Here is a 67,353-nt window from a genome sequence, read left to right as displayed (position 1 = left end):
TTTTCCCTTAATGAAAATCATTCAGCTGGTCAGTCTGACTGAACTACAAACGTCAACGCGCATTAGCAATTATCGTTCATCGTTTTAACTCAGAAAGTGAACGATTTTTTAAACGATATTGTTATCGATAATCGTTCAAAAAATCATGTGTGTGTATGCACCTTTAGAAATCACATGTACATAAGTATTCACAGCCTTTGCCATGAAGCTCAAAATTGTGCTCATGTGCATCCTGTTTCCACTGATTATCCTTGAGATGTTCCTACAGCTTAATTGGAGTCCACCTGTGGTAAATTCAGTTCATTGGACATGATTTTGAAAGGCATGCACCTGTCTATATAAGGTCCCACACTTGACAGTGCATGTCAGCACAAATCAAGCAAGAAGTCCAAGGAATTGTCTTGAGGCACAAATCTGGGGAAGAGTACAGAAAAATATCTGCTGCTTTGAAGGTCCCAATGAGCACAGTGGCCTCCATCATCCGTAAATGGAAGAAGTTCGGAACCACCAGGACTCTTCCCTAGAGTTGGCCGGCCGTCTAAACTGAGTGATCGGGGGAGAAGGGCCCTAATCAGGGTGGTGACCAAGAACCCGATTGTCACTCTGTCAGAGCTACAGCATTCCTCTGTGGAGAGCGGAGAACCTGCCAGAAGGACAACCATCTCTGCAGCAATCCACCAATCAGGCCTGTATGGTAGAGTGGCCAGATAGAAGCCATTCCTTAATAAAAAGCACATGGCAGCCCGCCTGGAGTTTGCCAAAATGCACCTGAAGGACTCTGTCCATGAGAGACAAAGATTGAACTCTTTGGCGTGAATGCCAGGCATTCTATTTGGAGGAAACCAGGCACTGCTTATCACCAGGCCAATACCATCCCTACAGTGAAGCATGGTGGTGGCAGCATCATGCTGTGGGGATGTTTTTCAGCGGCAAGAACTGGGAGACTAGTCAGGATAGAAGGAAAGATGAATGCAGCAATGTACAGAGACATCCTGGATGAAAACCTGCTCCAGAGCACTCTTGACCTCTGACGGGGGGGATAGTTCATCTTTCAGCAGGCCAACGACCCTAAGCACACAGCCAAGATATCAAAGGAGTCGCTTCAGGACAACTCTGTGAATGTCCTTGAGTGGCCCAGCCAGAGCACAGACTTGAATCCAATTGAACATCTCTGGAGATATCTGAAAATGGCTGTGCACCAACTCTTCCCAACCAACCTGATGGAGCTTGAGAGGTGCTGCAAAGAGGAATGGGCAAAACTGCCCAAAGATAGGTGTGCCAAGCTTGTGGCATCATATTCAAAAAGACTTTAGGCTGTAATTGCTGCCAGGGTGCATCAAAAAAGTATTGAGCAAAGGTTGTGAATACTTATGTATATGTGATTTCTTAGTTTTTTTTTTTTGTTTTTTTTTTGTTTGAGATTTTTGCAAATTTAAATAAAAAACAAAACAAAAAACTTTACACATTATGGGGTAGTGTGCGTGTGCGCGCAGAATTTTTAGGACAAAAAAATAATTTATTCCATTTTGGAATAAGGCTGTAACATAACAAAATGTGGAAACAGTGAGGCGTTGTGAATACTTTCCGAATGCACTGTATGTAACACATGTATGGGGGGAGTCCACATCTCAATGTGCCAATTGTATGGACTGGATTTCACACCAGAATGTACTGTGTATGTCACAGCATAGATGGGGGTGTCCATTGGGGAATGTTACACTTTAATGTGCTGTGTGAGGGGAGTGGGGGGGGGAAGATGGGGGTCAGTTGGTGAGCTAGTGCAGAGAATGTGAGAGGATTAATTAACGGATAAAGTACTGTAAGTGTGAGATCTCTACTGAGGAGAAAGTAGGAATTAAGGTTAGGTTAGGAGAGAGGACTGATAATAAATCCACATGCAGAATTAGTAGACTCTGGAAGTAAACTTTCCCTGGTCTCCAGCATGGTGCTACCTGTGTGATTTTATAAGGTCCGGTTTCTTTGTGTACATGGAACTACGGAGTTTTATAGAAGAACCCTCCCTTTTTTTTTTTTTTTTTTGTAAACTCTTTTTATTGAGCAAATCACAAAGAAAACAGTACATTCCAATATTCAAAAATAAGGTTTAATACATAACATACTTTTATAATGGGAACTGTACTATTTCAGAATAATAATATAATATAATATAATGAGAAAATCTTCTAAGAAAAGAAGGAATATAGAAGCAAGAGAAAAATCTTGCAGCAACGGTGTGGCAATCCGTTTAAAAAATAGAGAAAAAAGGAAAAGAAAGACAAAGGAGAATAAGAGGAGAAAAAGAATGGGTGGACTCCATATAGGATCACTTTCTTTCAAACTAAACATAATAGAGAAAAAATATAAAAGGAAAAATTAATTGTTAAATGGAGAGGAAACATTTTGGTATGTCAGCCAAGGGGACCATATTTTATCAAAGGTTTTGGATGTATTACGTAATATAGCTGTCATATATTCCATCTTGTATATATACCAGATACGTGATAATATTGCCTGCATTGGAGAGGGATGAGGGTTTTTCTAATCCGCTGCAATTTGGCAGGTCATAGCAGACACTATATGTCGGAATAACCTATTCTGAAACCGGGACAGAGAAGGCAGATTCAAGGCAAGTAGAAAATGCTGAGGATCAGAGGGAATCGTAATATCAAAGAGGTGCGAGAGGAGAGCGAGAACCTCCTGCCATATACTAGTTAGTTTGGGACAAGTCCACCAGATATGCAAAAAACTGCCCCCTCCACCGCAACCCCTCCAACATCTATCTGAAGCATCGGGAAACATTACTTGTAGCCGCGATGGTACATAATACCATCGGTATAGCAATTTATACTCCCGAGATGGCTCTATTACAACGGATCTTTGCCGCCAGGGGTTCCATAATAAGAGCAAATATTAAGGGAGAGAGGGGACAACCTGCCGAGTACCGTTAGTTATCCCAAAACTAGAGGAGTAGACACCATTAACCGAAACTCGTGCTGTGGGGGAACGGTAAAGTGCCACAATGCTATCTAAAAATTTGCCTGAAAATCCCATTTTGTCTAGGACAGCGAATATGAAGGGCCAGGAAATGCGGTCGAAGGCCTTCTCCGTGTCTAGAGCTAAAACCAGAGAAGGAAGTTTCCTTTTATGAATAGAATGTATCAGATCAATGGCCCTTCTGGTGTTGTCTGATGTCTGACGTCCAGGTATAAACCCGACCTGATCCGGATGTATCAAATAAGAAAGCAAAGGAGCTAACCGAGTCGCTAAGATTATAGCATAAATTTTCAGGTCGACGTTTAATAATGAAATCGGTCTATAGTTAATACAATGAGTAGGATCGCGATCAGGTTTAGGGATCACTACAATGTCGGCCCGAGTTGTATCAGGAGCAAAAGAAGCGCCCTCCAAAATATCATTAAATAGAGATGTAAGATGTGGGCAAGTTCCTTTGTAAACAGTTTATAATATTGGGCTGTAAACCCATCAGGGCCTGGGGCGGCAGAGGAACGCATTGATCTAATAGCAGCTATTGTCTCTTCATCTGAAATACGGTCATTGAGAGTAGATAATTGGGATTCTGAGAGCCTGGGAAGGAAAGTAGAGGACAAATATCAGCGCACCCCCTCGTCTCCAGCAGAAGTGGGATAAGAAGAATCTGATAAATTATAAAGGGAACTATAAAACGTCCGAAATTCCTCAGCCATAACCTCAGGATCATAGGTTAGAGAACCAGAAGACGGAGAGTGTAATTTGTCTATCGCACCTAATGCTTGTCTGCGACGCAGTTTATTAGCTAATAAGGAATCAATTTTGTCAGATTTATCATAAAAGCGTTGACTAAGTTGGTGCAAGATAAGCGCAGCGCGACTAAACAGAAGGGCATTAAGCTGACCTCGTAGTTTCTCAATTTGGGTTAGCACGGAGGCGCTATGTTTTATGTTGAATCAATAGTACTGAAATTTGTGACTCAAGGGAAGTAATTTCTTGTGCAGCCGCTTTCCTAACCGCTGAGGTTTTAGAAATAAGAAAACCCCGTATAGTAGCCTTATGGGCTTCCCAGAGGATACTAGAGGAAATATCAGAAGAGGTATTCTCCTCAAAATAGCGGGTCATCGCCAATTTTATTTCTAGCAGAGCGGGGGGATGTTGTAAAAGGGAGTCATCAAGACGCTAGTTACGCTTCCTACGAGGAGAGCGATGTACATCTAAAAGAATATAGACACATGCATGGTCTGTCAATGTAAAGGGGGAAATACCGGCTTCTGTAACCAGAGAGGTAGTAGTGGAGGAAATGTGGATCATATCTATCCTGGAATAATGTTGGTGTGGAGCTGAAAAATGAGTATAGTCTTTGCTGTGAGGATGTTTAAGACGCCAGGTATCACTAAGGCCATAATGTTTAAGGGAGGCCAGGAGAGTACGAGAAGCTCTAGGAAGAGACATCCCAGAGGAGTTTGAAGGTGGCTTCGATCTGTCTAACAGGGGGTCAATAATGGTATTGAAATCCCCACACAGAATAATATGGCCCTGCGCAACTCTGCTAATACGCCTGAACAGAGAATCAAAGAATTGGGGCTGGTCTTGATTAGGTGCGTACACTGACACCAGAGTGAAAATCTCAGTACGGAGAGTACCGATCACTATAAGAAATCTACCCTCTGGGTCTGTCACAGTTTTAATGTGGACAAAAGGGATATTACGCCTAATTAAAATGGCTACCCCACATTTTTTACAATTCGCTGAAGCAAAGAAGGTCTGGGCAAACCACCTACCTCGGAGCTGAGAATGCGGGCCCGTAAGATGCGTCTCTTGTAGAAATGCAACATCGGCTTTCTCCCTCCTACAAGCCCCCAAGAGAACTGTACGTTTCTTAGGAGAATTAAGACAGTTTACATTAATTGATAGCAATTTAAGAGACATGGAAAAATATATAAAGAGGTGCTACAGACATAACACACAGATATAATAAGTCAAAAATTTGGCCCAAATAGAGCCACCTTTAGGGACAGAAAGAAAAAAAAAAAGGGGAAAAAAAAACAGAGCCACAGAGAAAGAAAGGCACACAAAAAAAAAAAAAAGAGAGAGAAACGGAGAACCCATTTGGGTAACAACCCTGGTAAATTGGGTCCCAATCAAGGATTGCAATAATATCAATCAACATAACATTAATCAAAAATATTAAAGGGAGCATGGGGGGTAGTGAAAGGACCGTCCAATAGAATCAGGACTGCCTGGACCCTTAAATATAAGATCAGCTAAAACCAAATCAAACAAAAATCCCTGTAATACAGGGATCATAAACCTGTGTCAATATATAGAAACAAAACAAACAAAAAAAAAAATGGGGGGAGGAAGGAAAATGGGAAAGACCAGGGGAAAAGAGAAATATTATCTAAACATCGTGATATTCATACAAATAATAACTATGTATGTCGCAGAGAACCAAGAGGGGAGGACTGTTCCTCCTAGCAAAATTCAGAAAGAACATTGTAGGGAGCTTAAACCCTATTAAAAAGAGAGTATACACCAGGGAGTGACTGAACAGTTCAATTGGGGTCACAGTCCTTAGCATGGTGACGGGACACCCTGGTCCAGTCCGGTGAGGGAGGTTGGGAGCGTTGAGGTTTGGGAGAGGCTGCAGCAGTCACCGGATCAGAAGTCGGCGTCGGAAGAAGATTAAGCTTGGCTAATAAATCTTGACCTTGAGTGAGGGTCTTGACACTATGCACAGTGTTGTTTGCTGAAACCTGAAGCATAAAGGGGAATCCCCAGCGATATCGGATTTGATGCTGCCGTAGAATCTTAGTGACTGGCTGAAGATCCCGCCGTTTCTGAATAGTAGAGGGAGCCAGGTCCTGGAAGATTTGTAACTGCATATCTTGGAAAGGAATCACTGGAGAGTCTCGAGTAGCTAACAAGATCCGTTCCTTTGAACGAAAATAGTGCAGGTGAACTATGACGTCTCTAGGAGGTTGAGTAGGAGAGGGCTTCGATCGGAGTGCGCTATGGGCTCTATCACATAAACAATCTTCATTTGTAAGGGCTGGAACTAAGTGTTGAAAAAAGTCTTTTAGAAATGACGGTAAGGAGGGACCAAGGACTGATTCTGCTATATTACGTATACGTAAGTTGTTGCGACAAGAACGATTCTCTTGGTCCTCTTGTCTTTCTTTGAGTGTCTCCACCTCATCATGAAGTCTAGAGAGTTCTTTATCAAGACGATTTTGGGAGCGGCATAAGTCGTCCGATTTAGATTCCAGCGTGTCCGTTCTGTTGCCAAGAGATGTCAATTCTGATTTAAATTCTGTTTATAGCTTTTGACAGTTCTTGCTTGAATGCAGATTGAACTCCCTCCAACAAATCAGTCATAACCGCTTGAATTTGAGGATCAATGCCAGCTTTGGATGAGCAAAGGGAGGAGGGGGATTCTGGGGGTAATGACGAACTCTGTGAACCCTTGGATTTAGATCCGAAGAAATTTGCAGAGGATGGTGGAGGTTTCTTACCTCTCTGCGACATAGTGAAATAATACAAATAAAAAAAAAAAACTACGGTATAAAAAGTGAGACACAGGGCTCTACAATAATAATCCAGGCAAGTTGGGTGATAATATTAAGCGAACATCTTTAACTCCAGAGATGCACCATCCAGGAGAATCTTAGCCTCAGAAAAAAGGGTGTGAGAGGCTGGCAGAAAATATAATAGCACATGGAGGTTCGCTAATTGTGGCTGCAATTAGTACTTGATGTAATTATCACAGAAGACCACAAGAGGGAGCCAGCGTAGAGTAAATGGCAAATGTCCACCAGCACAAAAGTAAAAAATGTCAGGGCAAGAGCAAGCTAAATAGCTGAGATGGATTGAACCTGTTAGGCTAGTGAAAAATAAACTGGGTATGTGTAGATGGTCATATAGGAGCTCCAGACATAGAGAGAAGGGCCAACAGGTCACGTGACAATGGAGCAGGTAAAGCAGTGGTATATAGAGATACAATATAATCTCCCCTCAGGGACGCACCACCCTCCCCTTACTCCAGGGAGTCACAGGCAGCAGATATTCCTGTCAGCAAGCGGGGTTGCACTGCTAGTATCCCAGCAGCAATAACCAGCAGCAGCGTGAGAGGAAATCAAAGATGGCCGCCAGAGGCTTCAGGACGCTGGGGCATCCTCCCAGAGATGTCTCCCGGGAGTCCCCAGAAGCAGGAACACCAGCCCTGACACCGCAGCGGGGCAGCTGAGGCTAGAGGGTCAGAGAGGGGTCACGCGATGTGCGACAGGGAGGACTCCGTCGGGCGCCCACCACAAAGATGTTGCTGCCGGAAGTCTGCAGCCGCCAGTCTGTGCGCTCCAGTCCCCGGCTCAAGGGGCAGCAGGCCAGCTGCAACCCGCGAAAGCGCCTACTGCGCTTCCCGATTCCGCAGCTCTCACCCGCTGGGCCAGTGACAAGCCAGGGGAAGGTAAGTAAGGGTCTGGAGGTCTCCGCTGACCGGGATGGGGCTATAGAGGCTAGATTTCCTCTGTGCTGGCCCGGAGCTGTAACGAGATGCGGCTTCCTCCATTAACGGTCAGGCCACGCCCCCAGAAGAACCCTCTTACCACGCTACAGTTAAGGACAAACAAGTTAGTATGTAGCTACCACATGGTCTCATCTTGGGCTGAGACTTTCCTCTCTTTGACGAAATCCACTGGGAGCAAGTGAGGAAGAAGGAGCCTAGCCTCAATGTTCTGCCTTTCCAGGACGCTAACTTGGAAACTGTGTTGGACAAACCACAGAAAACCTGTGTAGGAAGTGGTGAGAAGCTGGAGAGAAGCGGAGCACTGTCATGCTGGGAGAGACCATGGTTGGAATGCTGTTGGCTGGAGCAAGAGATGAAGACTAGGCCATGATACTAGAACCGTTCTCCTTACAGGTCTTTGCACAGGTCCAGCTTAACAATGCTACTCTAGCAAATGCATTTAGAGCTGTGTTAAATAAGTCTTGGGGGTAGAGAAGCCCTTCCAGCATATTGAGCTATAGTACCCCTAGGATAGATCAGCTAATTATTCTACAGATACATGTTTTCTTAATCCTAGAAAGGGCACATTCTCATTTATGTGGGATGCATCTAGTGGAGGACAAAATGTGAGCAGGTCTTGTGTAGATTATAATGGCCTGGAGTCCATGTGGGTGTTAGGAGAGAGTGCAAGTATGGTCTGTGGGAGAACCTGACCTAGGCCTATTGACTGTCCCCTTCTTACCCCTACCTAGTGTGCAGGCCCATTTTGGGAATGCTGGCAGGGACCTTGTAGAAGCAAAAGGGTGGCAATTATAATGTAGACTCTTTAGTGGTTAGCACAAACAAAAGTCCAGAAAGTTATAAGCTCCATCAACTGGGGAAAAAAAGGCAAGTGAGTCGTGGTTTTCTACTGGAGCACTAGCAAGAGGGAAGTCCAGTAATGTTAAAAGTTGGAGGCGTGATAGAATCTGATCTGATATAACTAATGGCTCCTGGTTGTCTCCAAGCCAAAGTGAAGAAAGGTTTAGTTAAACATAGATTGTGTATTGTTTTACATAACAAAAAACTCCACTGTTCAGAAAATTTGTGCTAGGGGGAGGGATATGTGGCAAAGTGAGTGAATTTACCACATGTCTTTTGAAGGAATTTAACTCTCACTGCCACAAGAAGGGTGGAGTTGGAGCTGCAGTTAGAGAAGCCAAAGGGAGCACCTGGCCAAATCTGCTTTATATAGGGGGGAAAATAATATAAATATATATAATATATATTTTCCCCCTATATAAAGCGGATTTATATAGCAAGCCAACTAGGATCTTGTTGGGATGGAAGTTATTCTTTATAATGGTTCCCATGATCTGTCGGACCGTCTGGCTGATCTAATAGTCAGTTGGACTGTGTTAGTTTAGTGCTAGGACTCGCCAAGAAAGAGACTGTTTTTGGTTAATGTAAATTGTTTGCAATACTGGCAAATGAAGCAGCTGTTACACCAAGTGAACCGCTGGAGACGTGGCCAGGTTGGAGTGGGCTTTCATATAGACCTAGATGTGCCGGAGTAAATGATGCAGGCAATTGAAAAAAAGAATGCGACAAGCCATAGACAAGAGCGTCCCCTGATGAAACAAAAAGCTTACAGGTGCCCTCCCACCCAGGTACCAACCGCGCTGGTGCAGAATGTTGTGTGGCATGCTCCTGGCGGAAATTGACACACACCTCCACTTTACATTGCCTGGAGGCGGCCCCAGCCAGCCTCTCTGCTGCAGCCAGTCAGAGGGGAGACTTGTGCCCTTTGCGAAAGATGGAGCATGAAACAGGGTGAGTTTCAGGGGAGAAAGCAGAACAAAAACAGTGGTTAATGTGCAATTTGTGAGGATGATACAATCCATATGGAGATTATGTATGTTTGTTTTTCTTGAGTAAAGATTGCTAGGCTATGTTAGGCTTTACTAAAGGTAGAACCTTAAGTTACCTTAGCGGTTCTCACCATTTGAAGTCAATGGTGGGAACCCTATCAGTGGCTTAAGAGGTGGAAGGCTTGTGCCTCTCAGCCAAAGAGCACTCAGCACTGGGATTTCTGTAGTGAAATCCCGCCACTGAGCCGTCATTGGGGTAGTACTGTCCTTCGTGGACTCTACTAATATCTGGTCCGCAAATTTTTTTTGTTTGTTTTGCCAAGCCCTATGGATGCCTACTTTGGAACGAAGAGGACATGATCTACTCATAGGAAGGGGAGTATGGATATTTTTATTTTTTTATACAGGTACCTATGGATTCCTAATGGACAAGTGGATGCAAAATGGCTACAGGGCTACTGAGGTGAGTGTGCATGTATGTTCTAATAAACTTTTACTTTGTGTGTGTGTGTGTGTGTGTGTTCGGTCGTTCTGTCTGGGGTGCCCTGGAGAGGGGGACCCCTTTAAAGAGGGGCTCCCCAACACCCCGTGGATCACTGGCATGGGCTGGGGGACCTGGTGAAAGGGTTCCCCTGGCTGGGGCATTACCCCCACTAGAAAAAGTTTGGTGCTGGTTATGGAAAATACAGGGGCTCCCTACACTTTTTGTCTCCTGTATTTCCATAACTAGGACCAGATCAGAGCCCAGTGCTGGTTGAGCTAAATACAGGGAACCCCTACGTGATTTGTCCCCCCTGTATTTTGGGAACCAGGGCTGGGCCTGAATAGCCCGGTGCTGGCTGTGCTTAATACAGGGGACCCCTATGTCATCTGTCCCCTGTATTTAGCACAGCCAGTACTGGGTCTCAAAAACCTGGGTCCGGGGCTGCATCTGTGTCTTTATTTATTTACACACAGATGCATGTATCACTGATCTTCCTGACCTGTGCATGCAACTGTCTGCTGTCACACACGATCTAATGAATATGCAAATCTTTAGATCGTGCACCTTTTGCTGCACATCGTGTACTGGAGCTGCCGGGGAGAGTTCAAGGGAGATTGTTAAGGAGATTTGATCGTTATTCGTAAGCTCCTAGTGATAGGCTACATGCTCACTCCACAATATTGAGGCCTCCTTTAAGTGTTTAATAGTAAATATACCTGGGAGATACCTGCCCAGTCTCCTGTATATTGCATAGTACTGTATATCTAGTGTATGTGTATTCTAATTTCTTACATGTCCTTACTAATCATCAACTTAAGTACAGTATCTGGTACACAGAATTCATTACTGTGTCTCAGGGTTTTTAATGTTTCTACACTATTATTTATTTCTTCCATGTATAGATCTTACATCTGATAACAAGTAAAGTTTAGCTGCCTTATGGACATTAAACAGATATAATGTATAAAGGTTTGCATTATGTATCCCATTGTTTAAATATGTTCTATTGTTCTATATATCTTCCTGGTCTTGTTATAAGATCAAAGAATCTGGCGTAAGGTATTACATTTAATTAATCAAACTTTTGATATTAATCTGCCCTTTTTACCTATCCCAATGTTATTTGCACATTTCGAAGCATGGAAAGACGGAACACGTATACGGCATATTTTACCACTCTTAATCCATTTTTCAAGTATATTCTTTATTGCTACTGTAACTGTAAGGATTAAGAGGACAGCCCCTTCCATTGAAGAACTTAAAGCAATGATATTGGAACATATCTATTGGTATAAACAAAGTATTTGAAAATGCGACCTGGTATCTTCTCCAACATGTTGTATGGCATAGTGCTATATCCCTTGATATTTCCATTTGATCCTTTCAATATCGAGACATATCTGAATGATTTGAGAGTGTCTCAATTTATTTGGTAAGATCAGCTGATAATATTGTATTATGTAGGGAACAAGTAACAAAATAATAACCTTGTGAATTCTTCAGATGTTTCAATAAAATGTTTAATAATCAAATATGTTCTATTAAGGAATTCGTACATGAAGTCAAACTAAATTCTACTACTGTATACTTGAAATAATCATCGTACAATTACATCAGTGTTGGGGAAGCTGATATGTAATTTAGGCTAGAAACCAAGAAGTTCTTGCTTTTGATGTATGTCCCCTGTGAGCAATGAACAGTTGCCGGAGAGGAAATGGATGCGGGACCTTGGTCAATCTTTGGTCCTTGGTGCCAGATTAGGAAGCGGAACCCCTTCATTCTTACCAGGGAGAGGACCCCTATTGCTGGAAGAAAGAACACATCCTAAATCTCTAGATCATCTTCCATCAAGTGAATGGTCTCCGATCTCTATGATTTCTGATTCCCATGGTATCACCAGATATCAGCTCTCTGGAACTCATCCTTCATTCAATATTGCTAGTATCAGATCTCCAACTCCTACCAGAACCACCTGTTCTCAGATCTGTATAACTCCTGGCCTCAGATCTCTCTAAATCCTCCTTCGTCTAGGTCTGCCTGTTATTTTCCCAGCATTACATTGTCTCTGTTCTCTATAATACCTTTCAATCTCAGCATCACTGTTCATCTCTAGAGCTCCTCATTCCCCCAGCATGACCTGGTTTCAAATCCGTATAATTCTTCCTTTCCCTAGCATCTTCTGATTTCAGATCTTTACGACTCCTCCTTCCCTGATCAACACATAGGGTTATATTTACTAAAGTGCAGGATTTTAAGAAGTACGTGGAGATGTTGCCCATAGCAACAAATCAGATTCTGCTTAACATTTATCTCACACCTTCTTGAAGGTGATTGGTTCAAGAAGGTGGTTCAAGAATCTGATTGGTTGCTACGGGCAACATATCCGCTTCTAAAAACCTGCACTTCGGTAAATATACCCCATGGTTTCAGATCTTTATAACTCTTTCTTTAAGCATTGCCATGTTTCAGATCCCTATGGGTGTGGTATAAGAGAGACAGTAATTAGATAGACAATGTCCAGATAGACCCCAGATGTTAGACAGTCAATAAATCGACAGGTACAAAAGGTCGACATGTAAGAAGGTCGACAGGAAAATGATCGACACATGATTATTATTTTTTTAAGCCCTAATCTTCACCCTAACCCTCCCTCTTGGTGCCTAAACCTAACTGTCAGGGTAGGTGCCTGACCCTAACCGTCCCTCCTGGTGCCTAACCCTAACAGTCTTGGTAAGTGCCAAACCCTAAAAAAAACAATCGTGTGTCAATCATTTTTGTGTTGACCTTCTTATCCTGTCGACCTTTAGTACCTGTTGATCTATTGACTGTCTAACATGTGGGGTCTATCTAGACATTGTCTAATTAATTACTGTCTATCTACAGTCCAGAACCCATCCCTATAACCCGCACTGCCGAATTTACCTGTTACATTCCCAGAATCCCTAAATTAGCAACGACTGATCTGTGCTCTTCACACCGAGCGTCCATGTTGAGTTGCTCTACGTACTTTGTACAAATGATGGATTCAATATCCGCTATTGTTCCATTGGATTTTACTAGTCATAGATGACTGTCTGTACTTCATATACTGTGTAATATCAAGCCTGGCCATATTAGTTCTCAGTTGCCAGTATTATTAACCCAGATATTCTATACAGTACATTTAATGAACTTAGAGAGTCCACCATAGACCTAATTTAGAAATATCACAGAGGCTTAGTGTACTTCTCTAATGTTCTATGGGCCTGATTCAGCAAGGAACACACGCTAGTAGACGCACCCATCTGCTGCGAGAATATGCAAATCAATGCATATGCGCCAGGGACCGCGGCACACGATGCAGATGCCCAGCTCCATATTAAGACGCCGATCTACCTTTTACGCACAGCCAGATCAGCACGCAAGATAGCGTAAACATCGGTAACATCGAGAGCCACCGGATCCATTAGCATAATAGTGGTTGACCTGACGTGTCGCAGGAGTTTGGCCGCTTCCTGTGTACAGCTTACCGTATGGCTGCGTATGCTGGCGCACTGCCTTAATTATGTATGCCCCTATAACGGCGTTATAACGCCTTAGTTTACCTGACCATCCACCGTTACCACCCATAAACGGCACTACCTGTCAAATAAGTTTCGGAAGGGTCTGCATACGCACTGCGTGTTGTCTGCGTACCATAATCCGATCGCACTGGCAAGATCGCACACGTGCAGAGAGATGCATGCGCAGAGCAAAAACATTGGCTAAGTGCGTGCGTTCCTTACTGTATCAGGCCCGATGTCCCCAGTGTAAGAACATTTCAATGGCTCATCCACTGATTGATCCATCAGGAGCCCCTAACACATGCACAGAATAGGCGTACATGAAGAGATATCATACATGGTATACCATTAAGTTCACAATATGCTCATATCTCACCTGCCGTGTTCTGAGTCATCGATGGTCTCTGGTAAGCACACATCCTTGGTCTCTGGTAGAAGATAGGCGAACAAACTACAGACCACTGCCATGCTGCAAAATATCACCTGAGGCAGGAGGTGCCAGAAATGATCCAGTAGCATGGCCAAGGGGACAACAGTGACCCCAATTCGCCCCACAAAGGAGGTGTAGCCACAACTTTTCTGTCTGAGAGAGAGAGAACATTATGTAACTCACGTGATGCAACAATGGGTCACCACATACACAGGGAGGCATGCACTAATTCTTGGAGAGTGATACAGTACCAACCAATCAGCTCCTGTCATTTTTCAAACACTGACAGGAGCTGATTGGTTGATCCTCTCCAAGGCTTAGTGAATCTCCTCATAGAGTTAATTTGTGAACAAGCAGTTCAGACCTGGAGATCTCAGCTCCTACCAATCTCCTTTATATCCTCCATTCTTATTTCCAATGGGACTAGCAACCCTCCAGGATGACTTATCTGTCGCTCTCCCATCTCATACCCACATCCCTACCCAGGGGCGGTTTAAGAGAGGAACGGGCCTGAATGCAGATTCCATGTTGGCCCCCTTCTCTCTGGCAGCGCAGTAGACTCTGGCTTGGTGTCCGGGTTTACGGCACAAGTTCAGGTCTTTGGGAAAATGGTGTCTGCGCCTTCTTTTTGTGACTTCTCTACTGCGCATACACAAATCACTGGGAAAGTGGCCACTGCGCCATTTTCCCTGTGTTTTTTTGCTGCTCTGCAGTGCCGGGCTGCCGGCAGATGCAGGATTCAGGAGACAGCAGAGAGGTAAGTCTAACTAAGGGGACAGGGTGAGCGATGAGGGTCCCTGTACATTGACCAGTTGCACACATTATAGCTACACCATTGTCCCTACCCCTATATTCCTGATTCTTCTGCCTTATACTCTCCATCCTAGCTCTTTGTGGATTTAGCCAACCTCTCTGATGTCTAACCTCCCTTCTCATACACACACCAAATAGCATCCTCCATTACCATATTCTATACTACTAGCAGCTTATCTTGTATGCGCTTTCCTAGTACCCTGTGATATTAGCCTCTCTCTGGGAAGATTTATCTACCATGCTCCTTTTTCATGCCCTCATCCTTTAGCACAATGCCTCCACATACCGAATGCTCCTACCATTCTTCTTTTTATCCTTCATTGCTGTTCACTGTGGAATTAGCAATCCTCCAGGATGACACCTGCCTCTCGTATACACATCAACTTGCACACGCCAACCTTATTAAGAACAATATGTTGTCTGCAGCTTCGTCCACGATGAATCGCTTCTTCCAACATTTGTTTTTTGTTTTGTTTTTTTTAGTTGTATTGTCCTGCATAGGGGCCCTGTCGTGGGAGTGGCCCATGTCACCAGCAGCACCTTCACCTACCACTCACACCAATGTCACTGTGTGCCCTGTGCACATACTGCCATGTAGCCTATCCTATTCACCCACAACTCACACCAATGTCACTGTGCTCTGTACACAGACTGCTATGTAGTCTATCCTATTCACCCACCACTCACACCAATGTCACTGTGTGCCCTGTGCACATACTGCTATGTAGCCTATCCTATTCATCCACCACTCACACCAATGTCACTGTGTGCCCTGTGCACATACTGCTATGTAGCCTATCCTATTCATCCACCACTCACACCAATGTCACTGTGTGCCCTGTGCACATACTGCTATGTAGCCTATCCTATTCATCCACCACTCACACCAATGTCACTGTGTGCCCTGTGCACAGACTGCTATGTAGCCTATCCTATTCATCCACAACTCACACCTATGTCACTGTGTGCCCTGTGCACAGACTGCTATGTAGCCTATCCTATTCATCCACAACTCACACCTATGTCACTGTGTGCCCTGTGCACAGACTGCTATGTAGCCTATCCTATTCATCCACCACTCACACCAATGTCACTGTGTGCCCTGTGCACAGACTGCTATGTAGCCTATCCTATTCATCCACCACTCACACCAATGTCACTGTGTGCCCTGTGCACAGACTGCTATGTAGCCTATCCTATTCATCCACAACTCACACCTATGTCACTGTGTGCCCTGTACATACTGCTATGTAGCCTATCCTATTCATCCACCACTCACCCCAATGTCAGTGTGTGCCCTGTGCACAGACTGTCATGTAGCCTATCCTATTCAAGTGCGGGCCCAAACCGCCTCCTCCCCCCCACCACCACTTACCGGCCGTGTGCATGATGCCACACCTGTCTCTTGCATTGATGATGTCAATAAATTATGTTTTTAGTTATTGCTCAGCTTTAACTTAACGGATCGAGATGAGACAAAGTGCAGGTTATTTCTAGGCGTTTCCACTAGAAAATGAAAATCGTGCCAACGTCAAACAAGCTGACAGACACAACGTTCTTATAATAATAGTATAGATGCACAGGGCTCCTCCCATTCTCACTCCTAATATTCCTATTCCTGGTATTCTCCTGTGCTCTACGGTCTTCCGTACAAGCTCTTCCAGACTATACCTGATCACTGTTGGATACAGCTCTGCTGTGTAGAAAATGATGGCAGTAAATGAAGCCTCTGAGAAGCCTTTTCCAATGACTGCGACAGCTGTACGAAGGGCACCCAGCGCTGTGGTATAAACAAGTTATCGGTCAATGTAAATTTGCTAAACCTCAATATTGAATGAAAGAGCGCAGCTATTATTGCAGTAAGGAACTATTTCACATCAAATGATATTGCTACTAAGCTTCACTTGATTATTGTTTGAAATTATAATATCAAAACAGATTTACTCCACAGCTAACTGCAAAGTGATGGGATAAATGAAACAACAAAACAAATTTATTCACATTGTTTATTTTTGCACAAAATCTTATTTTTGTGAAATACTTTGCTGGTCGGTTTTGAATTAAATTGGGCAACAGAATAATGAGATTTAATTTAATAAGAATAAAGATTTAAAATTATTTTTCACTATCCTTTCCTCTCAATTTTAGATTTGGGTAGAACATACATACACTTCCATCATATAATATGTATAAAAAATATCTTTTGAATTTCACAAATATAGCAAATGGGAAGGACTCACAGTTTCAGGGTATTGAGGACCTGATTCAGAGTTGGGCGCAGTGCTGAGATTTACGCAGTGGAGCGATGTTTTGCTACTACGTATGCGCAAAAAGACTCAAATCCTTACTGTGCAAGCGCAAATCAATGTGAACGATGCTGTTCACATTTGCTTACGGAATGTCTAACACTTGAGAAAGGGTTTGCAACCCCTGGATGTATATTTATAAAATGGTGTGGTATAATGAGAGAAATCCCAGCAATAGGATTGGGCACACTAGGTCACATGACCAGGCATTTTTTTTTTTCCCCAATGATCGCACACCTCCCAGCATAACCACACGGCTGATCTACTTCCCAGTGCCATCAAAACCTCATCACAAAGCCACAGCTGTATCACTCCACAAGTGTAAACAATAAATACTCTCACTGAGGACCTCATTCAGAGGCGGTCGTTAGTTGCAAGCGGTCGCACTGAATCAGGGTGGCCGCTTGCATCCTGAACGACCGCCTCCTTGTCGATCGCTAAGCTGTGGGTTAACACCCACAGCTCTAGCGACCGACATGTGTGATGGTCGCGATGGTCAAGACCATCACGACCATTGGGGCTTACGACCAGACCCTAAGGTTGGGTCTGGGCACTCGTAAGCCCCAGGGAGCTTCCTGCTCTGATCAAGCAGGAAGCTGCCCACTGACATCAGCAATGATGTCAGTGGGGCCGCCCCCAAACGGCAAGCGTTCCGGCGGGAACGCCTCCGTTAGGGCAGGCACGCCGGGTCTCGCGCATGCGCACAACGGAGGCGGCTGCAGAACGGCACTAGCCATCACAACTAATGGTAAGTAAGGAGGGGACATGGAAATGGGCAAATGGAGAGACATGGAGGGGGCAAAGGGAGAGAGACGGAGGGGGCAATTGGTAAGAATAGCACAGTTTCTCTCTTTATTTTTTTAAATACTTATTACATTATTTTTACCCAACTACTAAACAGGACTGTAATTATTTTGGCTTAGGAGTGCCTTGAACAAATTATCGAGACCCTAAGGGTGCTTAAAACAGAAAGTTTGGGAACCACTGGCCTATTGTGAATGTTCAAGTTTTTATTCACTGTTATATAGTTAAATGTGTATTCATTAAAAATAATTCAAATTGAACAGCCTATTCTAAAGTATTTTATCTCCTATTCTGTATCTGTATCACCCTCCATCATCTCCACCTACAACTATTTTATCACAACAGGAACCATTTTATAGGATTGATACACCACTCTTTTGTATGCGGCTGTGATCTGGTATACCCATGCCTTGGGTGGTTGAACGCATGCCCTGTCATATATCAGAGCGCCATTGCACGCCCGAAGTGGTGTATGTATGTGTATAATAAATATATATACACACGTACGTTAAGATACAGAAGTATAACAATTCTGCGTTTAATACTCACATGCTGGGATTACAATATTAAGTCCGATGCACACTCCAGTCACCAGAAGAGTGAGAACCTGTGTTTTGCGACGACCCAAATGGTTCAGGAGGAAGTAGGTGCCCACTTTGGCAGGAAACTCAGCCAGCGCGTACAGGAAATGGGTGAGGAAAATGTTCAGTCCAAAGCCTGTAATGTTCAGGGTAATACCGTAATAGGAAAAAGCCACTCCAAACCTGTGGAACAAGATGGGATCTATCCTCAGGGTGATTCAATCTGGGTGCAACATCCTCAGGGTGACAGAAAGGTGAGGTATATCCTCTGGGTTGCACAATGGGGGATATATCCTTGAGTGACACAAAGATCATCAGCGTGACAGAATAGTGTGGTATGTCCTCGGGGTGAAACAATGGAGATACAATATCCTTAGGGTGGCATCATCAGGATACAATATCCTCAGATGACACACAGGTGTTGTATATACTCAGGTTAACAAAGTCAGGGTATAATATGCTCAGGGTGACACAATGAGGGCAAAGGTGTGATATATATATATATATATATATACTCTATATACTCTACATGACATAATGGGTATACAATATCCTCAGAGTGACAGAGATCTGGGTGTTATGGTCAGGGTGACAATTGTACAATATCCTTCATTTGACACAATTGGGGTACAATAAACTCAGGGTGACACAATCGATGCATATATCCTGAAGGTGACACAAAGTTGTACTATATCCTCATGGTGACACAATGGGTATACAATTTACTCAGGGTGACTCAAAGATGGATAATGGGTGTACAAGATTCCCAGGGTGACTAAATGGTGTGGAATATCCTCATGGTGAAACAGTGGGATAGAGGTGTGATATATACTCAGGGTGACACAAAGGTGTGATATACACTCATGACACAATGGGATAAAGGTATGATATATCCTTAGGGAGACAAGTGTGTTCTATATCCTCATAGTATCACAATGGAATAAAGGTGTGATATATACTCAGGGTGACACAAAGGTGTGATATACAATCGTGACACAATGAGATAAAGGTATGATATATCCTTAGGGAAACACAAGTGTGTTATATATCCTCATAGTATCACAGTGGGATAAAGGTGTGATATAGCCTCAGGGTGACACAACAGGATAAAGGTGTGATATACACTCAGGGTGACACAATGAGATAAAGGTGTGATATATCCTCAGGGTGACACAACAGGATAAAGGTATGATATACATTCAGGGTGACACAATGAGATAAAGGTATGATATATCCTTAGGGTGACACAAAGGTGTGATATAACCTCATTGCACCACAATGGGATAAAGGTATGATATATCCTTAGGGAGACACAAGTGTGTTATATATCCTCATAGTATCACAGTGGGATAAAGGTGATATAGCCTCAGGGTGACACAACAGGATAAATGTATGATATACACTCAGTGTGACACAATGAGATAACGGTATGATATATCCTTAGGGTGACACAAAGGTGTGATATAACCTCATTGCACCACAATGGGATAAAGGTGTGATATACACTCAGGGTGACACAATGGGATAAAGGTGTGATATACACTCAGGGTGACACAAAGGTGTGATGTAACCTCATGGTACAACAATGGGATAAAGGTGTGATATACACTCAGGGTGACACAATGGGATAAAGGTGTGATATAACCTCATTGCACAACAATGGGATAAAGGTGTGATATATCCTCATGGTGACACAATGGGATAAAGGTGTGATATATCCTCATGGTGACACAATGGGATAAAGGTGTGATATATCCTCAGGGTGACACAATGGGATAAAGGTGTGATATATCCTCAGGGTGACACAATGGGATAAAGGCGTGATATATCCTTAAACTGGGAACACACCAGAAAGATATATCTGCAGATGATGGTTGTTCAAACACTGAACAACCATCACTGCTATGGGGTCGCGTCGCCCCCTCCCCGGGGCCTGTGCAGCAATTGTACGGGCGGGCAGCTAACCGCCCATATACACAGCGCTATGTGCAGATATATCTGCCATCAGCTGTTATATCTGCACATATTCGTTCACAGACATATTGCTGGTACACACTGGCCGATGTGCACATGATATATCGGCTGATCAATTGATCGCCCAATATATCTGACAGTGTGTACCCAGAATTAGGGTGACAAATTGGGTGTACAATGTCCTCAGAGTGATACAATGGTGATAATATGTACTTGAGGTGACATTTACTCAGGGTGACACAATCAAGGTACAATATTCTCAGGGTCACACAAAGGTGTGATATATTCTCGACAGAACAATGGGTGTATAATATTCTCATTGTCTATGGGTGACATAATAAGTGCATAATATACTTAGAGTCAGAGCAAGCACAGAATGTTCATTGTTTATGGCTATATATTTATATTCTATGCATCACCATGCAGTATGCAGTACCTGCTTAAGAACCCCTACATATGTACTTGAGAATCTCACTGCCCAGCAATAAGGGCACAGCACGTCTTCAGTGATAGAAATGGTCGTGTAATGGTCTCATGTTCTGGGTTAGAGGAGGCGCCTGTAATACCGCTCTCCCGGTGTTGTTTATGGTGTACAATAAGGAATTTGTGATATCGGTAGTATCCCTGAAACAATGTCCTCACCACACTAGCCCCACACAGAAGGAAATCTTCCGCAGGCATGGAGTACGAAACAGGTCTATGTACGAGTACTTAGCGGTCGATGGTCCAGGTTCTGCCAGTCTCCGAATATTCTGAGTGGTGGAGACAGTACGTAAAACATCAAGCTCAATAAATGTTAGTGAGCAGTTAAAAGCATTTTTGAACTATAATCACAGATTTTCTCTGTATAAACAAAAGGAGCAATGTTTTTTTTACGTGAATGGAAATGCGAATTTGATACTTAGACCCCCTCACCCCCACCTCCCCGCACATGCTGTGGGAAATGTTTTACGTGCATGATGGCACTTTTATAAATAGCACTGTAAGGAGCTGGTTCTGAGTATAGGCAAAGAGCAAAAATAACAAGTAATTTGTACCTTGGCAGAGCCATGGCGCGCTGCAGGTGGGTCAGATTTACAATGTGCAGAGAGATAGGGTGCGGTAATAGGGTGCAGTATTCGGAAACTGCAGAGATGTCGACGAGCTAGCAGCCAAATTTACAGTGGCAATGTGTAGTAAGGCGAAACCATTGCCGCTTTGACTGCCAACTCACCGAAATCTTGTCAGTTCCCCGCACACTATTACATTTGGCCCATAGAGTTGGGAAGGGGCTTGTGCTAGCATCATTCTAAATTTAAGTGTAAAATCAAAGCTGCTTAGGCCCGTATTCAATTCCAAGCGAAAAGTCCGAGGCCGGGCTTATCATCGTCATCGGAGGTTTTGGGTGCAAAAAAGTATCGCGCGCATCCCCGGTTATAACCGTATTCAATTCCAAATTGGCGAAAGCGGGAGAATGAAATGAGCGAAAAGTGATGTCATTTTTGGGGAAATCTGCCTGACACCCCCCAAAAGATGCTCTGACATGGAGGTTCACTATGATTAGCCCTGTTGAAGATATTTGGGATCTTTGAATGGTCTCAATAGGCGCTATTTAGGACAATGGTGAAGAATAGCATTTAGCCACTTTTGTTTGGGAAAATAAGTAGTCCGATCAAATTTGGGGTACATGAAAATGGGTGCTAGCATGTTAGTTAAGCATTAAAAAGCGCCAAAAACGCACCTTCAGCAAACATCTGTAATCCAAAAAAACACTTCCCCCCCCTAATTGCAGACCCCCCCAAAAGCTATTTTGCTTTTTTTTTTATTTGCGACCTCAGTTTGAATTTTTTTGCCCACTTTTTCAAAGTATTTTTTTTGGGTGTCTTTTGTGGGGATTTTATTCATTTTTTGATGCAGTCAGCATCAAGGGGGGTGTAAAAAGAGTTTAGGGGGGTTGCCGCAATTTTGCACCCCAAAACCCCAATTTGCACTTTTTTCCGCCATGTATCCATTGGCAAAACTTTTCCGCTGGTTACAAGGCGCAAACTTTACGCACCAACGAAAAGTCGGACAAATTAAATGCGGGGAGAAGTGGAATTCGGCGACAATTACGTCAGCGGTGAAAAAGTTTTGCGGAAAATGGGTTATCGCAGCCTAATTGAATACGGCCCTTAGTAGTTGTTCACTACCTGCAAAAGCAATTTGTATTTTTAAATGCGATTGCACCCCTTAAATTGCAAAATGGTGTTTTGCTCTTACTCCTAACTCCAAATCAGGCCGTAATATATAGAAGTTAAAAATGTTATTGGATTTAAAATATTGAATTCTTCAGGTGGTCTCCTGAGGTTCTGATGTGGGGGGTCTGGCACTGTTTGACTGCCACATCTCTAGTTCTGAATCAGTGGACCATGGGGCGAGAGTACCTGTAGTCTCCTGGCCAAGCAGTGTAGCAATCAATGATGATAGGTTCTCAGCTCCAATCCAAGAACTGGCAGCGCCAGAGACTCTCCTGTAACGCTGCATGGGTTATTGTAAACCTGGGATGCACATTGCCTTGTGGGAGTTCACAGGGAGTAATGTACCTCTATCCCATTCCATCCCAGAGTGTAGAACAGGGGTATTCAACATGCATCGTCCAGCTTCTGTGGCGCTAGACATCCTAGTATGCCCTGCCACAGTTTTAGCATGCCATAATAGCAAAATTGTGGCAAGGCATGGTGGGATGTGTAGTTCCACAGCAGCTGGAGGGCCGCATGTTGAATACCCCTGGTGTAGGAGCTTATTATTAATCACATGTTCAAGGATAATGTTTTATTAACGCATAATCAGGCTGATACTCTTTCCAGCTGGTTGCAATTAACGGGACAAACATGCCCCCTGATGCTAAAGTGATGTGATTTGGGTTTAACCCCTCCAACTCATTCCTATGTTTAAATGTGTATAAAATCAGTAGCAACCGCGCAGTGTCAGCACAAGGATTGCGCCGCTGGGCACCTTTAGCCCCTCAATTTATGATCTCTGTCACCTGTGTTGAACAAGTTAATTGATGGGAAAGATGTTTCAAAACTCTAAAACACATAGGCCCTCATTCAGAGCCGTACGCTCTGAGCAGAGCGCACGCTCTGAATGAGGGCCGGGCTCCATTTTCATGGAGCGTCCTCCTGGACGCTCGTATAGCTGTGGGTCACCACCCACAGGCTATACGAGCGTGCTTTTTGATGGCCGCGATGGTCGAGACTCTCGCGACCATCGAAATTGTGAGCCGGAGCCTGCGGTTGAGGTTTTCAACCGCAAGCTCCGGAGTGATTTTGGCTCTATCAGAGCCAAAATCACTCCCACTGACATCACTAGTGATGTCAGTGGGCCGGCTTCTGACGGGAGGCGTTCCCGTGGGAACGCCCCCGTCAGGGAGGCACGCCCACCAAAGGGGGCGTGCTGTCAATCAACATTGACAGCACGCCCCCTTTGATCGGACACAACGAGCGAAGGACTTTCCTTCGCTCGTCGCGTCTGGCGCATGCGCACGCCGGAGCTCCCTCCATCGTGCGCATGCTCAGTGCATAACATCGACCCACTTGTGAGCGGACAGCTGCTCGCGAGTGGGTCTGAATCAGGCCCATTGTCAACATTATCATCATGTTATCATTTTGATGAATGTCGACATGATGACATGTTGTTTTATACAGATGTTGGTATAATAAAAAATATGGGGGAGATGCACTAAACTTTGGAAAGTGATAAAGTGGAGAGTGATAAACTACCAACCAATCAGCTCCTAACTGTAATTTTTCAAACACAACCTGTAAAGTGACAGTTAGGAGTTGAATGGTTGGTACTTTATCACTCTCCACTCTACCATTCTCCAAGGCTTAGAACATCTCCCCCCAGGTGGCCTGTTTTGGGCTCTGAGAAATGTGCTCATCCTTCCCTCGCCCGGCCCTGAGGAGGTTTCCAGCACTCTGAGCTGGAGGACAATCTGACTGTCCTGCTTCTGGTAACAACAAAAATTCCCTTCAGAAGAATGATAAGATCATAGTTACCGCAGATCGTCTCACCTCACTGTTTTTGCTAAAAGTATCCAAACTTTGTCCATTAATTGCAGCACATCGCATCAACTCAGCTTCTGCTTTCTCCGGCATACCCTTGGTCAGCAGCCATCTAGCAGATTCTGAAAGCCACCTAGTAAAGAGAGAAAAAGGTGCCTGATTCAGCAAGGATTGCAAAAGCGATTATGCACGTAAACGGATGATTGTTGCGTACTGCGCATGGATTGCAGTATGCGTGCGCGAACCAGCCACTGCGATCGGGACTGCATTCCCAGTGGCTACACAGACCCATCGCAGAGAGATTGACAGGAAGTACCGTTTGGGGGGTAGTGAGGGGGGTGGTTGGTGAAACGCAGACGTGCCAGTGTATTTGAACGCCTTTGCAGGGGCGTGCATAAATTATCCACTGCGATGCCATACGCAGCCTGAGCTTTCACTGCGTACTGGAAGTTTAGCAATTTCTGAGTAAGGCCAGACCTTGTGCAAGTGTGCATGAGGCTGCGATGGTACTCGATGTTACCGATGGTTTCGCAGTCTTGCTAAGTATTACGGACAGGTGCGCCGAGAGGGGGGAGCGGGTACTAATTATGCCGCCCCCCTGTTAACTGAGCAGCCCAGCACACGCTGCTGTGTGCTGGGCCGCAAAGGGAAACTGCTTGCGCCCCCCTCCCCAGCGTGCAGCTCCGTGCAACAATGTTTTTTTTCTTTGTTAAGGGGGCATAGCCACGCATCCCGTGATTAGGCCACGCCCGGCTCCTGGCAGCCCTGATTACGTATGTGTGTAGGGTAAGGTGAGCTTCATTATGTTGTGCTGTGGCGGCATAGCGATCGCAGTGGATTAGCATATCATAGCAGTGAGACTGCGTGCGTGATCGCAGTTACGATCCGTACTGAATCAGGCCCAAAGACATCCAGTGTAGTGCCAGAGTGTTTACTATCTTCTTGGCATGTGCAGAAGGTATGGGGGCACTGCACAGAGCAGTGACAGGAGAGTGCCGCCCACTGGGCTTCCCTGCGCTTTTGGTAGCGGTATCATTAACAGATGTCTGGGGACTCATGTTGACGATGACCTCCAGCACTAGTGGTTTCTGAATGCCTATGGCGTAGATTCATCTCTGAAGTTGATAGGTGCTTTCTTCTTTGTTTGCATTCTTCTTTTGTAAGCATAGTTTATCTAGACTTCTTTTTCTTCTTTTACACACCAAAGGGAGAGTTATACCTGCTGTATTATAGCGGTTTTGGGTGTAATGGGTGTAATCTATAAACCTACTACTGCTGCAGGGATGCAAGAAATTGTGTTTTTTTTCCAGTGAATGCATTTTATGTCTGCAAATTTGGGCACAAATGATTTTCAAACATCAGTTTTAGGCCCTAAGTGTAAAGATCTGCAAAGCATTGCATGCCGGATTGTGTAAAATTGCAGGGTATTGCAGAGCACAACATCACAGAATCGAACCATAGTGTATCATCACATTATATATAGATACCTCCAGAGCATCAGAACACACTGCCCAAAAATTGAGTTATGCTTATAAAGCCCTTTTACCATCTCTTACCAGATGCTGATTATGCCCAGGACACATGGAGCAGTGATAGTCACCATTAACCAGCGCCAATCTTTCAGTAAATATGCCAACAGGGCCAGGAGAGCACTTCCTATGCTCCAGTTGAGACTGGTAATGATCCCTGCAACTGTACGGTGTTGTATGTCCACCCACTCAATACCTGTAGAGATAAAGGAGAAGCTCTTAGTTCTGTTACTCTCAGTACAACCCCTCAAGTCTTATTCCACAGCCCCAAATATCTACCAAGTCTGGTTCCACATCCCTAGATCTCCCCCACATCTTGGTCCACAGTCCTTATTCCCTAAAGTCTTGTTTCACATTCCTTAATACCCCCTCAGCTCTTACTCCATAACCCCAGATCTCCAGCAAGTCTTTGTCCACAGTCCTTAATTGCCCCTAGGGTCTTTGTTAACAGCCCTAGATCTCCCTCAAGTCTTGTTCCACAGTCCTTAATTCCCCTAAAGTCTTCTTCAACAGCCCGAGATCTTCACCAAATCTTGTTCCACAGCCACAGATCTCCATCAAGTCTTGTTCAACCGTCCTATTGCCCCCTAAAGTAATATTCCACAGTCCTAGCATCCCCTAAAGTATGTTCCACAGTCCTAACGTCCCTAAACTATTGTTCCACAATCCTTAATATCCCCTAAAACAGTGGTCAGGGAACAGGGGTAAATTACCCCACATGGGGTAAAAATGAAATTCCTGGGGGTAATGGACGGACAGCCGGGCATGCATATGAATCATTCTATAATATAGAATGATTTGTATGCATGCCCGGCTGTGCCGCAGGGAGGCTCTAAGCCGGACGCCCGCTGAGATGTTATTACCAGCAGGCGCCCGGCTCCTTCCCTGAAGCGCCGCGTTAGCCGGAGGCTGGAGTTTTCTTCTGAACTCCAGCTTCCGGCTCTCTCCATGCGCACTATGGGAGAAACGTCATGACGTCTCTCCCATAGTTCCGAGGAGCAGCCGGGCGGACAGGACGGCGGCGGGTGCAGGAGCGGGGATTAAGGTAAGTGGGGTTTTTTTGTACAAGCGGCACTACAGGGGCATTATATGGGGGCACTACTACAGGGGAATTATATGGGGGCACTACTACAGGGGCATAACTATGGAGGCACTACTACAGGGGCATTATATGGGGGCACTACTATATGATTTCCTTCCTTTCAAATCAAGGGGATAATGTCGGCGTATCTAAATATATTTTGGGGTAAAAGGTAAAAAAGTTCACTGACCCCTGCCCTAAAGTCTTATTCCACAGTCTTTAATGTCAACTCAAGTTTTGGTCCACAGTCCTTTTGTGTCCCCTCAAGTCCACATCCTTAAATGTCCCCTTAAATTTTGTTGACAGTCCTTTATGTCAGTGAGCAAAACTGAAGAGGCCATTAAGGGATGTGGAACAGTCCTTCATGGCACCTCAAGTATTGTGTCACAGCTTTATATCTCCCCTTTAACTATTTTCTCCAGCCCTTAATGTCCCCTGGAGTCTTGTTCCATAGCCCTAGATCAGGGGTAGGCAATAAACGGCCCTCCAGCTGTTGTTGAACTACAAATGCCAGCATGCCTTGCAACAGTTTTAGCATGGCCAAATGGCAAAACTGTGGCATGGCATGCTGGGATGTTTAGTTCTACAACAGCTGGAGGGCTGCTTATTACCCACCCCTACCCTAGATCCTCGTCTCAGAGGTTTTCTTCTACAGTTGTTATTATTCACTTGAGTTTTACTATTCAGTCCTTGACTCTCAACCCAAGTCTTGTTCCACAGTCCTTAATTTCACCCCTCCCCCCACCAAAAAATATATATTTTTCCGCTACCCTTATTCTCTCCTTAGTATTGTTCTACAGCCATTGAGTGTCCTTTTTCTAGCCCAGTGTCACCATGCTCAGAACCACTTACTTATGGCCACAACTGTGATAGTGATCCCAGAGAGGCAAAACCCAGAGAGTGACAGGCTTACGGCAAGCATTGGGTATGACACTGCAGCCGCTGACAATATCCCAAACAACATAGTCAAGATAAATGAGAGAAGCAACAGCAACCTGCGGCCATATCTAAAAGACATAACAATAATAACCATTGTGTTATCTCTACATATGCTGTACACACAACACACAGAAATATAGCATCATCTCGCATCATAATACAGACGTTCTCTGTGATAATAATCCGAGTTATTATCAGTTTAGATTCGTTATAACCGGTGATGGCTCCAGAGCAGTCCAAAATTCAAATAGGGAAGCCCACCAACTGCCGATCAGTCCCGGCCGGCGATGTTTGGCAGCATTTGGGGGTGGCAGTTGGTGTGGCTCCCCTATTTGAGTTTTGGACTGAACTGCAGCCCACCTCTGGAGCCGCTGCTGGTTATAACGCACAGTAGTCAATTTCCTGCACATCACAAGTGTTAAATATTTTCTTTCTTCAGCAACACAAGGAGAAGGAGCCACCAGATTCTGCTATGGCACTCCTAGGATTCCAGAGAATGTTCCATGTAATTAAAATGTGACTACAGTCCCCAATCAGGGCCGTAGCTAGGGTAGTGCAGCCGGTGCCATCGCACAGGGCACCACAGGTCAGGGGGCGCTATTTGGGCCTGTCAAATTTCTGTTTATTATCATTCTTGCTTGTAGCTTCCTCTTACTTCATCCCCAGCATCTCCTGGCCTCCCCTATCTCTTCCCTGACCCTTCCCCATGAAGCCATGTCCCTTTTTTGCGTGCATTATGTACCTTTGAATAATGAGGGCGGCGCCAATGATCTTTCTGGCACAGGGCACCAAAAATGTCTAGTTACGGCTCTGTCCCCAATAATGTAAATCCGGGTGGTTTATTATATTATATTTCCAGCCAGTCTCCCCACAAGTGCCCTAAATGCATAGGAATAGTGGAATTGAGACAACAGGTGAGGACTGAAGAGCTAATCATTATTTATGTCCATTATTACTATGGCGCCTGCTCTTCAAAGGTCAAAAGTGGCCATTGAAGATGCAAATTATTCATATTTTTCTTAGGATCACATATAACTGTAATAATACATTATCTAAGCAGACAATGGGGGAAATGTATCAAACCTGTTGCGTACAATAAAATTCATTAATAAATGGACCCCTTAGTACTTAAACCCCTTTGTTTGCAAAATGACAGGAGCTGATTGGTTGGTACTTTATCTCTATCCAATATTTGATAAATCTTCCCCCATATCTGTTGAGAAAGAGTTCCCCTTTACAGGGGTTTTGCCCAAGTCGGTACCCAAGCCTATATATGAGGTTGCTTGGTGATCTGTCTATTCTGTCACTAGCCAACTGGGTTCATGTGCTGACTGAGGGCCTGATTCAGCTTCAGACGGAATTGCAAAGCTGCTCGCTGCATTACGTATCCGAGCTGCATTGTCAAACGCAGCATTGTATGGGGTCACGCAGCCGGCCGCCGCAATTGAAATGAAGAAGCCAGGAAATCTCCGTCAGCCGACAGAGATCCTGCCCCCCCCCCCCCCCCAACGACGGCGATGGCCTCCGTTTTGGGTAGCGGGGGTCATAGCAGCCCACTCCCCACCCACAAACGGCAGCAGACTGTCAATCACTGACAGTCTGCTGACTATCTGGGAGCGGGATCGCATACCTGTTCTGTAAATGCGCAGAATGGGTACAGAGAACAGAATGTAAGCGGGTATATTTACTGAAGTGAGAGTTTTCAGAAGTAGAGATGTTGCCCATAGCAACCAACCAGATTCTACTTAACATTTAACTAGCAGCTTCTAGAAGATAATATTTAGAATCTGATTGGTTGCTATGGGCAACATCTCCACTTCTAAAAACTCTCACTTTAGTAAATTTACCCCATAGACTCTCTTTTTGGCATATTTATTATTATTCTTTATTAATATTTACTTATTAATAAGCATATTTTCTTGAGCTTTACATTTGGGAACAAAACAGAAAGAACAGTAATAAAACATGACTGAGTGATAAGAGACAGAGGTAAGAGAACCCTGCTTGCAAGGATACACTCTAAAGGGAAACAGGCATTTATAAACAATGATAAGTGCAATCTGGTTGGACCGATATGCAATATGTAGCAGAGGTTCTGGGTGAGCTGTATGATCCAGCCGGACCGTAACTAGGGGTGTTCTGCCAGCTGTGGCAGAGCAGAGCTTTGTGGGTGGCACCACCACTTACCCACGGCCTTTGCATCTGGCTACCAGGGTGTCTAGAAAGGCACCCTGCAGCCAGAATCAGAAGCAGTGCCGTCCGGAGCATCCTTATGACATTTCAAACCTGCACAACCAGTGGCGTAACTATAAATTTTGCTCCCCCTGCCAAAATAGTTTCAGACACCCAACCTCCACCCCCCCTTCCCCCGGCCATAAAACAAACACACCCAAAGATGACGTTTAAGGTGTGTAGCTCCATGATACAGTAATGTCCCTTATCACACAATAAGTAATGCCCCTTATGTTATAACACATTATGCCACACCGTAATGCCCTTACACGTTATGCCACAAAATAATGCCACGTATAACACAATGACACACAGTAATGCCCTTATAACAAATTATGCCATGCTCTGCCCCTTATACAGTGCCCCCCTGTAGTTGTGCCCCTTATGCAATGCCCCCTGTAGTAGTGCCCCTTATGCAATGCTCCCTGTAGTAGTGCCCATTATGCAGGCCCCCCTATAGCAGTGTCCATTATGCAGTGCCCCTTATGCAATGCCCCCTGTAGCAGTGTCCTTTATGCAATGCCCCCTGTAGTAGTGCCCATATGCAGTGTCCCCTGTAGTTGTGCCCATATGCAGTGTCCCCTGTAGCTGAGCCCATATACCTTGTCCCCTGTAGTTGTGCCCATATGCAGTGCCCCCTGTAGCTAAGTCCATGCCATGCCCCCTGTAGTTGATCCCATATGCCATGCCCCCTGTAGTTGAGCCCATATGCCATGCCCCCTGTAGTTGAGCCCATATGCCATGCCCCTTTAATTGAGCCCATATGCCGTGTCGCCTGTAGTTGTGCCCATATGCCGTGTCCCCTGTAGTTGAGCCCATATGCCATGCCCCCTGTTGTTGAGCCCATATGCCATGCCCCCTGTAGTTGAGCCCATTGGCCATGCCCCCTGTAATTGAGCCCATATGCCATGTCCCCTGTAGTTGTGCCCATATGCCGTGTCCCCTGTAGAGCCCATATGCCATGTCCCCTGTAGTTGTGCCCATATGCAGTGTCCCCTGTAGTTGTGCCCATATGCAGTGTCCCCTGTAGCTGAGCCCATATACCTTGTCCCCTGTAGTTGTGCCCATATGCAGTGCCCCCTGTAGCTAAGTCCATGCCATGCCCCCTGTAGTTGATCCCATATGCCATGCCCCCTGTAGTTGAGCCCATATGCCATGCCCCCTGTAGTTGAGCCCATATGCCATGCCCCCTGTAATTGAACCCATATGCCGTGTCACCTGTAGCCGAGCCCATATGCCGTGTCACCTGTAGCTGAGCCCATATGCCATGTCCCCTGTAGCTGAGCCCATATGCCGTGCCCCCTGTAGCTGAGCCCATATGCCGTGTCCCTTGTAGCTGAGCCCATATGAGGTGTCCCCTGTAGTTGGGCCCCATCCACACCCGTGTACCTCAGTCAGGTGATTCGGCCCCGGTGTCCATCTGCTCCTGTGTAAGCATGCTGCTCCTCTTCGGCTGAGCGCTTCTTCTCCTCACAGGCAGCCAGGTACACAGAGAGCACGCGTAATGGGTGGTCCGATGTGGCGGTGGCGGTGGCTGAGCTGGCCTAACAGGCACTAGAGGTCCAGTAGGACCTCTAGCATCTGTCTCCTCCTAGGCAGGGCCATAGAGAGCCGCGGCGGGCCCAGGTACGGAGGGGACCTGGCCTAATCGTGGGAGACATGTCCACGCCCCCTCGAGCAAAAAAAAAAGTTTTGCAGCGCAGAGAAGCGGTGAAGCGCGCCGGAGGGGGGCGCTGTAAGCCCCTCAGCCCGACGCAAAGCCAGGGGGGGCGGATCAGTGTGATCACTCCCCCCCCACAGGCAAAGGAGACTGCTGCGGCTGCTGCTCAGCAGCCACGAGCAGTCTCCCATTGCAGCTCGGGGGGAGCGGCTCCGGATCCGGGCCCCTCAGGAAGCCCGGGCCCGGGTAATCTGTAACCGCTCCCCCCCCTCTCGGCGCCCCTGCTCCTAGGTGCCGGCCATTTTTGCAGGGACGTTTTCAGCAGATTTCATGCGGACGGCAAGTCCGCCTGGAATCTGCAGCCCCCAAGTCGCTGCACCCCACAAGCCTCCGCTCCCCAAGCCACCGCGTGGTCTGTGGGGGCTGTAGTTACGCCACTGTGCACAACGCTGTCCTTATGGTCCCTTGGAGCATACTGAGGATGCTCTGAACATTGCTGTAATTACCATTGATTGTGGCACAGCCCCCTCCGTATGCAGAGGGGGCATGGCCTGCACTGAGCGCCAGGACCCTTAGTTATGGTGCTGTGATCCATTCACACAGCAATGCTGGCCAGGGGTGTAGAAAGAGAAAATATGTAAAGTTATGTGTGCACTGTATAGATGGGAGGTAATTAGAATAGTTTATGTAGGTTATGTGGGTGGTTCTGGCGTGTAATAAGCTGCCTAAAGAGGCGAGTTCTCAGCTCATGTAGGAAGGATTGGAGACTAGAGGAAAGTCTAGTACATGGGAGGGGATTCCACAGAGTGAGTGCAGCTCCAAAAGAGTTCTGTAACCATGAGTTTCCTCTCTGAGTCATCGGCAAATGTATCCACAATTACAATGTATGCTCTCATGTTATTGCCGCAATTGTCCGATTAAAGCAAGAGTCCTAACAGCACATAATGGGGCTGAGTCAGACGCATCTCCGGCCACTTCTCCATATGCCCACGGCAGCCCGCTTACTAGCTTAAGTTAATGCAAGAATCTACCTGTGTACTAATGTGTAATATTATCCGCTGATGCGCGTTTCACCATAATGTGCTTTTTTAAAATATACTCAATCAACAAGAAATATTTTATACTTAATGTATACAGACACACACATCCATATACAAAAGCTTCACTTATACTTTTCTGTCCATCCTTACACACTAGCCTGCACTCACTCATATGTCCATTCAGTCTCCTCATTTGAGCCCACGAATGAAGATGAAGTATTTACACTCTTCTCATCCTCCTACTCTACTACCTGTCCTCTTAATCCTATACCCTCATAAATCAGTAAAGATCTGTCTCCTGTGCTCATCCCACCCTAAATAAAACCTGTAATCTTTCTTTCTCTACTGGCATTTTTCCATCACTGTTCAACCTTGTAGTGATTACTCCCATTTAAAAAAAAAAAAAAAAATTCTAAACCCTAACTCTCTCTCAAATTACCATCCCATCTCCCAGTTCCCATGCCCCTCCAAGCTCCTGGAGAGACTTGCCTACACTCGCGTCACGCACTTTCTTAACTTGCACAACTTATTGGACCTACTTCAGTCAGGCTTTCGTTCCAACACTCCACAGAGACAGCACTAACTAAGGTAGTGAATGATCTGGTCACTACTATGTCTACGGGCCATTACTCACTTCTTATTCTTCTAGATCTCTCTGCTGCCTTTGACAATCTTGACCACTCTCTATTATACAAAAACTACAATCCCTAGTTCTTTAGGAAACAGCCCTTTCTTGGTTCTCATGCTACCTATCTAATCACTATTTCACTGTTTGCTTTTCTGATTCTGCCTCCTCTTCGCTACCTCTATCAGTGGGAGTACCACAAGGCTCTGTCTTAGGTCCTCTGCATTTCTCAATCTTTACCACCTCTCTTGGTAAACTAATCAGCTCTTTTTGTTTTCAGTATCATCTGTACATGGACGATACTCAAATCTACCTATCCTCTCCAGATTTGTCACCATCTGTGCTGGACCATGCCACTGAATGTCTCTCTCTACCATTTTATCTTGGATGGCATCTCGTCACCTCAAACTTAATATATCCAAAACAGAATGAAGAATGGGCCTGATTCAGAGCCGGACGCAATTAGCGCTCGCTCGTCCTGAAAATAGGGGTGGCTGTTCAAATTAACCGTTCGTTGTTTGCGGTCTGTTCACGCCTCTATGTCTGAATGAGCGAACAAAACTTGCTGTCGTTTTTTGGGAAACTACGCCCCCTGGCCGCTCGCATCCTACGTCATGTCCGCTATTTATTAGATTAATCGAGTGCATCGAACAGGGTATGAGCTGCTCGCTATTCTTGTGGTTGGTTTTTGCTACCACAATTTTGCGAGCAGTTCTGGCTTAACAAAAACCCAGTGACGTGGTCAATGACGCTGCTGTTTTAAATATGCACACCCATAAAACGCCCGTTTTGACCTTTTGGATCTCCACTCCCCGTTTTCAAGCACCTTCCCCTGTTACCACCCACATACGCCTCATCCTGTCACTCAAATTAGCAGGCATTCGCTATTTTGCGAGCACATGAATTTTGGCCGCACTGACTGGTTCGTGCATGCGTATAACGATCCGTACGCATGCGCAGTTGGGCAAACATCGCTCGGAGCTAACGAGCTGCCGCTTACGAATCAGGCCCAATATTTCCACAGGCCAATAATAGTCACCAACCTGATATCTCTATCACTGTTGACAACCGACAATCAACCCCACCCCACAAGTACGCTGCCTAGGTACTTGACTCTGAACTATTCTTTGTTCCCCACATTCAAATTGTCTCAAAATCATGTTACATACATCTAAAAAACATACCTAAAATTCGACCATATCTTACACAAGACACTGCAAAAACTCTAATCCATGCACTCATTATTTCCCGCATTGGCTATTGCAATAGTCTCCTTACTGGTCTTCTCAAAAACAGACTCTTGCTGCTACAATAAATTTTGAATGCAGCTGCGAGGCTGATCTTCCTCGCCAAACGTTCATTATCTGCTGATCCACTCTGTCAGTCCCTGAATTGGTTACCGGTCTTCTACCGTATTCAATATAAAATACTTTTACTTACACATAAAGCTGTTAACCAAACCACACCAACATACATCTCTTCACTCATCTCAAAATATCTCCCAACCCGACATCTACGCTCTGCACAAGACCTGCGTCTTCTCATCCACACACATTACTTGTTCCCATGCACGGTTACAGGACTCTTTTCGGGCTGCACCTACTCTGTGGAATGCCTTCCCACGCACACAGGGCCGGCCCAACCTATATGCCGGGGACGCGGCTGCGTGGAGCGCCAGACTGAGGAAGGCACCAAGGCAGTCATGGGCAGTGAGTTACTCACTGGTCCAAATGGGCACCCTGAGGACAAGTATGCGCTGCATAGAGCTGTGCTGTTACAGCACTAGGTGGCGGGGCATGGCTGGGACTGATCCCTCTCCTTCCTGGTCCTCCCAAAGTGCGCGGATATGCACCTGCCGGACACTACCAGGCAGCAGCGCTGAGTGATGACGTTGTGATGCACCCGCGGTTCTGCAGTGTCAGTAGCAGAGGACTGAAGGCAGTGGTACATTAGCTGGAGCGAGGGAGAGAGGAAAAGACATTAGGAAGGAAATGACCATACAAGGTATGAAGGGGACAGAGGGCAATATGAGACATGAGGAAGGTCAATATAAGGCAGAGTGGGGAGGGTGGAGGCAAGAACAATACATGGCACGGGGGACACAATACAAGACATGGAGGGGGGTAGAGGACAATATAAAACGGGGAGAGAACAATAAAGGCATGGGGGTACAATATAAGGTATGGTGGGGGAGAAGACAATTTGAGACATGGGGGAGGACAATACAATGCATGGAGGGGGAAGAGGACAATATAAGATATAGTGCGGGGGGAGAATAATACAAGGCATTTGTGTAGACATGTGGTTGCATATTTATATACATATGTGAAGTGAACATGCTTTAGGTATGTGTACAGCTTTTCCCATGACACCACGCCCCTTTATATTTTTCGTTCGCGCGCAACAGTACCCCTGGGTGCACCAAAGAAAATATTTGCTTACCTAAAAAATGGGTCTTGGGCCGGCCCTGCACAATTAGACTTTCCAGTAGTCTTCAAACATTCAAGCGCTCCCTGGAAACTCACCTATTCAGACAAGCTTATCAGATTCTAGAACCGCCCACATAACCTTCATAGCTAATTACATCCCTTCTTACAGCCCACACACAACCTCACATATTTTCTCTTTCTTCAACTTCACATCCTCCTAACCTGAGGGCAACTTTCCTTTGTGACTGGATCATACAGCTCACAAATAACCTCTGCAATCATGCTGGACCAATTTGCAATATGTTACACTTATCCTTGTGTATCAACACCTACTTCCCTATAGATTGTAAGCTTGTGAGCTGGGCCCTCTTACATTTAAATCTGTCTGTTACTACTCAGTTGTGTTCTATTAATGTTATTTCCATTTGTAAAATGCAACGGAACATGCTGCGCTATATTAGAAACTGTTAACAGATAAATAATAAATATACAACAGCCTGAACCCACATTCATCACACTTCACCCATATACTGCAATTTCCCTCATGCTCACCTGTTCATCTATACATACACAACAACCTCACTCTATGCTGTTCGTTCATACATATCAGCCTACACAGACCTGTCCATCTGCACACCACAGTGTGCACTTGGACTCACCTGTCTATTCGAGATGTAGTTAAAATACCGGGGTGCGGCATCCCGGCGCCGGAATGCCACTCCCCGGCTACAAGACCCTTGCCGGAATACCGACAGGAGGTGACATCCCGACGCCGGAATCCCGATAGCCAGGATGCCGACCGTATTTAGGACTTAACCGCCGAGGGTAGGTGAAGGTTTAGGCAAAACGGGGGGGGGGTGTTAGGGTTGGCCTAGGGAACGTAAGGTTTAGGAACCCCCGGGGGTGGGTTAGGGTTAGGCACCACCAAGGGGGGGGTTAGATTTAGGCCATAAGAGGGGAGGGCTAGGTTTAGGCACTAACGGGGAGGGTTAGAGGGTTAGGATGGGGTGTGGGGAGCGTCAGTGTTTGGATGTAGGAACAGATGGTTAGGAGGAGAACGGGGAGGGTACTTATACTTACCCGACCCTTGTCAGGATCCTGAGCATCAGGATGCCGCTGTCGGTATATTGACAGGAGGCACCCCGACTGCCGGGATTACATACCCATTAGGTCTATTCATATACACCGGCACTGTTCCATGCATACACTGCAGCTTCTGGCTGACCTGGTCTCACTCACCTGTCAGATAGGTATCCAATAATGATGGCTCCCAATGTGACTCCACCATAAAAGAAACTGACCAATGCTTGATTCAACCATTTCTTTTCACACACCAGATTCCACTGCAACATAGAGAGAAAACAAATGTTTTGTTTTTTTACAGAGCATGCCCCGTCCCTCACTCCACACGCACATGCCACCTCTGCAATCTGAAAGTGTAAACTTCTGCCTCCAGGATTTCTTCCGTGCCGCTCCACATCACTGGAATTCATTTCCTCACCCTATCAGACCCTCCACCTCTCTGCAAAGCTTCAAACAGGCTGCAAAAAAAACTATTTACCAAAGCCTATCAGATCTCATCATAAGATGCCCCGTTCTGTCCTAGAACACTGACTCACCTCACTGTGTATCTCTGTGTTATATGTGTCCTCAAGGTGAGGGGGCATTGGGACTGTCTGTATTACATGTGTCCTGAGAGTGAGGGAACACTGGGACTGTCTGTATTTAATGTGTCCTGAGAGCAAGGAGACACCAGAGCTGTCTGTATTACATGTGTCCTGAGAGTGAGGGGACATTAATCAGGACTGTCTGTACAGTATATCATGTGTACTGAGAGTGATTGACAGTGGCAGCTCTATGTGACAGGGACTATGATTGACAGGAAAAGATCTATGTGGTGGGGAATATGATAGACAGCAGGACTGCCATCAGAAATTGTAGGGCCCGATACTGACAAAATAAGCAGGGCCGCCCTTGTAGCGGGATGGGACATAGGTAGGCGGAGCTGTAAATAATATGGGTGGAGCTACATCAGGGGTGGGGCATCAATTGGGAGAGGTGGATCTAGAATGGTAGAGAAGGGGTGGAACAGGGCAGGGAAAGCTGGAAATCGGGCACAAGGCTGGGAAGGCTGGCTGTACTAGGGGGTCACAGGGCTCGGAAGGTCGGCTGTACTAGGGGGTCACAGGGCTGGGAAGGTCGGCTGTACTAGGGGGTCACAGGGCTGGAAAGGCTAGCTGTACTAGGGGGTCACAGGGCTGGGAAGGCTGGCTGTACTAGAGGGGGCACAGGGATGGGAAGGCTGACTATGGGGGGCACAGAGCTGGGAAGGCTGACTGTGGGGAGCACAGGGCTGGAAAGGATTGCTGTACTAGGGGGAGAAGCGCAGAGAAGGCTGGCTGGACTAGAAAGGGGATGCAGAGAAGGGTCAGTGTACTTATCTGTCACTGGCAGCCAGTCAGGCATGGAGAAAACCGGGCAAGGATGTCCGCAGTGTGTACTGCACCAGCAGCCAGGGAAAAGAAACAGTGCTGGCGGCATTTCGAATATGGTACGGCCGTGAGCCAATCACAGTACGCGGACTGACAGCCAATCAGGAGCGGCCGCTGCTGATTGGCTGCTCGAGGACCGACAGCCAATCAGGAGAGGCTGCTGCTGATTGCTTGCTCGCAGAACGTCAGCCAATCAGGAACGGCCGCTTCTTATTGGCTGCCGTTCCGCGAGCTCTAATTGGCTCGCAGCTGGCAACTTATTTGGAATCCTGCCTACGCTGAGACTTCTCCCTGGCTGCCGGTATAATGGTTAATCCACACTGCTGACATCCGGGCCCGGGACTACAGGCTCGGCAGTCCCCCCTGATGGCGGCCCTGATAGACAGTAGAAGTTTTATAAAGTACTGACCAGAGCCAGCTTCCTGACTGAGAGTCTGATTAACTACTGATCACAAGTACGATTGCAATAGTGATTACGCATGTAGTTCAACTGAAATAGTATGCTAATCCATTGCAATCACTATGCCACCGCAGCACAGCATAAGGTCCCCCACCTTACCTTACACACATCCGTAATGTTTAGCAAGACTGAAAAACCATCGATACAATCGAGTACCATCGCAGCCTCACGCACAAGCTCTGACCTTACTCAGGAATTGCTTACTGCATCGCACACTGTGAGTCCTCAGGCTGCATAGGGCATCGCAGTGGCTAATTTATGCATGCCCCTGCAACGGCGTTCAAATGCACTGACACGCCTGGGTTTTGCCGACCACCCCCAGTCACCACCCACAAATGGCACTTCCTGTCAATCGCTCTGCGATGGGTCTGCGTAGACCCCGCAGTCCCGACCACAGTGGCCTGTTCGCGCATGTGCTCTTCATACGTATAACGCAACAATCGGGCGATAGAGTGCGTATTAGCGACTGCGATCCAAGCAGAATCAGGCCCTGAGACCTAAACCAAGGTGTGTATATTCTTATGACAAATATCACCTCAGCACACCTCAGACCCAGACTACCTATTAGCTAAACACCTATATACTTCAAGCCCATTAAGTGACATACAATACACATAGGAAAATCCTTATCTGTACTCTGGCCCTGAATCAGGGCTTCGCTTGCTCTGAATCAGGGCTTCTTTTTTTTTTTATGGAGCGGCCTCCTGGCCGCTCGCATTGCTGTGGGTTGCCACCCACCCGCCCACCAAAGGGGGCGTGCTGTCACTCAACATCGACAACATGCCCCCTTTGGTGCGAAAGCGCACGATGGAGCTGGCTCCGTCGTGCGTATGCGCTCTGGGCCACAATCGACCCGGTTGCAAGCGCTCAGCACTTGCGACCGGGTCTGAATCAGGCCCTCTGTCTCCCTGGGATTACCTCAATACTACAGTAGTGAAAGTGGAAGACATATTCTTGCATATGGCTACTTTATAAAAAAGCAAACTGCTACACAAACCCTGTAGTTACAGGAACTACTTCACATTACCATCAGTTACATGGTGCAGATGCTAGTGCTACTATATTGGAAAGTCAATACATTTTATAGGGAACATTCTTTTAATAAGCAACCTAACAGGACCTAACACAAATCTAGGATTGCAACTATCATATGTGTAAACCAACGAGTAAACTGGCCAAATATGAACTGTTAAGTGGTTATTAGTGTGGATATATCGGTACAGTTTATTATCTGAGATGTGATTCATGTATGTGAATTGTAATGTTATTGTCAGTGATAATGCTCTAGATCAGTGGTTCTCCACACAGTTCACGTTTTGCAGGTCCCCCAGCAGGTGCACAGGTGTAATCATTACTCAATGACACATTTTAAAAGGTCCACAGGTGGAGCTAATTATTTCACTTGATTCAGTGTGGAGACATGGAAAACATGCACTGTTCGGGGGGGGGGGGGTTCCTGAGGACCGAGTTTGAGGACCTGTGCACTAGATTAAACTAAGGAAGTTAAGTGAGCACAATTTTATGTAATAAGTTGTTTCACAAGCTGTTAGAATTTTTCAAGTAACCATACGAGTGTACATATGTAGTTGAAAATAGCATAACATATTCCTTCTAATCTATAAGGGAAGTTGCATTGACTGTAATGTAATATATAAATATATACCTTAAGGGATAAGCTAAAGTAACTTACCTTTATTACAGCGAAGAATAACTGTCATTGTTGCTATAAGCTGCATAATAAAACTTGTGTTTCTGTGACCACTGTTATACCCCTTTTACACCAGAGCAAAAACCTGGGTTTTTGCTGGGTCTACTCGGGTCGCAGCTCAGTGTAAAAGGGTCCCTGAAAAATAACCCAGGCCAAGTGACCCAGCAATCCAACCCAGGTAGCTACCAGGGTTGGACCCAGGATGGACCCGGGTAATGGTGCAGTGTAAACAGTGCAACCAGAGTAATCTGACCTGGGTCATGTCTAAAATGAGCTGATTGGTGGTTGTGGAACATTCACCTCCCACTTTTTATGACCTCACAGATTTAGCAGGGCAGACCTGAGTTCAGTGTGAACAGGGCTGACCTGGGAGTAACCCAGATCGAAGGTGCAGTGTAAATGGGTCTGACCTCGGTCTGACCAGGGTTGGAACCATGTCCAAAATCCTAGGTCGGACCTGGGTTTTTGGTGGAAAAGAGGTATAAGTCAGATCTCTAACATAGAAAACTGAGTATAATTAGTTTTCCACAAATAAGACCTTTGCCCTAGGCTTTCCTTGGGTGGACCATAGAAATAATCTGCTATAAGGTAACCCACTTCTAAGATAGAACAAAGGCCCTGATTCAGAGCCGGACGCTCTGACAGAGCGCTCGCTCTGAATCAGCGCGTCTTTTTTTTTTTTTAATGGAGCGGCCTCCTCCACAGCTAATGCGAGCGGCCAGGATGATGGTCGCGATGGTCAAGACCATCGCGACCATCGGGCTTGCGACGAGACTCTTGTGGTAGGGTCTCGTGGCCGCAAGCCCCAGAGAGCTTTCGGCTCAAACAGAGCCGAAAGCTCTCCCACTGACATCACTTGTGATGTCAGTGGGCCCGCCCCCAGACGGTAGGCGTTCTCGTGGGAACGCCTCCGTCTGGGCAGCCACCCCCCCGGCCCGCCCACCAAAGGGGGGCGTGCTGTCACTCAACATCGACAGCACACCCCCTTTGGTGCGAGACCCGGAGTGACGTATTGCCTGTCGCTATCCGGGTCTCGGCATGCGCACGACGGAGCCGTCTACGTCGTGCGCATGCGCTCTGGGCCACCATCGACCCGGTTGCGAGCGCTTGCGACCGGGTCTGAATCAGGCCCAAAGTAAACAAGGTTACATATAGGTAATATGATTGACCAGAAAGATTCATTGTGGTGCTAAATATGATTGACAGTACTGACATTATGTGGTGGGGAATATACTAGACTGTAGCTGCTCTATATGATGGGAAATATGATTGACAGTAATTACTCTATGTGGCAGGGAATATGAATGACAGTACAAGCTCTGGGCCTCATTCAGAGGCGGTCGTAGGATGCAAGCGGTCGCTCAGAAAAAGGGCGGCCGCTTGCATCCTGAACGGCCGCCTCCATGTCGGTCGTTAGGCTGTGGGTTAACACCCACAGCTCTAACGACCGCTAAGGGAGATGGTCGCGATGGTCAAGACCATCGCGACCATCGGGGCTTACGACGAGACCCTAGGGTAGGGTCTCGAAAACCTTAAGCCCCAGGGAGCTTCCTGCTCTGTTTGAGCAGGAAGCTCCTCACTGACATCACTGATGATGTCAGTGGGGACGCCCACAAAACGGCAAGCGTTCCGAAAGGAACGCCTCCGTTTGGCCGGGCACGCCCCCTGCCCGCCCAGCAAACGGAGCGAGCTGTCAATCAACATCGACAGCTCGCTCCGTCTGCTTCGAGCCCGCTAACGACGGGCGATCCGTCGTTAGCGGGGGCTCGCGCATGCGCACTATGGAGCAGTCTCCGTCGTGCGCATGCCCTGTGGACCAACATCGAGTCAGTTGCGAGCGCTCAGCGCTCGCGACCGACTCTGAATAAGGTCCTCTGTGTGGTTGGGAAAATGATTGGCAATAGCAGTTCTACGTGGCAAGGAATATAATTTACACTAGTGGCTCTACAGTATGTGGCTTGGAATATGATAGACAGTATCAGCTCTATAGTAGCTATTCAATGTGGTTGGAAATATGATTGACAAAACTAGCTCTACGTGGTGGGGAACATGATTTAGAGCAACAGCTCTATGTGGCTTTGAATATAATTAATAGTAGCAGCTCTATGTGGCAGGGAATATGATTGACAGTAATATGTTATGGGAATATGGTTGATATTAGCAGCTTTATGAGGTGGTGAATAGGATTTACACTAGCAATTTTGTATGGAGAGGAATATGATTGACAGTAGCAGCTCTATGTCGTAGAGTATATGATTGACAGTATTATTTCTTTGTTATGGTGAATATGATGGAACCGTAGCAGCCCTAGGTTGTACAGAATATGATTTACAGCAGTGGTCTCCAACCTTAATTGGGGTGGGAGCTACTTGAGAAAAATGAGACGTCTTGAAGAGCCATATTTTATTTTTGAAAGCTAAAATCTGGCTAATAACCAAATTGGTCATAGAAAAATAACAATGCATTTATTAATACAGTGATAAAGGGGTCCATTTACTAAGCTTTGAATGGAGATAAAGTGCCAGCCAACCAGTTCCTAACTGCGAGTTTTAAAACACAGTTTGCGACCTGGCAGTTGGGAGCTGGTTGGCTGGAACTTTATCTCCATCCAAAGCTTAATAAACAGTACCCCTGTATTAATACATGCATTATTATTGTTCTATGACAAATTTGGCTATTAGCCAGATTTTAGCTTTAAAAAATAAAATGTGGCAGCAGAACACAGTGAATGAACAAGTCCCCACAACCCCCTTTCAAAGTACCCGATCTGTACAGTAACTCTGATGCCTGTTGAAAGCTGTCAGTGGGGATCAAGGTGCTGCTGGATAGATTATGCAGGTGTGACAGTGGATAGCCTGGTCCAACACCCCCTTTTCAAAGTGCCCAATATGTGCCTGTTGAGAGCTGTCAGCGGGGAGCAGGGTGCTGCTGGATGTAATATGGCTGCAGGTGGGACAGTGGAGGGCCTGGTCCCACACTCTCACCAAACGAGTGCCTAACAAGTGTCCGGTCAGCGCTGCTCTAAAATGCTGTCAGCGCTGCTCTAAAGAACACTGTCAGCGCTGTCCTAACCCTGTCAGCGCTGCGCTGTCGGTGATACTATAGATGCGGTCAGCAGAGTGCCTGCTGGCAGTGACTGTCGTGCACTGCCGTCGGCCGCGTATGACGTCCTATGCGCGGCTTGCGCGCCTTGCCATAAGGCGAGCTTCCGTCGCACTGCCCCACTTACCGCAAGGCGAGCTCCAGTCGCGCAGCTCCATGTGGTGTAAGGGTTGCTGCTATTTCCTATGTGGCTAAAGGACCTCTGTGACGTATCTACCATGTGACCGCTGCAGGAGGCTGGACCGCTCCTGCTTTACCATCCACTAGGCATAGAGGGGGAATAAATATTTGTGGCGAGTGCAGCGAGCCACCGTGCCCGAAGCGTGACGAGCGTAGCGAGCCCGCGAGGGGACACTTTTGGTCCCCCGTTAACATCCCCGCCCCTCCCCCTTTCAGGCCAGGTCACGTGGGTGTGACGTCACAGGTCCATCAGCACTCTATAGTCTAGACCTAACCTTGGTGTAAGGCACACTACAGCCGCGCTGCGCCCGCGACCTACTTGGATTGCAGCCGCGAGCCACCCGTCGCTCATGAGCGACAGGTTGGCAACCACTGATTTACAGTAACTGCTCTGTGTTAGGGGCAATATGACTGACAGGTTAGGGGGAATATTGCTGACAGTAGTGGTACTACTGTATGTTGCAAGGAATATGATTGATACTAAAACAAGAAGAACATTTTCCATAAAACTCAAACCCAGTGCGCTTTATGATTGTAAATAGTGGTTCTAGTGGGGAATATGATTGATAGTAGTCATCATATGTGGCAAGGAATATGAATGACACTTGTGTCCCTATGTGGCAAGAATGTGACTGACAGATGGAGAATCTAAGTGACAATAGTGGCTTAATGTGTTAGGAATATGTCTGTGATTGTCAGTAGCTGTTCTATGTAGAGGGGCATATGATTGACTAATTGACTGTTGTGGCTGTACGTGGTGGGGAATATGATGGACAATTGCAGAGGGAATATTATTAAATATAGCAGCTCTATGTGATGGGAAATATGATTGACACTAGTGGCTCTATGTGGCAGGGAATATGATTGACAGCACAAGTTATATGTGGCTGGATTTGCAATTCTAGTTCTATGTGGTGAGGAATATGATTGACACTAGTGGTTCTACAGTATGTAGCATGGAATATGAATGACAGTACTAGCTCTATGTGGTTGGGAATATGATTGGCAATAGCAGTTCTATGTGGTGAGGAATATGAATGACACTAGTGGCTCTACAGTACGTGGCTCTATGTGGTGCGGAATATGGTTGACAGTACTAGCTCTATGTGGTGGTTAATATGATCGACTATAGCAACATTATGTGAAAGGAAATGTACAGTAATAGACAGTAGCAGCTCTATTAAGTGGGGAATATGATTGTTTCCACATGTAGACTTAAGATACTGTACAGCACAGCTTTCAGTATTCCTGTACGAAATCACGCACACGTCAGCTGGGTTTGAAGAGTCTATAATGGTATATTCAGCTAGCAGTAGTGACTCTCATAGAGAATCAGCTTTATAATATAAATCCAAACATTACTCCATTAGGATATCAAGGTTGGTGCCATTGGAGATCAAAGTTGTCCATACACTAGACCAACTTTCAACCAACCAACTTGTTGGATAGTTGGGTGAAAGTTGGTTTAGTGTATGAACAGCTTTAGAGATCTTGTGGGTGAGAGAGGGCTCTAATATCTGTTTTTCTGGTCAGTTTCTGGGCTTAGCTTAGCTGAGGGGGCAGTTTGTCACATGTAATATGCTGTCTCAGTAGGGACATAGATGACCCCACCTAAAAGTTCAATTTTAACAGGTGGAAATATTCTGCATGACACTCTTCCTATTTCTGAATCACTTTATGAAGTTATTACCCCAGTTATGGGTTTCTCCCTGAAGAAAGAGATAAGTGAGTATAACTCTAATGGTGCATACACACGATCAGATTTTTCCTTCAGATATGAACGATAACGATTTAAAAATCGTTCAGTCGTTCATATCTGAAGGAAAATCATTCATATCTGACATGCCTGAACGATGGACGATGAACGATGCGCGTTCCCGTTTGTCAGATAACGATATCTGACATCTGATGGGTTTGCAGTCAGACTTGGACGATTCCATTCATTTTAATGCAGTCAAAAATCGTTCAATCGTTCAAAACTTTGGTAAAATTGTTCAAATCGTTCAATCGTTCAGTCGTTCATCTGACAAGTCTGACAAATCTGACCGTGTGTATGCTCCATAACACACAGCAAGAGGCTGCCGCTGACAAGTGTTCACTGCAGTCTCTGTAATACCATAGAGCCCCCTTGTAATCTGCAATGTGGTGGAATTTGTTTTAAATTATTTTTATTTGTCTGTGGAGTTTACCTTAGAGAGGATCTGACTGGCTCTCTACAGACTCCATTACGATGGAATCTAATTCTATAGCTTCTGTTTGAATACTTCGTCATTTTACAGAGCTGGCTCCAGGTCTACTAGCACCCTGTGCAAGTAATTTTTAAAACCCCTCCACTCACCTTTCCAATCTATGGCCCTCATTCAGAGCCGTTCGCTATTTGCGGTCGTTCGTTCAAAAACAAGGGGTGGCTATTCAAATGATCCATTCGCAAATTGCAGTCTGTTCACACCTCTAAGTCTGAACGAGCGAGCAAAACATATGCTCGTTTATTTGATAAAAACGCCCCCTGGCCGCTCGCACCATACGTCATGTCCGCTATTTATTAGATTAATCGAGTACATCGTACAGCGTATGAACTGCTCGCTATTCTTGTGGTTGGTTTTTTCAACCGCTATTTTGCGAGCAGTTCTGAGTTAAAAAAAAACAAGTGACGTGGTCAATGACACTGCTGTATTAATTATGCACTCCCTTAAAACGCCCGTTTTGACCTTTAAGCACGCCTGCGTTCGAATTCCACTCCCCGGTTTTCAAGCACCTTCCCCTGTTACCACCCACATACGCCTCATTCTGTCACTCAAAATAGCAGGCACTCGCTATATAGCATACAAACGATTTTCGGCCGCACTGACTGGTTCGCGCATGCGTACTAAAAACCGTACGCATGCGCAGATGTGCGAACATCGCTCGGAACGAGCGTACGGCCGCTAGCGAGCGGCTCTGAATGAGGGCCTATGTCTATAATTATTATTATTATTATTATTATTAATAATAATAACACTATGGGGGACATGTACTAGGTTTTGGAGAGAGATAAAATACCAACCAATTTACAGACTGTGGGGCCTATTCATTAAACTTAAAAATTCTCTGGAGATAATTAGCTTTAGAACTCTCATGGAGTTCTACCTAATTATAGGTGGAATTCATCATTCCACCTCTCCATAAGTATCTATTCCGAAAAGCTGTCATTTTTGCGATGACAGCTTTTCTGGAAATAGATACTTTTCCCTGCCTACACTACCTTATCGCATCTGGAAACAGTGCTGCGCATGCGCTGTTACATCTGTAAAACCAGCGCATGCGCAGCACTGCCTACAGATGCGTTAAGTTTGTGTACCCCCCGACCCCCCCCTCCCCCCCTCCGCTCACCTCCCCCCCCCCCGACTTACCTGTCCGCGCAGCAGCCTCCGGCTCCGTCCTGCTGGTCTGTCATGTGGTTTCCCAGCAGACCACATGACAGATTAGAAAAAAAAAATTTTTTTTTCTTTTTCTAAACTTTCTTGTGCTCCGCTGGGGAGCACACATGTCCGACCAGCCTCCGGAGCCTGAGGACGGAGCAGAGCGCCAGAGGGACTCGTCGGGGGGACCTGCACACGCGGATACAGGTAAGTTTCACCTGCTATTCGCCACCTCACAGTGGCGAATAGTAACTGCATCAAATTCCGAAAATTTATAATTTTCGGAATTTGATGAATACCACAATTTCCACATCCCCATACTAATGTATGGGGAGTGTGGAAATGAACGCACGGGAACTTAGCAAGGAGATATCTGTGATATCTCCTGTGCTAAGTGGCTACATGAATACCAAAATAACGTTATTTAAGGAAAATGTCCTTAAAAACGTTATTTTAGTGTTGATGAATAGGCCCCTGTGTTTGAAAACTGACAGGAGCTGATTGGTTGTGTTATGTTACCGCTCTCCACTATCTCTTTAAAAAGGCTTAGTACAACTGCCCCATACTCCCCCACAATAAAAAATAAAACGCACTGGCCCCCACAGGAAAAAAATAAAACACATTGGCCCCCACAGGAAGAAAATAAAACACACTGGCCCCCACAGGAAAATATAAAACACACTGATTTCCCCAGCCCCCCACTGAAGACTGACCTGACCTTTCGATAGCAGAAGAGAAGAGAGTGAGAGGAGCTTCCAGTCCATCCCTGCCAGCCGCAGACCGTATCAGCATACATCAGCAACTGCAAACTCCACGACTAAGTCACTGTAGAGCACTGTGCGGGTGGGATGATATGTGGCTATATCACCAATGGCTAACTCGGGGGTTATGCCATAGGTCACTGCCCGGGCTGCGTATGAGCCGCCCAGAAGTGCCCAGTGCTGTGAGGGTCTGAAGTAAGTGCTTCAGTGTCCACCAGGCCCACCAATCTTGATCGGTCTAGGGCAGTGGTTCTCAAACTTGGTCCTCAGGACCCCACACAGTTCACTTTTTCCAGGTCACCTAGCAGGTGCACAGGTGTAATCATTATTCACTGACACATTTTAAAAGATCCAAACGTGGAGATAATTATTTCACTTGTGATTTTGTGTGGAGACCTAGAAAATATGTGCTGTTTGGGGTCCTGAGGACCGAGTTTGAGAACCTGTGGTTTGGGGCACTATGGGGTGGTGCCAACATGCGGCTGATCTGCTGGAACTTCCCTTGAGCCAACCCTGACACTTTATTTAAAGGGCCCTGGCCTTTACCCTGAATTCTTGTAACCCTGCCTCACATATCGTAATCCCAGAATAACTCGATTTTAGATTAGTCAATGGATAGTCCAAGCCCAATATAGCTCTGTCACTGGGCTGTCTGTCAGTCCCCAAATGCTGTTTTACTGATTCTTATTAGTAAGACACCTATGGTGAGAAAGTAAGGTCCTACCTGTGTGACGGTGGTGGAGAAGAACATGGAATCATCGTACTGCCAGCCATGGTTACATCTCTGCACCAGGGACTCATTGACCATCTTCTGTGATCTGTTCACTAGTAGGTGAGGCTGTGCCTGGGAATACATGGTACAGGAACTGAAGGTCCCATCGGCCTCTTGGGGGATATTGATGAGCAGAAGGTCTTCCTGGCTCAAATTTCCTGGGTTCCCCAAGTTGGGAATGGCACAGTGATGGAGTGGAACAGCTGAGATGAAGATATGCTGTAGAAAGTGGAGAGGGACGATGAGCCGGGGGATGCACAGAATTAGTAAGGTGAGCACTTGGAATCTTCCAAAACCACCGGCCGCAATGAGCAAATCATCGAAATTCAGCTTTTTGGGAGCAGAGACAGAGTTGAGGGAAATGGATAATAAATCCATTGTTTGTTGGAGGAATGATGAACATAGATCAATTAAATCCTACAGTGCTACTGCAGTGATGAGGAGATGCAGCTTTTTCCCTTCGACCCTTCAAGAACCAGCAATGGTCCACAAAGTGCTGACTTTGTAACTAAGACACTGTTCCAAAGCTTGGTACTGGGATGATGTGTAAGCTGCTGTCACCAGATAACTGCCAAGACTTCGTCCAGTCCAGAAGATTTGTGCCCCACCCGGTGAGAGAGCCCTGCAGACACAGTATACCCCCCCTCCTTTATGTCTTCATAGTCTTTTGTGCTGTGCAAATCAATTGGAGACAATGCCTCCCCTCTACTTACACACAGTCATCTGACAGGATTCACACTTCACAGAAGTCAGGAGTCATTCAGCTTAATACAGAGAAAATGTACCTCACTACAAGTTTGTAGGTTTCCAGGAATGAGGTCGGAGAGTTCTCTTTTATTTAGGAACTTCACATTATTTAATCACTCCCAATGTGTTCTCAGTTGGACATGGACAATCAATCAACCATTAGATAAGACAAAGGTTATATGTATTTGTATCGGAGGAGTGTAAAGCTGGGTACACACTGTGCCGACGGATCCATTTATGGAGTAGCTGAAGACTTTATTTGTGCTAACATCTACGTTATCTCCTCTGTTTTTTGTTATCCATAAATATTTGCCTCTCTGAGATCTTACAGGCTGTGATCATCAGTGTATAGATTCCAGTACATGATGTGGCCACCTCTCCTCATAGTGCCATTTCTAAACCTCTGGGATGACACACCACCCCGAAGGGCGATATCAGCGGGGGCTATGCTGCCAAATGCAGCATGGCCTCTGCCATCGCTCCTTCACTCCCGGCATGGGCAAGTGTGTATGCACTTGTTGGATGCCGGGTCCCTTCATTAGTGAGATCGTGCTGGGTACACATCGTTAGGGAAGTAGGCAGACTCGGGCCTTGGTGAAGCGGGTCATGGTGAATTGCATCGTCATTGTCCAGCCCCCCCCACGCAGCTGCATGATTTGCAGCACTACTGCACCGTGCTTTCTGCACTTCCTTTCCCTCTGGAACCTCCCAAAGTGAAGGCATTCTTTAGATTTAGAGGCAGGAGAGGGGAGGTCGAGAAGACATAGGACTGTATTCAATTAGTTTCGCACCCGCGATAAAGTTACGCCTGTCTGACTTTTTGTCTACATTGAGTCTTTTGGCCACGGAAACTTATCGTGCGTGTCCCCGCTATTCGCCGTATTCAATTCCAAAAGACGCGAAAACGGCAACACGCAAAGTCAGAACAGGTAGAAAGTGGTGTCAGAATCGGGGAAATCAGCCTGAACCCCCAAAAAGATGGAGAAACATTGGGGATCAATGTAGTAGTGCCCGATTAGCCATAATACAACTGTTTGGGGTACTTAAGTTGGTACAATTGCCTCTAATTAGCGTCTTTGCACAAGTGGTGAAGAATGGCATAAAGCAGTATTTTTTTGGAGAAAATAAGTAGTCTTGTCAAATTTGGGGTACTTGAAAATGGGTGCTAGCATACAGTATTTTAAAGTTGCTAAATTAAACTTTTAAACAACGTGAAAAACGCACCTGTTGCAAACACCTGCAATCCCAAAAACACCTGACCCATACTTGCAGACCCCCAAGAAGTCTATTTCGCTACTTTTTATGCTTGTCCCCCCCACTTTGTACTTTTTCTCCCCCAAAATTAAAGTACTTTTTTGGGGTGCTCCTCACTTTTTTAGGGTTGTTTTGAAGCAGTTGTCCTTTGGGGGGGCTGTACCAAGGGTTCTGAGTGGTTTCCCCACCTTTGCACCCCAGAATAAAAAAATGCACTTCTTTTTTCCTGCTATTCAGAGACAAATCTTTTTCGTCTATTACTTTGCATTGACTTTCAGCGTACGCGAAAAGTTTTTGGAATTGAATACGAAGATAAGTTTCCGAAGTCGTAATCGGCGATACTTTTTCGCGGATCTCTGCTTTTCGCTTCTAATTGAACACAGCCCATAGTGGGGCAGAAGTATGAAGCTCTGGGAAGTGATAAAGTGGAGAGTGATAAACGACCAACCAATCAGCTCCCAACTGTCATTTTTCAAACATAGCCTGTAACATGACAGTTAGAAGCTGAGGGGGTCATTCAGACCCGCTCGCGAGCGCAGGACGCTCGCAAGCTGGTCGATGGTGCCCTACTGCGCATGCGCACGTCGGAGGGAGCTCCTTCGTGCGCATGCGCGAGACCCGGCTAGCGACGGGCTCTCTGTCGCTCCGGGTCTCGCACCAAAGGGGGCGTGCTGTCGATGTTGATTGACAGCACGCCCCCTTTGGTGGGTGTGCCGGGGGCGTTGCTGCCAGACGGAAGCGTTCCCATGGGAACGCCTACCGTCTGAAGCCGGCCCCACTGACATCAGTAGAGATGTCAGTGGGAGTGATTTTGGCTCTGATAGAGCCAAAATCACTCCAGGGCTAGCGGCAGCGAGACCCTACCGCAGGGTCTCGTCGCAAGCCCGATGGTCGCGATGGTCAAGACCATCGCAACCATCTTTTTGGCCGCTCGCACATGCTGTGGGTGGTCACCCACAGCTATGCGAGCGGCTAGGAGGCCGCTCCATTTTTAGGTAGGAGGGCACTGATTCAGAGCAAGCGCTCTGGTCAGAGCGTCCGGCTCTGAATCAGGCCCTGAGTGTCTGGTAGTTTATCACTCTGCACTTTATCACTTTCCTGAGCTTCATATATCTGCCCCAGGGGGAGATGAAGCTCTGGAAAGTGATAAATCGGAAAGTGATAGACCACCAGCCACTCAGCTCCCAACTGTCATGTTACAGGCTGTGTTTGAAAAATGACAGTTGGAAGCTGATTGGTTGGTCGTTTATCACTCTCCATTTTATCACTTCCCAGAGCTTCGTACATCTGCCCCAATAGCTCCTAACTGTCTTTTTTCAAACACAGCCTGTAACATGACAGTTAGGAGCTGACAGTTAGGAGTTATTGGTTGGTAGTTTATCACTCACCAATTTATCACTTTCCAGAGATCAGTACATCTGTCTTTAAGGCTGTGCATTATGTCAGGTTTTCATACAATGAAAATTGTATTAGTTCTTCCATCTGCAATGACAACATTTTGGGGAGTCAGGTAGGGATGACCATCGATGATTTACAACCATCAATGGTCTGGGGCTGATGACGGCACCCTGTGTTGAGGAAACATTGCGCATATGGAGCACTCAGTCATCGATGGTTTTCTACCAATGGTTTAAAACCATTGACTATCTATGTTAGAGACTTCAATGGCCATCACTAGAGTCAGGTGGCCAGGTCCTTATTAAGATGTAAACACCAGTTATGGGTCAATGTCTGTCAAGCAGTACATGCAGTGTGGTCCTTAAAAGATGCCAATACATCCACCAGGTCTAGATATGTCTGAATTTACTGCCCATTTTCTTCAAGATAAATATGTATCATGGAGACCCAGGCACGACAGATATCACAAATTATTCCGCAGATGAAAGAACGGGGTTTCCGCCATCATGCCACCACATGCTCTTAATCCAATTTCCAATGCAGTGGAGCAAAATAGCATTAACTAAGTTGAAATAACTGTTCCTTTGCATTGTTGCAAATTACAATTAGATTCAAGCTTTATTCTTCTGAGTTGCAGCACAGCAAAGTATTCACAGGCACTTCAGCAAGGCAATTAACATGAAGTCGTCAGACAAGTTGGGAATGGGAAACTGAAACATAACTCTGCCCCCAATGTGATCCATGAAGCCCCACCAATTCTGATTGGTCCACAGACCAGTGAGTAAGAGAATAGGAATGACCACTGATGGTTCCCAGTTAATGGTTTTATACCATCGAGGTTAACCACCAATGGTACCATTGATGGTTAACTCACCGATGGCCAGCCATTTCTAATGTATCCTCAGTATATATACAAGTGGCCATGTCTTTCAGCATCCTGCTGACTTGTAGAATTAACATTAAAATTATTCTGAACAAAATTGAGTTTAATTCTACAACATGTGTGAGATAACGGGATCTGTCAGGGATTTAGGAGCCTATTTATCACAAACCGCATTTCAGATGCAGCTGTGATGAGAAAAAGTTGCCCAAATTCGCATTGCGATATTACAAAATATTGCAGGAATGTACTAATATTCAGGAGCCGGGACAGAGCTTGTGAGAAAGCTCTGTCCCGGTGAATCACCTCTCCAGCTTGTCTGCTAGCCGGCATCCAGCTTTCGCAATTGCAGGATCTTTCATTTGCACCCTGATGTGCCCCCGGCTACCCAACACTACCTCTGGGCTGCACAGAGAGTGACACAGGCTCAGCACTCCCATCAGCTGTCCCTGTATCCCAGTGTCAGCAATGAAGAGGGGGAGAACGGGGAAAGATCTGAAAAGATCCCCAATCTCCCTGCACGGCACAGGTTATAATAGAAAATAAATCAAACTTGCCTTCACTCTGATGTGTGAGCTGCTTCAGTAACCTGATCAGCTGAGGTGCCAGCCGGTAATTTCACTTAACCTCAGCTGATCACATAGATCAGCTGATCGGGTCACAACAACAGCTCACCGATCATCGATCCCTGAATGGAGGTAACTTTTATTTTATCTATTTTGGAAAAGACTCCTTTTCACATTATTTTAGTAGAACAAATATTGATAAATAGGCCCCTTAAACTGAAATGTTGACTCTATGACCTCAGATTAGAGATGTGCGCAGACAGCCGTGATTTAAATTTGGTTCAATCATTGTCACGTTTTGGTTTTGGCAAATCCACCTTCAAGTGTTTTGGATTTCTTAAAAATTTTATAAAAACTGCTAAACTTGGACCTGTGTTGTTCCTATAATATTATTGGCATCAATAATATTAACTCCCAATTTTGGCACCTCAAATCACGAGGGTGGGACATGCAATCAAAAACACAGCAGATCCGATTTCTGGATCCGAGAGCTGGCAGTCCGTTCTACTCGAATCTTTGAAAGTGAGTGAGTCAGGACTCTGGGCCTGATTCAGACCCGCTCGCGAGCGCACAGCGCTCGCAAGCGGGTCGATGGTCCCCCACCGCATGCGCGAGACCCGGCCAGCGATGGTCGCTCCGTCGCTACGGGTCTCGCACCAAAATGGGACAGCTGTCGATTGTGATTGACAGCTCGCCCCGTTTGCAGGCGGCCTCAGTAGTGAGCTTCCGGCTCTTTTAGAGCCGGAAGCTCACTGGGGCTTGCGATGGACGAGACCCTACCACAAGGGTCTCGTCGCAAGCCCGATGGTCGCGACCATCACCTGGCCGCTCGCAAAAGCTGTGGGTGGCCACCCACAGCTTGGCGAGCGGCCAGGAGGCCGGTTCAAAAAAATGCTACCCTGATTCAGAGCGAGCGCTCTGAAAGAGCGTCCGGCTCTGAATCAGGCCCACTGTTCGCCTCAAAACCCTAACGTTCAGGTTTTCAGCAGAACCGCTCATCTCTATAAAAAAATACTACACCAAATACTCAGTTTCCTGTTCCATCTACACCTTGTGACCAGGGCTGGTGCTAGGTTTTTCAGGGCCCAGCGCCATCCTGTGCTGCCACCCCTTCCCTCCCTCCCCCGCTCTCTCCCCCTGAGCGTATCCCAATAACGCCCAGTGGGAGAGGGAAGGGTGGGCTTTTCCAGAGCCAGCTGGGAGTGCTCTGCTAGCCCGTGCCTGGAACCGCCACTGTTTGTGACACAAGCGGGAAGCGCACCAGCTAGATCCATGTACCAACTGCAGCACAGAAGCCTGGTGTGCGCACTAGGGCTGACTGAGTTAGAGGATGTACTGCAGATATCTTGCACAAAGTAATATCTAAATGGCGGTATTCTCCGAATTGTAAAGCAGGGGCGGAGCCATGATGATGCAATTGCGTGGTCACTCCCCCTATGACGCACCCTATGATGAACGGGGAAAGATCTGAAAAGATCCCCCCCCGCTCTGCATTTTGGCTGCCCCCTCCGGGATGTGGCAGCCAGAATGTCGGGAAGCATAGTTCAGACGAATAGAAAAGGCTCTATGAGGCCCAGTGGTGGAATTAGGGAGTGGTGGGCCCAGGTGCAACAATATGCTTTGGTGGGCCCCCCACCTCACCCACATGCCCCCCCTTCTCACAAATCAAAAACACAAATTACATTTATCTTACCTTACCAGGGGCATTTTAAGAGAGGAGAGGGACCCGTGTGCGGATTCAGTGCAGGTCCCCTCCTCTCTGGCAGCGCAGTATATTAGGAATCTACTGCACATGCGCGGGTCTCCGGGAGAATGGTGCCCGCACCTTGTTCCCGGGGAAATCTCTATGCGCCATTTTCCATGAACTTTGCCGCAGACTGTGGAGAGGTAAGTATAACTATATGTGGGTGCAGGGTGTGCGGTGTAGCCCCTCCTGGACCCCCAAGCGAACAACCTGCACCCATTATAGATACGCCATTGTATTTGACATTTCTTACACTATATGTGACACATATATAGGCATACTCAACTGCGTGCTCCCATATTAAGTCTTTTGAAACATTTTTGCTGTCAAGAAACACCGGGGCTCTTATCGATTTGCTCCGGCCGCGCCTGGTCTGCTATACCCGGTTACTGCAATGCTCCACACTCCTGGGGGTGGGGACACACTGACAGAACTCACACACCATTGGCGGGGTCTCACACACACTGGGGCTGACACACACAAACCGGGGCGGACAGGGTCTCACACACAGATTTGGGGGGAGTCACACACACTGACAGAGGTTTCACACACATTGACAGGGAGGTCTCACTTACACATGATGGGGATCTCAAACATGAAACTTACAACACATGACACCAGCCTGGAAGACATCACTTCGGGGAACCGGAGGAAGAGGAGGACTGTGCTGCAGAAGTCTTAGAAGCTAAATGGAACTGCCAACTGCTTAATTAGGTATTGGGGGGGGGGGGGAGGGGGTGGTCTATGGGGTTCCGAGGTAAGTCCCTACAATTTTTCCTTAAAATAACAATTTATACAAAAATGTAACTTGCTCTGGGGCTGCGAGAAAAAAGACGCAGTGATTTCTATAGAAACCGTGGCTCTTTTTCTCTTTTTCAGTTGAATAGGAAAAACATTTTAATTTTTATTTCACCCCCAATTGAATATGCCCCACTTCTTCAGTGACCCATAGGGGAGTTGACTTTCCCCTGCATGGGAATGAGACAGTCACATCACAGAAGGGAGAGGCACCACCCGGCGCACAACAGGCACTCTGTGACTCCCCTGACAGGAGTAGTCGATTTGCAGCCAGCGTGAACTACACACATTAAATTGGGTCACTCAGCCCAAACTCATACTGCAGATGCTGGACAGAAGAAGAGACCAGGATAAAAAATGGGTGAGTAAACAATTTCTAACCCCCGCCCTATGCAATATATTGTCTTTTTTTAACTGATATTGTCCTTATCCTTGATAATGAGATGTAAGACATGGAGGAGGAGTCTTTATACTGGACCTGACATTCACATTATAAAGAATAGGACTGCTTGTATCAAAGCAATACAAATTCTGGAAATTCTGCATTGTGGAACTGGGTCATTAAGCAGAAAAGTGCTAAATATTTACAACTGGTTGTGACATTGAGGAAGAAATGTGTATTGGTTTTCAATCATGTGCAACATTAGAAGAAAGGAAAGAGTGGACCAAAGACGATTCAAAAACTGATTATAAATGGGAAAAAGAAACAAGGTCCTAAGACATCTGAATATACATACTAACACATTACTAACTAGAGATGTGTGCCGACCCCCGTGTTTTGGTTTTGAATCTGTATCTCCCCTGGTTTTGGATCTGGATTGGTTTTGCCAAAACCATCCCTCCGAGTTTTGGTTTTGGTTTTGGATCTGGATTCTTTCTTAAAAAATCATAAAAACAGCTAATACACATAAAATGGGCCTGTTTTTGTTCCTACAGTATTATTAACCTCAATAACATTATTTCCACTCGTTTCCAGTCAATTTTGACCACCTCACAGCTCACTATATTGTTTTCAACCAGTTTAGGCCCAAAATTTGCACCAAGCTAGCTGGCTGACTAAGCTAAGCGGCAGCAGTGGGCGGCACAAACACGTGGCAGTTCAACTTCCAACATGGCACATCAGGAAACAATTTTTTTATTTTTCAAGAGAGGCCTGAGGGAGTTGAAGTATGTATGTAGCTGAAGTCATGGACAGGAAGGGTTTGGTAGTAAATTTTATTTCATTTTTTTATTCCGAAATAAATTTATGAGGGAGAAGGGGAGGGTAGGAGGCATTTACAAAAAAATGTTTTACTCATTCGCATCAGTCCTTGTCCCAGTAGAATACTTGAGCGCCATGCCTGCTGCTGCTGGGAGTGGATTTTCTCATCTCAGAAGGGGATCAGGAAGACTTCTAGTAGTGCTTTCCCAACCTGTACAATGACATAAAAAAAACCATAGTTAGTTAGTGGCCTCCAAACTGACACTTAGCCAGCACAAAGATATTAAGGGGTAAATTGAATTTACTAAAGTGAGATTTTTAACAAGTGCGTTTTAGAAGTGATGTTGCCCATAGCAACCAATCAGATTCTACTTAACATCATTTACCTAGCACTTTCTAGAAGATAACAGCTAGAATTTGATTATTTGCTATGGGCAAGCAACATCACTTCTAAAACTCACTTCTGAAAACTCTCACTTTAGTAAATTAAATTTACCCCTTAAGGCCTTACGTTGTGTCTTTCTTGAGAATCCTGCACCTGCTTCTGCGGCTAGGAGTGGATTTTCATCCCAGAAGGGGACCAGGAAGAGTGCTTTCCAAAAACAACTGACTGTTAAATAATCCTTTGCAAACCTTCCGAAAAAGCTAGGGGCACTGCATAGGGGAGGACTACCACTGGGGTCACTACATGCGGGGGGGGGGGCTACTACTAGGGGCACTACAAGGGGGGGACTACTACTAGGGGCACTACAAAGGGAGGGGACTACTACTAGGGGCACTATAAGGGGGGGACTACTACTAGGGGCACTACATGGGGGGTCTACTACTAGGGGCACTACAAGGGGAGGGGACTACTACTAGGGGCACTGCATATGGAGGGCTATCACTGGGGGCACTGCATAGGGGGGCTACCAGTGGGGGCACTGCATTGGGGGACCACTAATGGGGGCTCTATATAAAGGGCAATACTGGGGGTTCTCCATAGGGGGTACTACAACTGGGGCCACTATTTAAAAGGCATTGCATGGGGGAAACTACTACCGGGGGCACTATGTAAGGGGCACTGCATAGGGGGTACCACTACTGGCGGCACTGCATAGGGAGGACTACTGCTGAGGGCACTATATAAGGGGCTTACTCAGGCTTGCCTACCCTCCCAATTTGGCCGGAAGCCTACCGATTTTCGGGTGCTGCTACTGGCCCCCCGGAAAGGCAGGCAAGCCTCCCGGAAGCCTCCGACCCTCCCGACCTCCCCCCTGAAAAAACTAGAAACCCCCGCAGCGGGGGGGCGGTGACGCAATTCGCTCTGAATCGCGTCATCGTGGCCCCGTCCCCTGCTTCACAATGCCAAAAATAACGGCATTGTGAAGAGGGGCGGAGCCACAATGACGCGATTGTGCGGTCCCCTCCCCAGCTCCGCCCCAATGTGACACCAATTGCCCGCCTCCGCCCCCTGCTCCGCCCCCAATGGACAGCCCCACCCCCCGCTGTTAGCCGACAATCAGCTCCCTCTCGGAAGGCTGGAGCTGATTGTCGGCAAGTATGGGCTTACTACTGGGGCACAAGGGGCACTGCACAGGGGGGGACCACTACTGGGGGCTCTGCATAGGGGGGATCACTACTGGGGGCACTACTGGAGGCCTGAGCAGAGAGCCTGATTCATAGTTGTATGCAATACCGAATGTTTACAGAGTGGAGTGATTATCGGTAAATCAGGACCACTGTCTTGTACTTGCCCTCCAGGCTAAAAGTTGCCAGTCAGCCCCTGCCTGCGATAAGTGTGCCTAATGCGCACATACAGACACAGAGAAAAAAACACATTGATGGATTCATTAATTTTTTTTTGGCAGTTGGGAGGGAGAGCACCCGAATCAGGCAGCAGCCTCTTGATAAATGACATAGGCAGCACTGTCTCCTGCGCAGCTACTTTGCTGATAACTTAAGTGTGGCTAACGTACACACACACAGAAAAAAAAAAAAATCACTTTTTTTTTCTATTTATTATTTTTTTGGGCACATGGGGGGAAAGCACCCCTGAATGAGGCAGCAGCCCATTGATAAATGACACAGGCAGCACCCCTGCGCACCTACAATTATTTTTTTCACACTGGAGGTGAAGATGAAGAGCACCCCTGATGGACAGAGCAGTGAGCACCCCCTGGACAACACAGCAGCACAGCCCCTATGGACAACAGACAGACTGCCCTTATGGACATTAAGCAGCAAGTCCCTGACACAAGTGACAACAGTAGCCATCAGTACAGCGATCACAGCCCCCTCCATCCTCTTCACGGAGTGTGTCAACTAGCCTAGCCAGCCCCCACAGCGATCACAGGCAGCCCCCTCCTTCCTATTCACAGTGCCCACTCTAGCTAGCCAGCCCCTCAGCACAGCGATCACAGCCCCCTCTTTCCTGTTCACTGTCCACAGCCGGAATGAAGATGGCGACAATCGTGGGACCTTTTATACAATCCAAAACCAGCGAGAATCCGATGATGACGTTTTGCCTCGTTTTGAGATCCGAGTCAGATGAGAAAACCCGAGCCGACTCGGATAACCTAAGTTCGGCTGGGTTCGGATCTCTGAAATCTGAACCCGCTCATCTCTAATACTAACATATATTAACAACTGGATTTTTGTCTAAAGTAGAGATGTACGCCGACCCCCGTGTTTTGGTTTTGGATCTGGATCTCCCCTGGTTTTGGATCTGGATTGGTTTTGCCAAAACCTCACCTCCGTGTTTTGTTTTCGGGTTTTGGATCTGGATTTTTCTTAAAAAAATCAAACAGCTAAAATCACATAAAATGGGACTTTTTTTGTTCCTATGCTATTAATAACCTCAATAACATTCATTTCCACTAATTTCCAGTCTATTCTGAACACCACAATATTGTTTTTAGGCCAAAACATTGCACCAAGGTAGCTGGATGACAATGCTAAGCGACACAATTGGGCGGCACAAACACGTGGCCCATCTAGGAGTGGCACTGCAGTGGCAGACAGGAAGCAATCAGCGTTATGGTGCCCATTTGCATGTAGCATGGACCCGGGAGATCCGTGCTACATTCATCTGTGTGATTTACACAGACCTCGGATGTGTCAGTGAGTCCCGTCTGTGCTGCTGTGTATTTCAATTACACAGATGCACGCACGGACCAGGAGATCCGTGCTACTTGCAACTGTGTCATTGACACAGAGCACTGATGGGTCCGTGAGACCCGTCTGTGCTGCCACAGTAAAAAAACAAACAAACACCTGTGTAAAAACAAGAAAACAATGGCGTGCCCCCCCTCCAACACACACACTGTCACAGTGTGTGTGTCCTGTGTTTTTTTTACCATATTTTCACAGGTGAACTACAGGTACTAGTGTGCCCTTAATACCCTGCATGCTGGTACTTGTGGTTCTCCAAGTACCAGCATGTGGGGCAGGCTTGCTGGGACCTGCAGTTCTACATGTAAAGACAATGGGCCTGATTCAGACCCACTCGCGAGCGGCTGTCCGCTCGCAAGTGGGTCGATGTTATGCACTGAGCATGCGCACGACTGAGGGAGCTCCGTCGTGCGCATGCGCCAGACGCGACGAGCGAAGGAAAGTCCTTCGCTCGTTGTGTCCGATCAAAGGGGGCGTGCTGTCAATGTTGATTGACAGCACGCCCCCTTTGGTGGGCGTGCCGGGGGCGTGCCTCCCTGACGGGGGCGTTCCCACGGGAACGCCTCCCGTCAGAAGCCGGCCCACTGACATCACTAGTGATGTCAGTGGGAGTGATTTTGGCTCTGATAGAGCCAAAATCACTCCGGAGCTTGCGGTTGAAAACCTCAACCGCAGGCTCCGGCTCGCAATTTCGATGGTCGCGATGGTCTCGACCATCGCGGCCATCACAAAGCACGCTCGTATAGCCTGTGGGTGGTGACCCACAGCTATACGAGCGTCCAGGAGGACGCTCCATGAAAATGGAGCCCGGCCCTCATTCAGAGCGTGCGCTCTGCTCAGAGCGTACGGCTCTGAATGAGGGCCAATGTTTGCTATTATTTATTTACACCACACCACACAATCAACCCGCCACCCACCGCCACCAGGGGTGGCGGGAATAGCCCCGGGCTATCAGCCTGGGCCTGAGGTGCCCTGGAGAGGGGAACTCCTTTATTGGGGGGGTCTCCAGCTATCCAGGGATCCCTGGCCTGGGCTGACTAGCGGTCAGGGCTGATGCTGCAGCTGGGGGGCCTGGTGAAAGGGCTCCCCTGGCTGTGGCATCAGCCCCCCGCTAGAGAAAGTTCGGTGTTAGTTCTGGAAGATACAGGGGAACCCTACTAATTTTTTTCCCTTGTATTTCCAGAACCAGGACCGGATCAGAGCCCAGTGCTGGTTGCGCAGAATATGGGGGACCCCTACGTCATTTGTCCCCCGTATTTTGGCAACCAGGGCTGGTTCTGACTAGCCCGGTGCTGGTTGTGCTTAAGTACGGGGGACCCCTACATCGTTTGTCCCCTGTATTTAAGCACACCCAGCACTGGGTCACTAATGCCCGGGGCTGGTTGCTCTTTTTTTGGGGAGGGGGCACGCCATTTTTTTCTTTTTTTACACTTTTTTGTTTTACTGCGGCAGCACAGACGGGTCTCATGGACCCATCAGTGCTCTGTGTCAATGACACAGATGCAAGTAGCACGGATCTCCTGCTCCGTGTGTGCATCTGTGTCATTGAAATACACAGCAGCACAGACGGGTCTCACTGACCCATCCGTGCTCTGTGTCAATCACACAGATGCATGTAGCACGGATCTCCCGGGTCCGTGCTGCATGCAAATGAGCACCATATTGCTGATTGGCTGAGAGCCGTGACAGACGGCTCTGTCAGCCAATCATGCATTTTTAAAAATGACCGCTCGAGGCAAAACCTTGAGATCCGACACAGAGGATCTCAAGGTTTTGCCTCGATTAGGGATCCGGTGCAGGAGGAGAAATCCGAGGGGTGCCTCGGATCGCCCCGGATCCCCGAAGTTCGGTTGGGTTCGGTTCTCAGGGAACCGAACCCGCTCATCCCTAGTCTAAAGTGAGCACTGCATTGACTGTTTATTATTATTGATTAGAAGGTGGGACTCCTTTGTATGCTGGTAGCCTCTGTGCAATGCACGTAGAACCAACCCTACCTTTTGCTTCCTCGGGAGAAGCCTGGGGAGGAGAAGCAGGCGGGCTGTGATGGGGGCGGGGCCTGACGGTTTGTACTTGATAATGTGTACCTTTGCATGTTAATTCCTCTACCCAAATCCACACTAATGTGACATAGTGCTCCAGCACAATAAAACAAACATCACTTTTAAAGCGTGTCATTACTGTGCTGGGTCCAGGGGGGTCTCCGATCTCTCTGCCGTGGTAGGTGGAGCCTGAAAGAGGAATGGCCCTGATCCATGCGGCAATCCACCCTCAAGCAGTTTCCAGAAGAACAGCAGGTACTAACATCCCACCATTGGGGGTGTTACACACATAGGGGCATATTCATTTAGCCGTGGGGTTGTCCTCACGACTAATTGCCGCGCCGGTCTTATTCAATTGTCGGCGATTCCTCGCGTGCGAGTCCCCGCAGTCGGACTTTACCTCGCAGCTCCTGGAGGTGCGAGGTAAAATCCTCGTTAATACGATGAAATCGGCCTGGAGTGCGGGGACAAAACACATTGATTCCGCAGCTTACGCTGAATCAATGTGTTTACATGCGTGAGACCCTATTTTATGGCGCAGGGAAATGGCAATTTAATTGAATAGCTATTCTCCACGCCGCGGGGATTTAGGATGGCAATTAGTCGCGGGGACAACCCCACGGCTAATTGAATATGCCCCATAGTAATGTCACTGCCCCTGGAAGTACCCCTGCAGGATGATGAAAGTGTCTTCTTATCTCTGTATGTATGTTTGCTGCAGTGTGCTATAGTCTCTGCTGCTGCTAGTGTGAACTGTGGGCCTGATTCAGAGCCGCTCGCAAAAAGTGAGCGCTCGCTCTGAATCAGGGCGGCCGCATGTTTTTTTAAACCGGCCTCCTGGCCGCTCGCATAGCTGTGGGTGACCACCCACAGCTTTTGCGAGTGGCCAGGTGATGGTCGCGATGGTCGGGACCATTGCGACCATTGGGCTTGCGACGAGACCCTTGTGGTAGGGTCTCGTTCCCGCAAACCCCAGTGAGCTTCTGGCTCTAATAGAGCCGGAAGCTCACCACTGACATCACTCGTGATGTCAGTGGGGCCGCCCCCAAACGGCAGGCATTCCATCAGGAACGCCTCCGTTTGGCAAACGGGGCGAGCTGTCAATCAACATCGACAGCTGCCCATTTTGGATGCGAGCACCGGAGCGAGTGATTTGTCACTCGCTCCGTGGTTCCGCTTGCGCACTGCGCGGCCAACGACCCGCTTGCGAGTGCATAGCACTAGCGAGCGGGTTTGAAACAGGCCCTGTGACCGAGGGTAAGAATTTCATTAGCTATCTTTAGTTAAAAATAAAATACAGGGGGAGAAATTGCTCCCAATGTGAGTTCCCCACTGTGAACACACAAAAAGGAAAATACAATAAATAGTTTCAAAATCTGTTGTTTTTTTTTTTGCCAAGAGATGATCATTAAAGGACGTCTGTAATTTCTTATCATATGTGGTAAACCAACAGTATATAGAGGAAAATAAGTTCAAAAGCAGTTGAACAATATATATGTAAAATAGAACATCAATATAATAGCTACCTTGTGAATAGTAAATTTTTTTGTAGCTGGTTAATACAGGAATTTGTGGTAGACTACAAGCAGCTGCTGTCTGACCAATCAATCCCATAAACTTGTTAGCTCTATGGCCCTCATTCAGAGTCGATCGCTAGATACAAGTGGTCGCTCTGAATGAGGGCGGCCACTTGTGGTTTGAAGTGCGGTCTTCTGATCGCTAGCTAAGCTGTGGGTTACCACCCACAGCTCTAGCGAGCGACCAGGTTGATGGTCGCGATGGTCAGGACCATCGCGACCATCGGGGCTTGCGACGAGACCCTAAGGTTGGCCCCAGTGAGCTTCCTGCTCTGATTGAGTAGGAAGCTCCCCACTGACATCATTGCTGATGTCAGTGGGGCCGCCCCCAAACGACAAGCGTTCTGTCGGGAACGCCTCCGTTTGGCTGGCCACCCCCCCTGCCTGCCTCCCAAACGGGGCGAGCTGTCAATCACCATCGACAGCTCGTCCCCATTTGGTGCGAGACCCATAGCGACGGAGCGCCCGTCGCTAGCCGGGTCTCGCGCATGCGCACGTCGGAGCCGGCTCCGATGTGCGCATGCCCAGTGGGCAAACATCGACCCTGTTGCGAGCACTCAGCGCTTGCGACCGGGTCTGAATAAGGCCCTATACTGTATGTACAGGCAGAATGTCCACCTTGATGTCCCTCCAACTTGAGTTGTGGAAACTGAGTGTGACGCTCCAAAGATCACATGAAATAATCAATAGACAACCATAGAGCAATTAAGTATGCAGCGTACAGTACCCTTTGCATCCTCCGTAATCTGTCCAACCACAAATGCAGATGTACATGAGACAAGACTAAATGTTTTAGCAGATTGATGCGGTTTATTAGGTGCAGTAAATCCGGAACCACAGAGTCTGTCTGATGAGCCAAATCAACTGTGCGTGTAAAGATTATACCATGCACACAATAGTAGAAAGTGTTAATTTGTTGTAATGAGTACGACAGTGTGTAAAGGCATAAATACATGCTCTCACAGCATACTTACCGGCTATGCAGGGCACCTTTCTGGGAGCAGCCAGAGAGAACCTGCTTCTTTCATCTTCGGGGGGCGGGGTCAGTCAATAGCCGGCATTAGGCCCCACCCCCTTTACAGGAAACCTCTGCAATTTGCGGGTCCATGAGCAGAGGGCGGGACTAAGTGATGAGTTTCTTGCCATTTAGCCACGCCCCCTCCATACAGACCCGCATACGTCTCGGAAAATCTCCCCATCCTGCCCACACTTCACTAGGAAGTGGGCGGGATGCGGGAGATTTGCCTACTCTTTCGGGGGTTACCCAAAAATCGGTAGCTTCCCGCGACTCCTGGGAGACTAGGCAAGTATGTCTCAGAGGCTCTGGTGCGTCCAACCAATCAGTGTTTCAAATCTACTGAAGGTAGAAAGAGGTAGGAAAACAAAACTCCTTTACATTAGTTCAGATATGAAAACACCTTGATTGCTAATGGTTTCTTCAGAAATTAACAAATTTATTGAATTGATCGGATGACTGTTCTATATTTCTACATATTTACAATCCATACTGTTATCAACTTCTGAGAGTAAAGCTACGTACACTACACACTGGAGCGACGTCAGGACGATATGCCGTTCTTTAACAACATATCACCTACATCGCTCAGTGTGTACTGGCGGACTCCCGCAGTCGCTAGAGACGGTCACCAGGTTTAATGTGCGGAACATCAAACCTAGCGATATTGCTAACGGCCAATGCATTGTTAATGAATGACGTAACAGTGATCGTTACATCGTTCATTAAACTCATCCAGTGTGGATGCACAATCACTGTTGACGGACATTCCTTCCGATGTTGAAACGAATGCCCGTCGCTCCAGTGTGTACCTAGATTTAAGGTCACTACAAAAGAGCAAAGAGGAATGCAGACTGCTAGATCACTTCCTCAGCTATTAAGGCAGAGAAATTAGTTGAGAAGTGACTTATTGCTTCTGTACTGGATTGCGGTAACAACAGACTTTTGGGCCTGATTCACTATGGATCGCTATTGCGATCGCAGCTGCGATTACTCACGCAGTTCAGCTGTGATAGTATGCTAATCCATTGCGATCGCTATGACTGCAAAACCATTGATACAATCGGTTTACGCATGCGCAGAAAGCAACAATCGCCCAATTGCTTGCGTAATCGCAATTGCGAACGGTAATTGATACACAACTTGGCTAAACGTTTTCTGCATAACTGCTATATGTTGAGACACAACCCTGGCCTTGTCCTGCCTTGGGATCTGAGGGCCTGATTCATCAGCACGGATCGCAATTGCAACAGCATACGCAGATCTGCTGATTGTTGCATACTGCGCATGCACAACACTGCGCATGTGCAGCGATCACACTGCGATTACGGATGCACTGTGGAATCCATCGCAGAGTGAGTGACTGCCTGTGAACGTTTGGCGGTGGTGACGGGGGAGTGGTCGGAGAAACGCAGGTGTATCTGGATGTTTGAACGCCTTTGCATGTGTGCAGGGCCGGATTAAGGCTTGTGGGGGCCCCAGGGCAACTAAGTTGCGGGGGGCCCCTTCAAGCCACACAGAGTCGAGCCCAGCCCTGCCGTGCCCCCAGTAGCAGTCAGCCCCAGCAGTGCCCCCAGTAGCAGTCCCCCCATAACAGTAGTCCCCCCCAGGAGTACTCCTAGTTGTAATCCCCCTCTATGCTGTGTCCCCTAGTAGTGGTCCCACCAGTGTGCAGTGCCCCCATAGTAGTGCCCCTAGTAATCCCCCCCAGCAGTGCCCCTAGTAGTACCCCCAGCAGTGCCCCTAGTAGACCCCCCAGTAATCCCCCCCAGCAGTGCCCCTTGTAGTACCCCCCAGCAGTGCCCCTTTTAGTAAACCCTGCAGTGCCCCTAGTAGTAGTACCCCCTGCAGTGCCCCTTGTAGTAGTATCCCCCCAGCAGTGACCCTAGTAGCAGTAGTACCCCCCAGCAGTGCCCCTTGTACTACCCACTGCAGTGCCCCTAGTACCCCCCAAGTCACACACAAAAAAAACTACTTCCACTTACCTTAATCCCCGCTCTGTCGTCTGCTCCTCCGTCCGGCGTCCTCCCGGGCCGACTCGCACTGCATAATGGGAGAGACAACATGGCGTCTCTCCCATCAGCCACTGCGGGAGCCGGAAGACGGAGGCTCCGGCAGTGGGAGCAGCAGTTGATGAGAGTCTGACTGACTCTCAGCGGTTGCTCAAACAGGGCAGTGAGAGGCGGCAAGGCTCAGGCAGCCCCCAGGCTGTCTTCAATCAAAAACACTGGCACTGGGGTGTAGTGGATGGAGTCAGTGAGTGGACTAG

General features: G+C 46.8%; 1 protein-coding gene across 1 annotated transcript; it reads right to left on the bottom strand.

The window, feature by feature from the left end:
* Nucleotides 1-11,370: 11,370 nt before the first annotated feature.
* LOC148509535 (solute carrier family 22 member 7-like) lies at nt 11,371-49,090 on the bottom strand. The gene is made up of 10 exons (XM_088442975.1): nt 48,665-49,090; nt 37,079-37,182; nt 27,767-27,921; nt 25,861-26,029; nt 24,314-24,437; nt 20,922-21,031; nt 18,274-18,488; nt 16,286-16,394; nt 13,748-13,954; nt 11,371-11,634 (listed from the first exon to the last, which is right to left on the bottom strand). Exons 1-10 carry the CDS (start codon nt 49,088-49,090, stop codon nt 11,562-11,564), a joined length of 1,692 nt encoding a protein of 563 aa, XP_088299101.1. The 3' UTR covers nt 11,371-11,561.
* Between the last annotated feature and the right edge of the window lie 18,263 nt (nt 49,091-67,353).

Source organism: Taudactylus pleione, unplaced genomic scaffold (genome assembly GCF_031769625.1).
Source record: "Taudactylus pleione unplaced genomic scaffold, aTauple2 ptg000320l, whole genome shotgun sequence".
Lineage (NCBI taxonomy): Eukaryota > Metazoa > Chordata > Amphibia > Anura > Myobatrachidae > Taudactylus > Taudactylus pleione.
Note: the sequence above shows the minus strand (reverse complement) of the source record. Positions and strands in the feature narration are given on the sequence as shown.

Coding starts and splice junctions, on each gene's coding strand:
- LOC148509535 (XM_088442975.1), bottom strand. CDS start 49,090: ATGGATTTATTATCCATTTCCCTCAACTCTGTCTCTGCTCCCAAAAAG. Junction 27,922..37,078: donor ATTGGATACCTATCTGACAG/GTGAGTGAGACC, acceptor TATGTCTTTTAG/ATATGGCCGCAGGTTGCTGT. Junction 26,030..27,766: donor TATCACAGTTGTGGCCATAA/GTAAGTGGTTCT, acceptor TTATCTCTACAG/GTATTGAGTGGGTGGACATA.